Here is a 72,089-nt window from a genome sequence, read left to right on the forward strand (position 1 = left end):
TTGCAGATGAGCCCTAAGGGCTTCGGCCATCTTGGGCTCCCTGCAGCCGCTTCTAGTCTCTACCTGGAGTAGCACAGGCCAAAGCACTGTCAATCGCATACCATCTTCCCCCAAAGTCCACACAAACTGGCACATGAGAAAGAAGCTCCCAAAGGGAGGGCTTCCCGAGTGGGTACCTGTTTGGGAACAACTTTTCTAGGGATATATACCCTTCTCTGCATTCTTCTTTTTCTCATTATGGGGTCCAGAAACATCCAATCCATGTCGGTTTTTCTTTTGAATTTTCCAATGGTCAGTGCTTTGTTTTTGAGGGGTCATGCCCAGTTCAAGTAACTTATTTATCCTCTGTGGCTAAAATTGTTTCCTGGGATTAAGATAGCATCTTCTGATGGCCCAAACAATTGTAATCTTGCAAACATCTTTACTCTCAGGAGGTTTGCTCTTCCTACTATGGCCTGCTGACCTGTCTGTCTATTGTCTTTGTACTTCCTCATTGGATCATATATATTATGTCACATTAAATATATGATGCATGATGGTTTTATTCTAAGTATTATAACATAAATATATATAGATATATATGTTATTATGGAATTGTGTAAATATATAATGTAAATAATTATTATATATTATAATATCTAATTTTTATAATAATATATAGTATATTGCATGCAGCCCACCACCTACAATAACTAATTAATTTGTTATATTTTATCACCCAAGGAAAAACTTAGGACATCTGTGGCCTGGGCTCTACTGAATCATTGGGGGAAGTAGCTATCTTCTCTAGGACACTAAACTTCTAGATCATGTAAAGCTATCTTTCATTCACTTTGCAATCACATGGGACCTGTATCAAAAGTAAAATCAAGAGAAAGAAAAGAGAAGTAAGGGTCAGGGCTATAATTACGCTCATCCTTTGAGTTTTGGGAGCAACCTATCTCTTTGAAGCAGGGTTCATCCTTAAAATGCCCAAGGATGGAAGTCAAAATGCTAATTCAGTTTGATGTGGTTTCTGAAGTTTAACTTCCAAGATTCCAGCTAATACACCTAGTAAACTGGAAAAACACCAAACACAGAGTAGGATGCAAACATGTTGCATTGCCTAAGGAAAGAAAATTAAGAGCTGACTGTAAGAATTCTAGGTGCAGCCTGACTCCCAGGTGACTCTCAAGCTCAGACAAGAAGAAAAAGCACCTTACTGTAAGTGAGAGGGTGGGAAGGACAGTGGTGTAGATAAGGGACCAGGAGCTCTGAAGCTGAGGACCAGAGAGGGAGGAACCCAGGTACCGGCAAGAGTCAGGATGTGGCCATGGGGCAGTGGGCTGGAGAAGAGAGCAGGAAGGATCATTTTCTTCAATGGTCAAAATACTGAGAGTTTGGAAGGATGTGCAAATTAGACTGAAGGATTATTTCACCATCTCTGTTTCTTAATAGACCATGGGCTCTGAGTGGCAAAGGAAAAAAAGGGCAGAAGCTTATAAAAATGAATGAGAACTTTTATCATTTTCATTCTGGTTTGGGCTATTTATAGGCAGAGATCAGAAAGTCAAATACACAAGTGAAAAGCAAAAAAGAGGAAAGAAAAATGTCAGTGTGTTGAATAGATGAAGTCAGTGTGAATAGATGCCTGTCTTTCCCATGATCGTCACAGCACAGTAGCCAAGAGATGGCATCAGTCTAAGTGTAAGTCAGTGGATCAGTGGATAAGAAAATGTGGCATATAAACACAGTGGAAAACTATTCAACCATAAAAAGTACAAATATTTTCATTTGCAACCACTTGGATGAACCTGGAGGACATTGTGTCAAATGAAATAAGCCAGGCACAGAGAAAGCACATGCTCTCACTCAAATATGACATCTGAAATAATTGATCTCAAAAAAGTAGAGAGTAGAATGGTTTCTGGATCCTAGACAGGAGAGGCACGAGAGAGAGAGAGAGAGAGAGAGAGAGAGAGAGAGAGAGAGAGAGAAGAAAAGAAAAGAGGAGAGAAGAGGAGAGAAGAGAAGAGAAGAGAAGAGAAGAGAAGAGAAGAGAAGAGAGGAGAGAGGAGAGAGGAGAGAGGAGAGAGGAGAGAGGAGAGAGGAGAGAGGAGAGAGGAGAGAGGAGAGAGGAGAAAGAGATGGGTCAGTGGGTACAAATTTGCAGGGAGGAGAATGAGTTTTGGTGTTTTATTGCACAATAGCATAACCTTAATCAAAAATAGTGTATTGTATATCCCAAAATAGCTAGAAGAGGATTTTGAATGTTTCACCACAAAAAATGATGTGTTTCAGGTGATAGATAAATTGTAATGACTTGATCACTATGCAGTGTTCCCATGTATCTGACATTTTGCATTATATGGCAAAATTTGTATAACTATTACATGGGAAAGAAAGTATGTAAACAAACTATTTTAAAAGAAACATTGCACCAGGCACTTTTTTAAAAATGGGAAGGAAAAATGTATTCAGACTATTGCAATGAGGCCTAGACTGTGCAATAGAAAGAGGTGAAATCAACCGTCTTAAAGCAAAAATCCAGGAGAATTTCTAAGCACAGAGGTGAGCTGGTGAAAGAGTGCGGGAGCAGGCTGGTGGTGGGGCTGGTCAGCTTCACCAGGTGTTCTGTGTCTGCTCACTTACCCTACTGGATTTAGGCTTCCGTTCTCTATCAGAGACTGAGAGCCCATCTCACTCCATTCCATTTCAAAGAGATGGTTCCACAGCTGACTTACTCTTTATTTCCATGCCTGACACATGAGTGGCTTAAGGTATAAAATGTCAAGTGTCTTGTGGGTGTTCAGTAAATACATAGTGCATGTGCACTGCATTCATGAATTTGGGGACTTAGCAGAGACTGAGAAGATTGCCCAGACTATTGGACATCCTCATGTATCTGCATTTTTATCTCAGTCTCTGGAGTTGGCATCTGTCATGGCCAACCTAGTTGTCATAGCAACCACCAATTGTGATGCTCCGGGAGGCTCTTCTTCTACACAGAGTAGACAGGGGTGTTCTGTGGCTCACTTGCCACTTTTCCCCATAATCAATAGATGTTTCTGAGCACATCTGCCATGAACTTAGTCCATCATTTGGTCTTGCAATAGCACTTTCTCAAATCCAATTAATTAGGTTAGAGCCTTACCCTACATATTATTTTTCCTTATACCACTGTTGCAGTCTAAAATTCAGTCTAACCCTCCTATTAATCTGTTTCCCATATAGATTCTGTTTCAGCTTAAGAATCACTATGAAATACTTTCTTGCCACATTTGGAAGTCCTAATGCATCATTAAATCACATGTGTTTATTAATATTAAGATTAATATTACCATTTATGTATTCTCTTATATTTAAGTCTAAAAGTCTTTCATTAGTTTTATAAAGGTAACCTAACACAAGAACTGGACACATGGACTGATGTAGCTCTGTAGATTTCAGTTTTCTTTTAGCTAGCTTAGCAATAATAATGTAATTTTTATCACTAGGTAAAGTTGGATAAAATTAATGAACAATTTCAGAATTATTTTCTTCATCACTTACCATATGTTAAGAAGTTATTTAGATAATATTTAAATAATGAGCAAAACATGGAACCTATGCTCTAGCTAAGAGAAGCTACCAAAAGTACGTGAATGAAGTGTGTATAATATGAAACAGGTTTAATTCTATAGAGAAGAATAAAGAGTTTTGATAGAGACCAACAGGGACACATGGTGCAATTTAAAATATGATAATCAGGATATAACTCAGTGACAAAGTGAAACTTTAGCAGAAACTAGAGATGTAAAAGATCTCTATGTGTCAAAAATCATAGCTGTATTCTGTCTCCCTGTCTCCCTACGGGTATGCCTGTATCCTTGGGACTGTTACAACTATCTATGTGGAGCCGATACAGTCCAGGGCTTTAAAGGCAGATCTACAGCCAGGATCTGTTCAGAAAAATTCCAACACTTTGGAAAGAGGATGACTGCTTCTCCAAGATCCTGAGGTTTTATTGCCATACTTTAAGCTGACAGTTTGCTAACCACATGGGAAATGTTTTTGAGAATGAGTCCAAACTAAATCAAGGGAGAGTTCAGAGACAAGAGAGGCAGAAGGTAGCAAAATCATCAGTTATTTGAGCTTTCTTTTCATTTTGATCTGAAGCCTGTGTCCATTCTTGAAATTCCCAGTATTTGGAGTTAGGATTCTGTTGGAAAGGTTTTCATTTTGTATCGTGGTCCCTGAACCCCAAATAGTCTTGATTGAGACACATAGCGAGCATCAGAAACAAACACAAACACCGAGATCTTGCTGCAAGGAATTTATTTGGGGTGGCAAAAGGAAGCTGATGGCACTGCGCGGGGAAACGGCAGTTCCCTTCAAAGTGTCAAGGCAAATTCTGAATGTGCTTTTTGTTGTTTTCCAGGCTCAGCGGCAGCAGAATCTGTAGACGAAGCCACGGTAAAAACAGGATCCATAAGAGCGTTCCAGCAAACGGCATGATAATCGGCAGTAACAGACTGCACCTGACATCAAACCTGGGAACAGAGACAGCAAAGGCATTGAGTTCTCTGGCTGCAGAGATGTGTGCTGGGCAGAGTGGGCTACCCCTCGTGTTGATACATAACAGACAGCAGGGTGAGCAAACACAACCACCAGGAGCAGTGTGTAAACATTGTGTGAGTCACACACACACAGTTAGAGACCCGTATCCATTGTCTTCTCTTTAGATGCTATCACACATGGATGTGAACACACTCTCATCTATGACCCCAGTTTATAAAAGCTCCTCCTAAGAGACAGAATAAAATGTTTTCCTCATGATGAAGGCTACCGATTTAGATCCAGCAGGAACAAATAGGTAAGTCTCTTTAATTACCAGTCCTAGTGATCTTCCCAACAAATGTTGGAACTAGAAGTCTTTGCAGAAAGAAAATTTCTTAAATCTATTTTGGCTTTTACTGTTCAGTGAGAAAACCAAGAGCCGGGAAGGTTGAATAAAGTCACCTAAGGGTTTGTGCCAGATCTGATTCTGGAGCCTGTGTTGGTCCTCCCTCTCAACTTCATGTTTCAGTGGTATTAGCATCTCTCACCTGCATCTTGAGGAGCAGAGTTCTCATCCCCTGTAAAGGTAATGGTTGTGACTTGGTCCTCTTCTCCGGGCTGTTCCATGTCTGCGACTTTGTCAACTTGTACTGGGAGAGGCTCACTCTGGGCCTGGAGGGCCAGCAGGAAAAGGGCAGAAAGGAGGGCAAGGGTCCTCATGGCTGGGAGTCACCTGGAGGAGGGGAGTGAGAGTTGGCCTATATTTATATGTCTCTTGGGAGAAGGCTCAGAGATAAAGGGTGTGATTAGAGAATGGGGTGCACTTGATGGGAAGGAGGGGGGCTGCTTTGGCCTCCCAGGACTTGATTCAAGCTGATAATGATAATAAATACTGTTTTCTTTTCTCATGTCCCACTTCAATTTCCTATCTCACACTTGATTGAATATTTACTCTTTGGTATTCAAAACAGTAAAAACCACAACTCTCTGGAGATCCAGTCTCTGGGATCAGAACTGACGCTGAGGTCATGGGGTGAAAGGTCTCCTGTTGGAGCAAGAGTGGAAATCACAATGACCTATCAGACCATCAGTGAAAGGAACTCAGTGAGATACAAGTAAAGAGCTGGCCTGAGGCTATAGAATGTTTAATTTTTCTACCTTTATCAAGGTATGACAACTTTAAAATGTATATATCCAAAAGTGTACAGTCTGCTGAGTTGATATCCAATTGGACCTTCATTTCAAATCAAATGACTTAATGACTTAAACACAAGACCTGAAATCATAGTACTTCAAGGGAGGACACATCTGTAGATAAACTTCTTGGCATGGATCTTGGCATATGACACTAGTGGCACACACAACAAAAGCAAAGGTCAGCAAGCAGGACTACATCCCCTGTAAAACCTATGCGTAGCAAAGGAATCTGTCAACTGAGTAAAAAGGCTCAATAGGAAATGGTAGAAAACGCTTGCAAAGCATACACTTGATAAGGAAATGATAACCAAAATAACGCAACTAACACCACTGAATAGCAGGCACCTAGCTTAAAGAATGGGTGAAGAACCTGAATAGATACTTCTCAAAGTAATGTCTTAAGAAGTTTCATTCTCTCTATTGGACAGGTCCAGTAGGATGCCTGTGTTTGGAACAGAACCTTCTGAACTTCTTAACTAGTAGCTACTGACCTGAGTGGCCACCTAAGGCCCTGGAGAAGAGTTCCCTGCAGAGATCCACCCCACAGCTTCTCTGGAGAAAGCTCACCTTTGGGGTTGGACTGTGTTTCAGTTTCAGTGACAACCACGGTGTGAAAGTCTGAGAGTTCTTCCTTACTTACTGATTCTCCAGCTGTGCAGGTGACCAGAGGCAGGCAGGCAGCAGGTCTCTGTCCCAGTCTCAGGAAGCACGGGCAGCTGCACACTCCTGGAACACGCTTCCTCTATTTAAGGGCTGCTGGGATGGGATGTCCTAACTTCTTGGGGTTACCTTCTGTTGGGTACTACATATGGCTCTTGTGAAAGGCTGTTGAGCAATTTGTCATGATGCTGGGGTCACAGTGGGGCTCTCCAGAGGGATTCCTTATCTATCCCAATCAGTCTTGACCGGGCATAGGGAGCTGCCCTTTACTGTTTCTCCATTATTGTAAACAAGGTGGACCTTCAGTGGAGGCTGAATGACCTGGAGCAAGGAACTGTTAGAAGCCTGTTGACAGATCACAGTTTATAGCAAATCAAGGAATAGGGTCCACACAGCCTTGGTTTGGAGTCTCCATCATCAAGCCAAGTGTCTCACTTGGTGACCACACACACATCTGGACTACACAGGGCCCTAAGGGAGCCACGCTGGTGCACCTGCTACAGCATTGAATGCAATGGCAGAGCTAGGGATGGAGAGCTCTGGCCCAGACAGGAACATCTGGGTGCACACAGCAGATACTCCCTGTGTGGCACTTCTCCCCCTGACAGCATGTGGCCCTGTGCTGCTGGCTGCTGGCTGCTGGCTGCCGGCTATTGGCTGCTCTGTGGAGGGAGATGCCAGCTTCTCCGGTAGCATGCCTGGGGCCCCAAAGCTGACTCCCACTGGCTATGTCTAGACATCCCCTTCCCCAGTGAACTTTCTGCACCTCCCAGTGCATAGGGAGCAACTCTAGAACTCTCTGATCTCTCCCAGGGCATCATGCTGCACTCTTTCCCAAGGCCCTTGGACAAAACAGTTCATTCTCTCTCTCTCTCTCTCTCTCTCTCTCTCTCTCTCTCTCTCTCTCTCTCTCTCTCTGCCTCTCTCTCCCTCTTCCTCTCTCTCCCTCTTCTTCTTCTCCCTCTCCTCCTTTCTCTCCCTCTACCTCTGAGCTATACTCACAGCCCTATTTTTTTAAGTCTTAGCTAAGTCACTGAGGCTAGCCTCAAACCTGTGATCTCCCTGTCTATTTTTCAAGTACTGGGATTAAAGATGTATACTGTGACAGCCAGCCAGAGCAGTTATTTTTTCGGGTGCAAATGCCACCATTCTGGTCCTCCTTTCTACGTGTAGCCCTTCAGCCCTTCCAGTTACCACCTGTCTCTGCAACTAAACCACCAGCCCGAGACCCTTTGCTGATTTGAGTGATAGAGAGGGGCAGCCCCCAGTGTCACTGCTGATTCGAGTGACAGGCGGGGAGAGACTTCGGAGTCACAGCTTGCGTTTATTGGGGGAGACAAGGAGAGGGCAGAGGTGATATGAATGCAGTAGGCTATGGAGCTGAGGAGGATTTTGAGAAGTAAAAGAACCTCAAGGACGCTAGACGTACCCAGGGGATGGATATTTGTGCTTCAGGATGTTCCGTGGGGCTGCCTCCTCAGGAAGAGGGCCTCAGAGCAGATGTTGGGAGGAGCAGGAGCAAGTCTTGCAGAAAGCTAGGAAGAGCTGGCATGGTGGTGCACACTTGTAATCCCAGTACTTGGGAGGCTGAGGCAGGAGGATCGCACAGGTTCGAAGCCAGCCTCAGCTACTGAGTGAGGCTCTTAGCAACTTAGTGAGACCCTGTTTCCAAATAAAGTATAAAATAGGTCTGGGATTATAGCCTGGAGGTAAAAAGCCCCTGGGTTCCACCCCTAGTACCACAAAAAAGAAAAAGAAAAAAGAAAGAAAGAAAGGAAGGAAGGAAGGAAGGAAGGAAGGAAGGAAGGAAGGAAGAGAAAGAAAGAAAGCTGGTTAGAAGCCAGGAATGAAAGCAGACACAGAAGCCCTGCACAGCAGTGTCAGGCCAGTCGGGGCTCCACAGTAGTGCGAAGAGGGACCAGGAGTTCAGAGGGCAGAGTGCACGTGGCTGTGGCCATCCCTGTGGCCGTGGGGCTGCTGCTTCCTGCCCCCCACACACACACACACACACACAGTGAGGTGACTGTGGCTTCTTCCCATGTATGGCTGGTTGAATGGGAATCTCGGGCCCAGGGACGTGGATCTCTGTGTCTCCAGGGCAACACCCCAGCCCTGCCTCCTCCCCAGTGTACCTCAGGTCCTCAGGCCCTGCCCGTCTCACCTGTGCTTCCTCCTCCCTGCAGGTGACTCAAGGCTTTTAAGCCCAGGGCAGAGCCAGGTGCTGGTTCTCCTGGGTTCCTTTCACTTGCTTCCTGGGCTGTGACAATGACTTAATTGATGGTAGAGGCTGAAGCAAAGAAGAATGCCATGTCTGAAAGTCTTTGCAAGACTTAGTTTCCATGTCTAGCCCAGCCCCGCCCGACCCTGACTGATGACCAGCAGCCTAAAGCTGCCCCTCCATAGGCTTTTGGCTGAATGAACATTTACAGTGAATATCTACACAAGTCTGGCCACTCTGTAGGAATCTCAACTGGACCCATAATCCTAGTACTTGGGAGGCTGAGAAAGGAGGATCACAGGTTCAAGGCCAGCCTGAACAATTTAATGAGACCCTTAGCGGGTTAGCTGGAACCTGTTTCAAAAACTAAAAATTGGTGTGTAGCTCAGAGGTGAGACCCTTCACAACTTAGTGGTACTCTGTTTCAAAAAGGAAGGCTGCTGGTGTAACTCAGAGGTAGAATGAATGCCCCAGGTTCAATCCCCAGTCCTCTCCCCCCAAAAAATATTTTTCCATAATCTATGAGTTTCTGAAATGAGCCAAGGGGTTTAAAGGACAAAGGAAAAAAAATATCCAGAAGCCCCTAAAAGCCTGTACTTTTCTCATCACCTACATCTGGTTATAAGCAAAATTAAGAAAATCAAACACAAACAAAAATAAAATGGAAATCGAATCTCTATGTTGAACAGATTTTTGAACTCCTGTATTCATGGCAGTTCTATTCACAGTAGCTGAGCCATGATATCTAAGTATCTGTCAGTGGGACAGAGCATAGAAACATATACATGGAATACTCATGAAAAGATGAAATTCTGTAATTTTCAACAACTTGGACGAACTTGGGGGACATTAAGTGAAACAAACCAGATACAGAAAAACAAGTACCACATGTTTCTACTTATATGTAGAAGTTAAAAAGTTGATCTGATAGTAGTAGAGAGTAGAATAGTGGTTTCCAGATACTGGAAAGCATATGGGAAGTGGTGAGGAGGTTGGTCACTGAGTCTAAATTTACAGTTAGGTGGAATGAGTTCTGGTATATGATTGCCCAATAGCAAGATTATCGTCAATAACCACATGTTGCATATTTCAAAATAACTGGAAGAGAGGCCTTTGGATGTTTCACCACAACAAAGTGATAAACGTGTGAAGCGATGGATATGCTAATCACCCTGGTTTGATTATCACACGATGTGTACACGTATGGAAACTTCACATCATGGCACCCTATCATAGGTCAGTTTGAAAATAAATTGAGTCTTGCATCTTACAAGAAAAATTGCACCCGAAACTTTAAAAGTGGGAAGGAAGAATTTTTGTGTCTATTGCAATAGACATATAAATTTGCAATAGGGGCCAACACTTTGCAATAGGGAGAGAGGCTGGAATCAACTCTCTGGAAACCTAAGGCAGAGACTTGAAGCCTGAGATGAGCTGGTAGAAATGCTCTGAAAGAGGAGTGTGGGTATTGGTTAATAGGATTGTGCCATCTGCATTTGCTAATGGGCACTTATTGAAGCTAGATCCCTAAGTCCCTGCAGGGACAGAAAAGGTATCTTCTTAAACAGTTATATTTCAGAGGGATGGCTCCATGTCTTTTTCTTAGCAAATAAGTGACTTAATCTAAGTAAAAAAAAAATCTTGTGGGTCTTCAGTAAATACCTAGTATATTTACATTCCACTAATCAGTCCTGTGCTATACCTGAGACTGAGCAGGGTGCCCTGGTTGCACCTTTTCTACTGTCTCTGTCCCTGAACTTTACATCTGTCATAGCCCACACTACACTGCGATAGCAACCATCAAATGCGATGTTTCCAGAGTCCATTCATCAACACAGAAGAGACAGGGATATCCCATCCCTCGAATGCCCTTTTGCTCTTAATTGGTTGAAGCTGCTGAGCATGGTTGCTGTGAACTCTATTTAGTCCTTTCCTTTGGCAACATCACTTCCAAAGGAGTTAGACCCCTTTCCCTTATAAGCATTGTCTCTGCCTGAAATTCTATCTCTCCCTCCCATTAATCAACCAAAGTTGTCAACCTCTGTTGCTTCAGGTTAAGATTCACCATGACATATTTTCTCACCACACTCTGCTTCTATTCAAAATATCTAATGCTTGATGAAGATACATTTATCTATTAATATTAGCAGGTAATAACAATATTTATGCATTCTCCTATATTTTTTTTTTCGTGGCACTGGGGGTGGAACCCAGAAGCTTTCTACCTCCGGGCTATACTCCCAGACCTAGTTTATACTTTATTTGGAAACAGGATCTCACTAAGTTGCTAAGAGCCTCACTCAGTAGCTGAGGCTGGCTTCTAACCTGTGCGATCCTCCTGCCTCAGCCTCCCAAGCGTGGGGTTTACAAGCGTGCACCACCACGCCCGGCTATTCTCCTATATTTAAGTACAAGTTTTAACTAATTTTGTGAAAGTGAACTGACAAATGAGTTGGATACAAGGGCTGATTTCCCTCCGTGGGTTTTTATTTTCTTCTAGGCAGTTTAAAAATTATAATGTAATTTCATGTGAAGTTAGATAACATAATAAAACAAATTCCTTCATCACCTAATACATGTTAGGTAATTAACATGTACTTAAAAACTGGGTGCACGAATCAGAGAAGCAAGGAACCTACATTTCAGTTTAGGGAGAAAAATATTACAGAGAGGAAAAAAATGAAATGTGTATAGGGCGAGATGGTTTGGATTCTGTAAAAGAATAAACACAAGAAGTTGGAAAGAGGCTAGCAGGGGAATCATGGTGCAATTTAAGATACAGGACCTTAGAGCTGGGATCAGGTGGTCTATGATTAAGATCTGATGGAGATCAGAATAGCACATCCACAGATTGGAACAGTAGGCAGAGTTACATGCCGGACCACAAAACTTCAGGTCAGCGTCAACTGCAGGATATTGAGGAATGCTCCTGACCTTCCCAGCCAGAATCCTAATCTTAGACCTTCACTGTCCACACAAGGTGAAGAGTTGGTTGTCTCTGTCTAGGCCACAGGCTCACTTACCTTCCTGGGATCCCTGCTGTGGGTGTCCCGTCATGGGGGTCACAGTGAAACTGGACCCCTCTCCTCACCTCCTCAGACAGGCTGACCCTGAACTTGGAGCTGGAATCTACCCAGAGCCAGGGAAGGTGGAAATGAAGAAAGAAGGTGTGTGCTCTGATCTGGGGGTTTGGAAGTTTGTTGTTAGTGCTGGTGGCCACAGCAGTGTCTGGGACCCCAATATTATCCCAGTTGAAACACTCTACTTTTTTAACAGGCAGTCTCTCTGTCACTCCAGGAATTCTTGGGTCATTGCACCAGTGGCCAGACCAGTCTGACAACCATGGGCTGACCTGACAGTCTCTATTTCCCAGCATGCCCTGGAATCACACCAGAGTCTGTGAGTCTGCAGCAAATATGGGAATTCAACTGGGGCTTAGGACCCAGAAGGGTTGGTGGCCAAGTCCTGAGAGGCATTTGGAGGACTCAGTTGACAACTTTTTAAGAGTCAGCGGGTGCCAGGGAGAGGGAAAGAGGGGCCTCACAAAACGACGATTCACATCTGGCCCCACAAAGAAGCAGGACTGCCCCTAAGAGACACAGGCTTAGTCTTGAGTGTGAAGTGCTGGAAGGCACTGGCCAGAAGACCAGCTCCTTGGGTCATGTGTTGTGCGTGGGGCGGCAGGGGGAGCTCTGTCATTGTCAGTCCAGGCCCAGGGAAGAGGGTGCTGCAGGGGTCTTCTTTTCCTCAGTCCTGGTTTCCTGCCTTCATCCACTGAAGCCCATGATGTTCTGAGTGTTAGAACCTCAGCACCCGGCAGCATCACTGGAGAAAAGAGGTTGTGTGGAGACCTGTCTTCTGTTTCTTCATTTCTCTCAGGTGTGTGTGTGTGTGTGTGTGTGTGTGTGTGTGTGTGTGTGTGTGTGTGTATGGTGGGGATTGAACCCAGGGGTATTCTGCCTCTGAGCTAAGCCCCCAACCCTATTTAATTTTTATTTGGAAATAAAGTCTCACTAGGTTGCTGAGAGCCTCACTAAGTGTCTAAGGCTGGTCTTGAGCTTGTGATCCTCCTGTCTCAAGCTCCCAAGTACTGGGATTACAGATGTGAGTGACCAGCCCAGCTTTGGTTGTACTTTTTAAAAGCTGTATTTTTTGGCAGTCTTGGGTTCTCAGCAGCTTTAGGGCAACTCAGTGGAGGTCATGTTTTCAGGGTAGGTAAAGAAATGTGCTTTAGGTATGAGTGCAAGCAGCTTTCTGTCTACAAAACACAGTTCTTAAACCGGGCATGGTGGCGCACGCTTGTATTCCCAGCATTCGGGAGGTTGAGACTGGAGGATGGCAGTTCATGGACAGCCTCAGCTACTTAGTGAGGCCCTCTGCAACTCAGTGAGACCCGGTTTCAAAATAAAGAATAAAAAATAGGGCAGGGGGTGTAGCTCGGAGGTTGAATGCCCCTGGGTTCCATCCCAGACCCGCAAAAAAAAAAAAAAAAAACAGTTCTTCAAGTCCGTGGGTAGCAGAACATGGACCGCAAACATCACAGTATGAAATCCTTGCTTGATGTCCTGCTATGGCATCCTTGCTACAACCCTTAGGACCATTATGACTGTCTCCATGGAGCCTGGAGCCAATGGAGCCCAGGCTTCAAAGGCAGATGTATAATTAGAACGTGTTTAGGGGAAACTCCAACACTTTGGAAAGAGGGTGGCGGCTTCTCTAAGAACTTAACATATTATCACAATAACATTAAGGTAACAATCACTGTTGCTTTCTATGTGGGAAATGCCTTTGAGAATGAGTCTAATCTAAATTTAGCGAGGAGGAACGGAGCATTAGAAGACAAGAGAGAGATAAAGAGATCAGCAGCAGCCATGAGCTTTCTTATCGTTTTTTTTCTAAAGACTGTGTTTATTCTGGATTCCTAGAAATTGGAGCTAGGATTTTGATGAAAAGTGTTTCGTTTCAGGTTCTGGTTCATGGACGCAAAACATCTTGACTGAGACCCACAGCAAACATCAAAGAAATACAAACCCAGAAACTTTGATGCGGGATATTTATTTGAGACAGAGAGAGATTTGAGGACAAATCATGATAACTTCTTTCTAGGTCTCACAGAAAATGCCAAATTTGTTTTCCATTCTTCTCCATGCTCAGCGGCAGCAGAATAAGTAGAGCTTGTTACCAGCTTTGCAGGTCCCATATCTCCTTTCTAGAAAGCCACAGGAACTTCTTCTGCAGAAACAGACCAGGCGGCTCCTTAGGCCTGCAGACACAAGCAGAGGCATTGAGTACTGGGCCAGTAGTGGCTGGAAAAAGAAAATCCTAAAGAGGTACATGCTATTGGCTACACTGACAGTGAATATCCACAGTGAATGCTGGGCCTGTACAGAATTTCTGAGCTGGTCACATACAGGCTTTCATATCTATCCTCATCTGATTCGTTTTTTCTTGCTCTTGACCACCTTGCACATTCATTTGAAACCACTCTTACACTGGTCTCGAGTTTCTAAAATCTCTTCTCATAAACAAAGTGAAATTGTCTCTCTGTAACTAAGCCCATGTATTTTCATCTGAAAAAAATTAAACATTGCATTTCTCTTTGTCTCAAACCTGATGGATTTTAGAAACATATTTTGGAATCAAGTCTTTGGAGAAAGAAAATCTTTTAGGTTTATTTAACTCTTGCTGTTACTTTTTAAAATAAAAAAAATCAAGGCCCAAAATAAAGACACATAAGTGGCTCAGAGTGTCAAAGACAAGATTCCAAAGTGCTGCTCCAATTCTTTCTGTCTAGACGCCACACCCACGCCAGCATCTCTCACCTGCATTTTGAAGAGCAAAATCTCCTTCATGCCCTGCAAAGGAGATGGCCACCTCCTGGTCCTCTTCCTCTGGCTGCTGGTGGTCTTCGGCCTCCTCAGTTGTTTCTGAGAGAGGCTCGGCCTGGGCTTGGAAGGCCAGCAGGAGAAGGGCAGAGAAAAGAGCGAGGGTCTTCATGGCTGGGAGGCACCTGGAGGACAGGAGAGCAGGAGCCAGTGTGTAGGGAGTGAGAGTCAGCCTGTATTTATAGTTCTTTTAGAAGGCTTAGAGACAAAGAGCATGGCTAGAGAAGAGGTAGGCATGATGGAAGAGGGGCTGCTGCTGACCAAGGTCCCTTTGATGTTCCTGTTCTCCAGCTTCCATCATGGTGTCTGTATGTCCGGCTTCTGTCCTCATAAAAGCTGATAATGATGATAAGGTCTCTGCTGTCTTTTCTTGTTTCCCATCTGCTTGAATGTTTGCTCTTTATATTTCATTTAAAAAAAAAAAAACACAGTGCTTCATTCAATAAGCTCAGAGAACAAAGGCGTCTTCTTTTCGAAAGATGGACCCTGCTTTTCTCTGAGAGTTTATACCCGTGGCCAGACCTGGATCCCAGTGGAGTAGAGAGTAAATTCTTTGCAGGATTCAGGACCATCCACAGGCTCATGAAGGGGGACTGTGTGTGTCTCTCCTTTTGGGCCACAATGGAGAGGGCAAGGTAATCTCATCACGCTCCAGGTGACCTGGGCTCAGTAGATGCTGGTGAGAGTGGGTCAGACTGAAGCCACAGGACAGATTCCCCTGAACACATCCCATGAAATATGTTCCAGTTACCCCTGGAAATATGTTCCAGCAACCCTTTCCATGTTGTAAAATAATGAAATAATTGTTATGACAAATCCTCATTCTGAGTCCTTTATTTTTCTAAACTAAAATAATTAATTTCTACACAAGGAACAAAATTTAAAACATGGAAAGAATGATACACTTCTTCTTGCCTCCAGATTTGCCAGGAAATATTGCTGCACCAACACTTTTCACAAATACAAATTATTCTGTACTTTGGTGGGCTTTAAAAATAAATAATGCTTTATTTTAAACACTTTTAATACCAAGACATATAAAATTATTATTTGATAGGTTTGTACTAGTCCACTAGTTGTATATGTCATCACTTAACTATATGTTGATAAAATATTGTTCAATCTTTATAATTTGGTTATTCCCAAACTTTTGCAGTAACTAGCAAGGGATATTATCTTATTAGTATATGTATCATCTCTGCTATAAGTGACAATAACTTGAATATATTCCTAGAAGTGGAATTGCTGAACAAAAATAATGTTTTGATATTTTATAGTTATTTTTACATTTTCTTTCATAGAGCTTATTCCAAAGGCACTTACAAAATATCTATGCTCAGCTACTCCCAGGCCCAGGGGTCTGTTTCAGAAGGGTCTAGTATTCCTCAGATCACAGCCTTGAGTATTTGCTTCCTGCAGTCTTCTGCATCCTGGAGCTGTCGATGCACCATCCTTCCAAACACTGAGCTGGTCCATGGGCAGGTCAGCAGCACTTCTGGCCAGCCCTTCCTGAAAACAATGGCATCTCTTTGCCCCGTAAGATTATACATATTGATTGTTGTTGGTGATTCTTCATCTAAGTTCTCTTCAGCTACCCCTAGAGTGTGGGAAAGAGTCAGGTCCCAGTGCCTTCACTTCAAGTCACGAAGCGGGAATCTGCAAAGGCACGTTCTAAGGGGAGGCCAGGAGATGCAGGTGAGATTAGCATCAGCAAATGTGTCTTCACCATCAGCAGCTTTCGGGTTCTGGGCCCAGAATGCAAACTCCCCACATGACAATAGTTAACAGCCTAGAGTGCAGACCAATTAAGAGGGAATATGGGGTGGTGGTTAAGTATATGGGCTTTCGAAATAGCCCGGTTGCTTAATCTTTAGTGCCTTTGAGTAAGGCTAATAACCTCTCTAAAGTTCTTTTTCAAACCCACAAAAAAGTAGTTAATGAAATCCTGTACTTCACGGGGTTTTTATGAAAATTTATCATCATAATGGATGAAAAGTTCTTAGTAATTATTAAAATATTGGCTAATACAAGTATAGTGAAAGTTTTATATATCCTCAAAATACTCCCTGGCTTAGTGTTTTTAATGTTACTAAATTTTTATTTTTTTATTTTTTATTTTTTTATTTTTTATAAGTGGAACATATTGAAAGTGGTGTACATTTAGATTGTGCTTCATGCCCTTCCCCCTCCATTTCCCTTCCCCCCTCCCAATAGAGAGTGTCCAGGTTAACCATGTTATATTTATGCTATTACACATATTCGTATGTAGCTCTTCCATTGAACAACCTCAGCTTCCTTCCTCTCCTATCCTTCCATTCAAGCTTTGCTGAGATTTCCCCTCCATCATCTGGAGTCCCTCTGGTATTACCACTACTCCCTAGCTTGGGCATATTAGAGAAAACATATGTCCCTTCTCTTTCTGTGCTTGACTAATCTCACTTAACATAATGTTCTCCAGTTCCTTTCATCTTCTTGCAAACGCTCTTATTTTATTCTTCTTTATAGCTGAATAGAATTCCATTGTGTGTATTTCCCATAATTTTGCAATCCATTCATCTGTTGATGGACTTGGCTTAGTTTTAAACATTACCTAGTTTTCTACTTAGCATGACTTCTAGGAAGTCATACCAGGCCATCTTCATATTACAGTAAATGGATTCAGTACCTTAGTATTCTCATTTTACATAAGAAGAGGTTGAGGTCAGTATAATGCAAATGTTGTATTCAAGAGTAAATGGCTCACATGTATTAAAGCTACTGGAAACCTAGGTCTGTTTTCAAATATATCAAGCAGCTTCTGGCACTACATTCAGTACTGAAGAAAGATCACAGTATGAGCAGTTTTCTAAGAGTGTACACAACATAAATGCACACCAGTACAAAAGAGTATGAATTTCAAGTCTTCCCTGGAGAGAGAAGAGGGTTTAGACAAGATGAGAGAACATAGTCTAAGTATGAACCGTGGTGAGAGAAGAAATTGGGAAATAATATAATAGGGCCATGCATGAATTGTGAGGACTAGGAAGGTAGATTCTAGGGCAGGAGATGGCCAGTGAATTGGGCTGATATTGGGCAGAGTAGGTTCTTGGAAATCCTACAGAGAAGCCTCATTTTGAAGATGAACATTTAAGAATGGGAGAGAATAGGTGGAAATTTTTCAAGTGAATCCAGGACTTCTGAATTTATCCCAGGGTTGTATTGTTTTCTTCATGATCCTGGGCTCGATGAGGAATCGAACAGACGAGATGACTTAAAATGGTATCTGTCTGATGGTATGAGCTAGTGTTTCCTTTCTTTATGGGTTTTCAGTGATGAGTGAAATATTTGCAAGAACTTTTCTCTGCATCTATAGTGTGGGTTCTCATGACACTATAGGGTGCACAATGGACATTCTTTATGAGTTTGGTGTGACAGGTAATGCACATTAAGGACATATGGATGGAGAAGATGTGATTTCAATGGGAACAAGTCCTCTAACTCAAGCTATGGTATTTTTTAGTTTTTATATAAACTGGAAATTCTGTGATCATATTGAGAAAATCCTTGAACCTGCTAGAGATTAAGCCAAACCAACGGAATCTTTCCGTGGGACAAAAGCATGTTCCCTTTTAAAGAATCTGGGAGAGTCTATGCCTCATACAGGCCATAAAATTTTTAAACACATATGGGAAGAGGTCATTTCAATTATTAATTGGTTTTCTTTCTTCACATCTTTGTAAACATTTCCTCTTCCAGATTGTTTTTCCCCTTATCTCTCATTTGGTGCATGAGCAAGCGTTCATTTCCACTGCCATGGGAGACATTTCTACTGAGATGCAGGTGAGAAAGGCTGCCATGAGAGACGTGTGGAGTCTAGACAGGAAGGACTGGAGCAGCACCTTGGAATCTTGTCTATGACACTCCAGATCACTTAAGTGACTCTATTTTACCTTACTGGGCTTTGGCCTTCTTGTTTGTAAAAGTAATAGAGTTCAATAAACCTGAAATACTTTCTCCAAAGACTTGATTCCAAAATATGTTTGTAAAATTCACTAGATTTGAGATAAAGAGAAATGTAATGCTCTTTTTTTTTCCAGATGAAAATACATGGGCCTGGTCACAGGGAGACAATTTCACTCTGTCTATGAGAAGAGGTTTTAGGAACTGGGGATGGTGTAAGAGCGGGTTCAAATGCATGTGCAAGGTGGGCAAGAGGAGAAAAGAATGAAGACAGGTGAGAATGGATCTGAGGGCCTGCATGTGAGCAGTTCAGAAATTCTGTATAGGGCCAGCGTTGGCTAAGGATATGTATTGCCATTGACACACTGACCGTGCTGCCCAATATAACAGACTACATGACAAACCTGCGCGTGTACCTTCTCCAGGATGCTCTTTTACCATCTGCCATTGACCCCAGTACTCAATGCTTGATGCTCTTTTGGCCAGACCAGAGCATAAGGACGCTCTTGGAATGTAACTGCAGAAGTCTATCCTGTCCTCTCCTAGAATGTATCCATGGAACCTGCACCAAGCACTACATATTCTGCTGCCGCTGAGCAGGGAGAAAAGCAAAAAACAAAATCAGCAATTATCCTGGGCTCTGGAAGGGAACTGTCATGACTACTGTGCTCACCCACAATATGGGGTGGTACTTAAGCGTATGGAAACAGTGATTTAGAAACAACCGGGTTGCTTAATCTTTAGTACCATTAAGTAAGGCTGATAGCCTCTTAAAATATCCTATTCAAACATTCAAAATATTGGTTACTTAAGGCAGGTACTTGACAAGTCTCAACATACCTATAAATAGAGGCTGACTCCTCACTCCCCACATGCTGGGCTCCTGTTCTAGGTGACGTCTAGCCATGAGGCCCTTTGCCCTTCTTGCCACCATTCTCCTGCTGGCCCTCCAGGCCCAGGCTGAGCCTCTCCCACAGAAAGAGGATGAGTATCCAGACCAGGAGCCGCCAGATGGAGACCACCAGGTCATAGCCATCTCCTTTGCAGGGCAAGAAAGGTCTGCTCTTCACAAAGCAGGTGAGATGACTATTGATGACGGGGTATGGAGAGTAGGAGGAAAGGATGGAAGGATGAATGGTAATATGGGAAACAGGTTCAGTCTGCGTGGCTTGCATGGCTATATTTAACCTCTCTGGGGCTTTGGCGTTCTCAGCTCTAAATTAAATAGTGAAAGGCAGATAAAGCTAAGACTTTTTTTTCTTCCAAAGATTTTTTTTATTCCAAGATATCTCGAACTCACTAGTTTTAAGATATACATTGATATGCTAATTAGTTCTTTCTGATCAGCAGGGGCAGATACAGCTATTGCAAGTCTATTTTGCTTTGTCTACTAGGAGAGATTTTAGAAAATGTGGTCAGATGTAGGAACGTATTCAAATGTATGCGTGGTGGGTCAGGGGCCCTTAAAAGCAAAGCCAGGTGAGAAGAGTCTTAAATCCACTCTCTCACTTGCTATGCATACCGATTTCTACATACAGGGGTGGTTCACCATTTAGTATAATGCAGCCAGCAGCAAATCACCTTGACGAAGTATGGAACTTTGCCCATGCCTGACCCCTGTGCTGTTTCTGTGTCTCCAGGTCTACAAAGACACTCGATATGCCATTGCAGATGGAGAAACTGTGATTTTCCAGAAATTGACTCTGGGTTCTGCATCCTGGGTCCTTCCCGCTATGTGTTCTGCTGCCTCTGAGCATCAGGACCAGATAAAAGTAAATTCCCGATTTGTTTCATAACAAAGAATGGAATTGCTAAGCTTTCTGTACACTGTCTACAGTTTTCTTTTCCATCTCAAATAAATCCCTTGTAGCAAGCTCTCTGTGTTTGCACTCACAAAAGTTTGCTGTATGTCTCAGTTGGGACTCTTCAAGATGCAAGTACCAGAATCATGGATGAAACTTGTTTAAAGTCTTGGCTCCAAATGCTAGGAACGTCATGGATGAACACTGGTCTCAGACACAACTTAATATGAAAGCTTAAACCATGCTGCTTATGTACTTCATCGCCTAACCCTGTCTTCTTCAGGTTAGACTTACTCTCAAAGACACGTCCCATGCCAACTATTGTCATTGTGTGCTTACACAATTCGTAGTTACCAAGAAAGTCACCATCCTCTTTCCCAGAATGTTGAATATTTGTCTTTTTTTTTTTTTTGAAACAGGGTCTCACTAAGTTGCAGAGGGCCTCACTAAATAGCTGAGGCTGTCCGTGAACCACAATCCTCCTATCTCAGCCTCCCGAATGCTGGGATTACAAGCATGCGCCACCACGCCCGGCTGGATATTTGCCTTTTAAGATGTGAGATTTTACCAGCTTCATTGATACATCTTTACGATAGGAACAAGTTGTTAGCAAAGACATAATAAATAGAATAAAAGCAGAGGAGCACAACACTATGATATATAACTTTGCAACGTAAAGCCATATCTCACAAAATTCAAATCATATATAAGTAAAATTTTGCATATATGAAATAAAATTGCCTCTAATAAAGCTATTGCGTATATTTATTCATATATAATATAAATGTTGGTCTTCACACACATAATGCCCATGAATAATTTCTCAGCTGTACTTGGGGACGTGCACTTTCTTAGTTTTTCCTAAAACTGCTGAGAACCTGACACTGACTGTACAGTTCAGCTCTGAGAGGGCATCCAGGACAAGCACTACTTGTTTTGGTCCTTTATTAGAGGAGGGTGGCGTGGTTAGATTTCTACTCCGCCATCTCGCCTGGCTTTGATACCAAGTGTACCCTGGGCTCCTTGAATGTGCTGTCTTTGTCAACTGTTCCTTTTGCTTTCTCGCAGCTATCTCTTGGTCTTTGATTAGGAATAGTTTTATTGCATTTTATAGAGTTCCTCTTAGAGTTGAATCTGCCCTCAGTGCTTTTTTCCCTTGTGTTAGGGATGTTTGTGTCATTGTTTTATTTTATTTTTGTGATACTAGAAATAAACCCAAACCACTAAGCCACATCCCTAGAAATGGTCTCTCTAAGGGGCCAAGGTTGTCCTCAAACTTTCAATCTTCCTGTTCACCATACCTGAGTTGCTGGGATTACAGGAATGTGCCACCACACCCAGACCCCATTATTTTTTTTTAAATATGCTTTCTGGCCTCTTTTCTCTTTTGAGTTTCTATTAAGTATAGTTTAGAAGTCCTATGGAATCCCACAATTCTTTGAACTTTCTTCATGACATTGTTTTTCTCTTTGACCCTCTGAGAGGGTAATATCAACTGTTCCTTGAATTTACTCATTCTATGTTCAGTTTGATAAAGCCATCTGTTAAAATTCTTGATTGCATTTTTTTAGTTCAGTCATCATATTTTTTACCTCTGGGATTTTATTTTTTATTATTATTTTCAAACGTTTAGATCTGTTTCCTTTTATATATTGTTTTACAAATCTCACTTGAGTTATTTCCTGTGTGTTTTTTAAAGTTCTTTGAAACTCTTTGAGTAAATTATTCTAAATTCCTTTTCTGTTGTCAACAGATCCTTTTATCTTTAGGGTCTAACACTAGAGCTTTGTTAATTTCTTTTGGACTTGGTATACTTTCCTGAGTCTTTGTTGTTCTTGTGTTGTTTCATTGGTGTTTATACTTTTGTGAAAACAACCATCTTTTTTTGGTATTTTAGACATACTTTAGCAGGAGTAGAACCTTCCTTATTTGGCCTATCCTATGGCTGTGGATTAGCCAGCTGGTAATGTTCCTGGGTGGGCACAGCTTGCTTTCTGGTGCTCTAGATGGCTGGGCTACTGCAGTGAGCTTGGGTGGGGTCATTGGCAAGGCTCTGCTGACTGGCAAAGCCACTGACTGAGCTCTGCAATCAGGCTGAGTAGCTGCACTGATGCTCCAGTCAGCTCTGGTCTGGCATGGCCATGGGACATTTCACTAGCCACTAAGAACCCACCATTTGAGTGTTGCAGTTGGGTAGGTTTTCAGGAGAAACTCTGAGGTTAAGCAGTAGAAAGAATGGACCAGCTGCTATGCTCAGTATAGATGCTCACTTTAGATTCGTCTCCCCCCTGGAGTAATGTTTGAAGGTGGGCCTTGAGACTATGAGGAACACTGTTTCAACTCTCAAATGTAGCTGAGTTCGTTTCTGCTTTTTGTTAAAATTTGCTTTTATCGCCATCTTTGTCAGTGGGATTCGTAGGAAGAAAGATATGTGAGCAGAAGCTTTCCATGACGTCTAGATCTTTGCTTAGAACTGGAAGAATTCAATATAACTCACCCGATTTCAACACAGCTTTATTGAGATCCAAACTCTGGAGTACGCCAAGAGCAATGAAATACGATAAGAAAGTATTGCCCCCACTCTTGATCCATTTCCTATTTGTTTTGGTATCTCAACTGTCCAAAAAACTTAGGAAATAAATCTTTCAAGAAGTCAATCTGTTTTAGTAGATGAAGGGCTATCTATAAGAATTAAATTTCAAAAGCATATTGGAAAATTTTTTTATATGGAACACTGTGCTGGATATATTACAAATTTCACTTCAGTTTCTCCTTAAACAAATGTCATTACATGTTTATTCAACTTCTTCTTACACAGTGAAATAACGCATATTGTTGTACATTGTGTCCTCAGAGCACAAAGGGTTCTGCATGCCTACTATTCATAGCTTTGTAGTGCTTACCTTTTTGAGGTCTTATGTTGGTTCTGTGCCTTTTTCTATTTCCTTCTTTGTAACCAAGCCTATAAGACTTTACTTGCCATGGGCAGAGCCATTGAAAATCTCCTTTAATCCTTAACTTAAAATATAGTGTGAGAAGATAAAGATACATCTTAAAATAAAAGCCTCTGAGCCAGGCGTGGTGGCGCACGCTCATAATCCCAGCATTCAGGAGGCTGAGACAGGAGGATCATGGTTCACAGACACCCTCAGCTACTTAATGAGGCCCTTTACAACTTATGAGATGCTGTTTCAAAGTAAAGAATAAAACATAGGGCAGAGGGTGTGGCTCAGAGGTTGAATGCCCCTGGGTTCCATCCCCAGACCTGCAAAAAAATAAAATAAAATAAAATAAAATAAAATAAAATAAAGGCCTCTGAAGATGAAGCTGGCACAGAAAGTTTCCAGCAAGTCACTTATACCAAATTTCATATGAAACACTCTGGGATATTAAAAAGCTACATCACTTACTTCTTTTAATGACTCAAATATACCGTTAACAGATGTACCACCCTCATGCAGAGGACAAAATAAATTTAGGAAGCTGAAATGACTTGCTTGCAAATAAAAGACTGAGGTTTCTGACCAGATGTTTTCATAGAAAGGCTTGTATTGATCTTCTCTATTGGGTTTATGATAGATGAATGAAAAACATATTTAGGTAGATAATAAGTCTGGTGAAATTTAATTTTTAAAGTAGTATTGAGTGTCTGAGTCTATGAATGTGATATCTCTTCATATTTGTTAAAATTTTATTTTATGTTCACTATAAAACCTAAAAGGTTAATTCATATAGCTCTTATCATTCATGGCTAAGAATTCCTAGATACCTTCTTTAATTATTGATATTGAAAATACTGTTTCTTTTTTTTCTACTATAATTTTAAATATGTAGTTTAAATCTCTTTTTCTCTATTGGCTCTCTGTAGTGAAGTATGATAGAATTAGTGAATTTTACTTCTTCCTTCTTTTCCTTTATTACCCAGTTTTAGTTGTAGATATCAGCCTTTTTTTTAACCAAAGTGTATGTTGCTGAATACCTATCAATGACAACTTTAAAAGTAGAGAATCGACCAGGTATAATGCTGAATTCCTGTACTCTCAGTACTTAGAAGGCCGAGACAAGAAAATTACAGTTTCGAGGACAACTAAGCAAGTAATGAGAATCTCATCAATGTAGCATTTCAAAATAAAAATAAAATAGGGCTGAGAGTGTAGCTCAGAGGTAGACTCCCCCAGGTTCAATCTCCGGTACCACAAAAGTGAAGTAATTAAATCCTCCTATCAAAGGACATAGGGTGGCTAAGAAAAAAGAAAGATCCAGATCTATTACCTGCAAGAGACTCACGCCAACTTTAGGGACACACAGAGGAAAGCGAAGGTATGAAAAATACTATTTCTTACTAATGGAAACCAAAGAATTATGGGGGCTGCGCTTGTGCAAGACAAAAAAAACTTTAAGTCAAACACTGTAAAAAGAGACAAAGGTGGTCATTATATACTGATAATGGAGTCCACACATCAGGAGGATAAAGCCGCCGGGAGGTCTTTAAATGCCCAATACTGTACCACCCAAACACGGCAAATATTGAGACTGGAGGATGTTAGCTTAGTGTCCACTCCTAACATAAGGCAGATAACTCTACATTTGGAACAACGTACTTCCTTTTATTAAGCAGAAGGAACAAAGAAGAATATTGCTTTGGAAAGCAGATGAATGGTTTTTATTTCTTTTCAGAGACATATTTTTGGCAAAGACTCATTCAGCACAGGTATTGCCACTGAGAATAAGGTGTCATTTAGACCAGCCTTGTTATGTTTCAGATAAGGGAATTTGTTTCAGATAAAGGAATATGTTTCAGATAAGATAAATTTGGAAAGGGTAAGTGGCGGACACAAGGGTTCATAGGCATGTAATACTGCTGGAGTCGTAGTCCATTTTTACACTCTAAGATTAGTGTTCCTTTGATTTATCCAAACTTTAACTCAGTAACGATACCTTTAACTGAGTATGGACTTAAAGACCAACCTTTCTAGCTTTCACACATGAGAGGGGTCGTGCAGTACTGGTCTCTCAGTGTCTGGCTTATTTCACTTAACATAATGTCCGCTTCCATTCATTTTTGCTGCAAATGACAGGATCTCACTGTATGTGGCTGAATGGCATTCCACTGTTTATATATGCTGCATTTCCTTTATCTCCTTATCCGTGGATCGGCACACACAGTGCTTCCATGTTTCAACAGAACTCCTGGAAATGGTGCTGCAAGTAAACACAGGAGTACAACACTTACTAATATTTTCAGAGCCAGACATGGAGGCATGTGTCAGTACTTGTAATCCCAGGATTTGGGAGGCTGAGACAGGATGATTGCAGGTTTGAGGTGAGGATGGCCTCCGCAGTACAGTGAGACTCAGCAATCTAGTGATACCCTGTTTCAAAATAAAAATGTTAAAAGGGGGGACTGTGGGTATGGCTCATAGGTAGAATGCCTTTGGGCTCAATCCCCAGTAACATAATAAATAAATAAATAAATAAATAAATAAATAAATAAATAGTATTCCTATGTGATTTTTGTGTTTTCCAAAACCTCTGAATTTTATCCTTTTATTCCAAATGCGCTTTTATGAAGTTCTCTCTGTGTACTGTCCCAGGTACTGAATAGATTAACACCCTGCACCTCTTCTCCCATTACTTCTGACTACACTGCCCCCCACTATATAGCTCATTTAAACCACAGTAGTTGGGCCGGGCGTGGTGGCGCACGCTTGTAATCCCCGCGCTTGGGAGGCAGAGACAGGAGGATCGCGCAGGTTCGAAGCCAGCCCCACGCTGGCTTAGGAGACCCTGTTTCCAAATAAAAATATAAAAGTAGGTCTGGGAGTGTAGCCCGGAGGTAGAAGGGCTTCCAGGAACCCCAGTACCACAAAAAAAAATAAAAATAAAAAATAAACCACAGTAGTTGCAGCTATAATTTACGTTAGTAGCCCAAGTGCCTCTCTTTCACAGACACAGTTTAAGGATGAGCTGTTCCTTATTTTGCTGCTGCCATTGTTTGTAGACTATGACACATTTTCCCTAATCTTAGCCCTGATAAAGTTTCATGGCTTCCTAAACATTCCTTTTCCCATTTTTCTCATCTCCTCCATGTTCTGTAGCTCTCACAGCCTGCATTTCTGCGTGCAGAACACAAAGCTCTGGGCTAAGTATTATCTGAGCTTTTATCCAGGTAGATCACGTGGTTGATATATTTCACATCTCTGGGGAATCCGTGTGCCTGCTAAGCTCTTGGGGGACAAAAGTAGCTTCTTCGTGGTCTTCCAGGGAAGCAGAGACTGTGCCAAGTTTTATAGTACTGTAGTAGACTTTGTTCCCTGAAACTTCTGCTTTCCAGCCAAGCCTACTTTAGGAAAGACACATATTCACAGGACACATGCTAGTGGTCTAGAAATCACCCACTTAGTGGTTTTTTGGATTCACTACCATCAGTGTGGCCAGAGTATGGTCAGGTCACTAATGGCACTGCCAGAAAAAAAACACACACTCAGGAATGAAGAAAAGGCTGAGCAGCTGCCCTGTTGCCAACCCGGGGGAGAGGGGCACATGGATACTTGGCAGTGTGCAGGGACTGGGACTGGGCGCTATGTTCCAGATCAGCTCTTGTTAGCTGTTTGTTTTGGCGGAAAGTCCAACAGAGCCGAAGAGAGCATTTCCTTCTCATTCACGCTTTACTGCTTTTTCCCCTTGGAACACACATGACTCAGAAGCAGAGGCAGAGCCGGAGCCAGGACCTAGCCCAACAAATCTTTATGCTCTTACGTTTGTCTTTTCTGTATCTCATTCTGGAGGTTCCTGGACCCATTTCTACCAAAGAGTCTAAGCCCTGGGGAGTGATACTCTAGGATGGGAGGGTTGACTTGAACTTGAGGTGACTTGTACTTGACCACCCCTGGCCCCACTGTCTCATCTCTAGATCAGGGTCACCCTTTGAACCTGTCCCTGGAGCTGCTTTGAGCATCAAATGATGGGACAATGTGCATCACCTAGCACAAGGATGGAGCTGTTGGGCTCACATCTCTGTAGGACAGAGAATATGCATGAGTAAAGAGAAACCAATGTTTTGTTTTCTTATTATAGAGAGAAATAGTACTTTAAGTCCAGAGTTGTCTGCCCAGAGGCTTGTCCTTCCAGAGAGCGCCTGCCAGGGGCCCTTGGAGAATGTTGCAAGACACTTGCACAAAGCCTCTCACGTCTTCCTTCTCCTCCATCTTCTTCTGTTTCCATTGTTCTTTCCTTGAAATTCCCATCATTATTATTATGTTTAACTTATTTTTTTCTCCATTTCTCCACATCCTCCAGAGATTTCTCTCGGAAGTTACAAATAGGACTAGTCCTTGGTATTCCCAGACTCCAAGTAGATTCTCTCTGGCTCTAACTTATCAGATGGAAATCTTGACTTGAACAAAACCACCCCAGTTTTGCACCCTAAAAAGGACAGGCTGAGACCAAGGCAAACAGAGACCCTGGGATATCTGCTGTCATTAACCTTCTCACAATTCCCTCACCAGACACAGACTGGGTTCTGATCTCCAGGAACATCTGAGTTGAAGCTACAGCCTGTACTTAATGCATGAGGTGAGATGCTTAATCAGGTTCTGGAAGAAAAATCAAAGGCTTTTACAGAATCACATGCATCGAAAAACTACTGAAACAACTATTCAGAAACAAGAAAGAAGAAAATGGGGGCAAAGTAAGGCACTTTTAACTTGTGGTAACTAAGAAAGAGTTCTTCAAAGTTAAGAGACTTCCACCACAGACTTCCTTGGTAATGTTATCTTGAATTTTCTCACTTGACCATGGTTCCTTCATTTTTAAAGTTAGCAGGCTGGGTCAGAGGACTTCAGAAGATTCTGGTAATTATTAGTCAATGCAATTAGTTGAGGAGGAAAAATAATAATTATTACAGATTTATGATTTAATGATTGAAAAGCTGTTAAGAAGTAACCACACAAAAAAAAATCAAAGCCAATAAGAGTCCTGTGGGACAGTGATAAAATTAGCGTAGAAAATCAGTAGCTTTCTTTTGGCAAAAAAAGTGCCAATTATATAATAATAAAAGGATGTGACTCGCATAGAAATAGAAACTACAAAGCACAATAAAGAATAGCTAGCAGTGAAATTACAAAAGTGTTCTGGATAATCCATATGAAAAAACACACAAATGTACAAGAAGGATTTACTAAAATAACACAAATATATTTAAAGTAAAATCTTATTCTTAGGAAAGCTGAATAGTCTGCCTTTTTTTTTTTCTTGGACAAAATTTGTAATTTTAATCTAATGCCAGTTGAAAAATCAGTAGCCTCTTTTTTACTTGATCAAGGAATTTAGAAGTTATTTTGTAAGATTGAATCATTAAGAGAAACCACGAATTCTGAGAGGGCCCACTAGGAACTACCTTAGCTAAAATAATGTAATACTGGTATGGGAAGAGATAAACAGAAGAGTCGAGGCGAATGGAAGCCCATCTCATAGGAATACCTCGACATGTTATATCCGGAAGGGTTGGTTTATGTTTAGAAATGTAGGTGGTGAGCACGCAGAATGCCCTGTCTGTTCTCTGTAGACTGCCCTGCTGTCCCCCATGCACCAAGAGACCCTGACATTTAATTCCTCAGAATCCTGTCTAGTTTTATTTCTCAAATTATGCCAGCTCAATTTTCTATAAGAATGGAGACACAAACCCAGACTTATGCCTTTTACATGAGAAATCATATACAAAGTGTAGGCTCAGGAAATTTCTATTTCTGGATGGGGCAAAAGACCCTTTTTCTGTCATTACTAGAAACTCAAATCTGTGATGTCTTCTCAGAATAGCTTCTTCCATCTTAGGGCTGAAGGACTAAGGGCAAACTGACCAGGAATGCAGACATAGTTAGGCAGATACACAAACAAAACAAATATCTGTAAGAAAAATAAAAACAGTGATGTTAAAAGCAAACCCTGAGCCCAGTCTTGAGTCTTGGCTGCTAGATAAGCAAGCACACAGTAAAAAGCAAACTCAAAGCCATCTTGTGACACATAGGATAAAACATTTATGTTTAGAAAGGGTGAATGACAAGATGGATTGGAATGACTATAAATAACCAATGAACATTTAAAAATAACCCTGGGAATAATTTTAAAAGGTGCATTAAGCCTCCCCTTTGTGGGGGCTATTCTGTCTTTCCATTTTCTATCTTTCTTTGGCTTGACAATAAAATTTTCATATTTCTACCAAAAAAGTTATTTTAAGGCAAGCAGAAATATTGTTATTCACTCATATAACAGGCTAAGGTTAAAGCAATTGATAATTACCAGTATTGGTAAGAATACTAATAGTCAAAAGATATTTTCATACATGTCAGTAAAAGAATAAAACTGGTACAATGGTTTCTGAAATGAGCTACTGGCAACATACATTTAAAAGTAGAAATTTAACTACTGGCATTCCATTTCTAGAAATTTATACACAGTAATAGTCACATAATTTCTAAAGACATGAGCAATCGTGCCTATGTATGAGTCAAATAATTTGAACAAATATCAAATAGTTTTCAAGATAACAATTGGAAAAATTACAACAAAACTAGTTGTAATGTTTACATTATTTTATTAGCTAGATAAAATAAATACTCTGTAAATAGTGATTATAGTTGGAGAGACTATAAAGATCTTTTCATCTTCCACTTTTAATATTCTGTATCATTTGAAATGTTGTGATATGGATTGTTTAAAATCAGAAAAATAATAGATTTCAGAGCAAGCAAATTATAAAATTCAAGTTCTAGAAACTACTAGGCATACTTTCTCACTATGTCTTAACCAGCATGAATTTTCTCTCCATAACCTAGGTTACTTAGAAAGATCATAGCTAGCCTGAAGCCATTTTAGATCTTCCTTTTAAAAGGAGCCCTGAGGCATCCAACCAACTGGCTTCAAAATCTTTCCCCACCTGTGAGCCCCATCCTTAAGTTTCTTTCTGTAACGGCTTGGCCCCAGGTCCTCCCCAGTGCACTCCAGGTCCTCCGGCTTCTGCCTCGTCTGGATGACGTGAAGAAGAGTGCCTCCTGACCGCCCAAGTGTGGAGAGAAGGTCAGGGAAGCCCTGGGCGGTGGTTAGGAAGCAGAGGGGAGAACCATGTCCTCACAGGCAGGTCGTCTGAGGGAAGAGCTACGTAGCCTCTCTACACCATCCTGTGCTGCTCTGCCTTCCTCTGATAGTGAAGAAGCCTTCTAATGTCTTTGCTCTCACCATCAGGCCTTGAGAACTCGACTCTGTAACCATGAGGCTCCTCGTCTTCCTCACCGCTATCTGCGCCATCATCCAGGCACTGTCTGGTAAATACCAATCGCCATACTTTGTGTTTTCTTTTCCAAAGACCAGTCATTTGTTAGAAAGTAAAGTACAAGCTGGGACTGGTGGCGCACGCTTGTAATCCAGTACTTGGGAGGCTGAGACAGGAGGGTCGCAGGTTTATGGCCAGCTTCAGCTACTTAGTGAGGCCCTCTGCAATTTGGTGAGACCCTGTTTCAAAATAAACAATAAAAAAGTAAAGCTGGGAGTGTAGCTCAGAGGTAGAATGCCCCTGGGTTCAATCCCCAGTACCACAAAAAAAAAAAGAGAGAAAGAAAATAAAGTACTAGGAGGCTACTCAGAGGGTATTGCTACACCCCAAAATCCTTTAGTGCATTTATAGTTCAGCATGAGGACTTGGATTTGATCCACAGCACTGCAAAAGAGAGGGTACAAAAAATGAACACTTTCCCCTGATTACTGACTGTTGAGTCTTCATGACATGAAAAGTTTTGTTAGGTAGTCTCCTTCTTCTTCTTCTTCTTCTTCTTCTTCTTCTTCTTCTTCTTCTTCTTCTTCTTCTTCTTCTTCTTCTCCTCCTCCTCCTCCTCCTCCTCCTCCTCCTCCTGCTCCTCCTCCTCCTTCTTCTTCTTCTTCTCCTCCTCCTCCTGCTCCTCCTCCTCCTGCTCCTCCTCCTTCTTCTTCTTCTTCTTCTTCTTCTTCTTCTTCTTCTCCTTCTCCTCCTCCTCCTCCTGCTCCTCCTCCTCCTGCTCCTCCTCCTCCTGCTCCTCCTCCTGCTCCTCCTCCTCCTGATCCTCCTCCTCCTCCTCCTCCTCCTGTTCCTTTTCCTGCTCCTCCTCATTTTTATTCCCCAAATGTACTGGATGGTGTAGGAACCAAATCTTCTGAATCATGCAGTTAGCACAAACATTTGAAGACATGGGGTTTTTGCAGGCCCTAGCCAGAGACTTCTTGCCACTTTTACCACAAAGCTGACCTTGACTCCATCAAGGCTTTATGCAAACATCTTTTCATGTTTCAGGCATCACCAAAGCACTCAATTTTGAAAGACCCTGCTACCTTCGGGGTGGAATCTGCCTGAAGATGGGGACGCCCAGCTGTGAGCCCTTCAGAGGACCCTGTCGGGCGTTCACTGTTTGCTGCAAAATAAGGAAAAGCTGACGACCGAAGGGCCCAATCCAGGAAGCCCAGCCAGGAATCCCAAGTGTTGCTCCTTTTGTCCAAATGCAAGCAAAATACTCAAGTCTAGATGGTAGACTTCTGCATCATTAGGGCTTATTAAAGGAAGGTTTGCTTTCAGTGCAGAGGTAGACAGCAGGAGGCAGAAAATTATAAGAATTCAAATATCTATAGTAAGCTTTGATATTTACAAAGCATTTTTATTCACATAATATATTTAATCCTTAAAACCATCTTAGCCTATTTACTCCACTTAAGAGACGTGAAAATCAAAACTCAGCTAGGTTAATTAACTTGCCAAAGAGCATGCCCGCAATAAATGGAAGAGCAAAATCTAAGAGTCTCCTTTTAGTTGTTTCCTGAAGCTCCACCTACATGGAATGGAGTTGGATATGAAAGAATTTTGTCCTGTGGGGTGAGATGTGAGGACAGGGTTGGCGTGAGATAGCCGTGGCATTGGATCAAGGGCTGAGCAGGAAGGACCTACTGAGAGAGTGCGGAGGCAGGGGCATCACGGGGCAGAACACATAGGAGGAAGGCCCCTATGCACAGACTCCCAGAAAAGTCAGCCCCACACAGAGAGGCAGGCAGAAGCCCATCGAGGGGCAGGAACTCCAAGTGCGCATCAGAGGTTACCCCACAAGACGGAAGTCCTAGGTCCGATGCCTTCTGTCTCCCTTGGTCACTTTTCATCTGGGGCTTGGCATCCACTGTGGTGACTGAGCAAGCCGTCTCTCCGTCATGAGCTTCAGTGCCCTGTGTCTGATGAGGAAGGGAGCTTGGACATGCCTGGTGTTGTCTGTGATTTGGAGAGCAAGGTTGGGATGGGGAGGAGATAAAGACCAGAAATATGACAAGATGCCCAGGAAGCTGAAGACAAAAGAAAAAAAAAAGTAGGATAAACTAACATCTGCCAAAACTTGAACAATCTCATAAAAATAGCTTTGCTGGCATCATAATGAGCGTCAAACAGGACCAACTTTGCACTGGACGGAGTCAGGGAATAAATAACTAAAAAATTTTAGTGCAGATTTTCAGGTAGATATGGACTGCTTAGCTGCAAATCTGTGTTTGTAAAGATATTTGGAGAAAGACACAAATATTAGCTCCTCCAATTGGGTTTCATTGACAGTGACTCTCATAGTATGTCTACAGGGAGGGTCACAAGATCTTGAATATTTTAGGTACCTGTGATGTTGATGTACATTGTGTCCTGTCCAGAAGTCTGTTATGAAAATGGCATGCTATTACCAGAAGAGTTTCTCAGACCCTTATTTATATTTCTTTACCATAATGTTAAAACCCTTCCCCTCCCATATACTTCTCTCACCGATCACCAATTTACCATCATTTTTTTTCTCATAAATTTTCTGAAAGATCTCAGCCCTGCTTTTTTCTTTATTTCTTGATTTAAGCACAAAGAATTGGTCTACTAGTGATAGAATAAACTCCAGGGAGGAAGGAAGGGAAAGGAAAGAACGCTAGTGGGAATTCAGCTTCTCTTTGTCATGTATGAATAAAGGAAGCCTGGACACCAAACATAAATTCTGTATAGAGGTGTCTACTCACCTGCCAATTATCTTTTGCACCACACATCGGCACAGGGACAGGCCGAATGCCCTCCCCAAGCTCCTGCTCCACCCAGAGAAAGCGTACTAATTAGCTCGGCTTCCGTTTATTCGTTTTTCTCAAGAAACATTTACTGAGCAAGGTGTGATGGCACATGCTGGTAATCCCAGTTCTTGGGAGACTGAAATAGGAGGCTTGCCGGTTTAAAGCCAGTCTCAACAACTTGGGAAGGCCCTCAGCAACTTAATGAGAGCCTATTTCAAAATAAAAAATAGACTGAAGTATGTAGCTCAGAGGTAGAATGCTCCTGGGTTCAAGCCCCAGTACACACACACACACACACACACACACACACACACACACACACACACATTTACTGAGCTGAGAACAAAGCGATTACAAAAAAACTATCTTCATGGGGTTTATATTATAGTGTCAATATAGACAATAAACAATAGAAATAAGTAACATTTAGAACAGCATATATTTATAAGTACAAGATTTGAAAAAAATATATCAGAGGAGAGTGACGTGAAGCACTGAGGGGTCTGTGACAGGATGTCCCACCAGCCCTCACAGAGTTATACAAGAGTAGTACAGTCGTTTCTCAGTACCTAACGCAAGATGGTGTGGATTTGGCGGAGATTCTGAATCGGAAGCCATATTCAATCTTGGGCACCCTAGAAACTGTTAGATCTCCTGGGATAAAGAGACAAATTTTGGATTTTGTTTTTCTGAGATGCTGCACAATTCCTTTAGGCCTTCATTGGATAGCACTGTTATTCCTGCCTCTTAATCACTATTGTATTGATTTCACCTTATTTATTTAAATTGACAATAAAAGTTATATATGTTTATAGTGCAAAGCATGAGGTTTCGACACGTATATTCACTGAGCGGCTAAATCAAGCTGCTTAGCACGCACCATTTACTCACATTTTTTTTGTTGTTGTTGTTCTACTTCTCAGATCTACTCATCTATTAACTAGAAGTTGCGAACTCTCTCTGCTGCACAGTCTTTTCCTGTAATACTCATCTAGGTCTGTAATCTCAGCATCAGATGCTTCAAATAATTGACTAGAGTCCTGCCCCAGGGGTCCAGTTTCACAAGAACTCTGCTGCTCTCTTCCCTAAATCCCAGAACCTGCTGGGACACTGTGGCATTTGAAGCCACACAGAAAGCTCCAGGAGACATTCTCCCGCACATCAAAGGTGATATGAGGGCTCCCTCCACTGGCAGCATGCCTTTGGAACAGATACCCACGTGGAAATCCCAGCTCACTCTTCTGCTAGGACGCAGGCCCTACCGCCTATGCTATAGAAGAGAGAAACTGGAAGACCTGCCCTCTGGTTCATGGCCATCTAACACTTTTAGCCATATTAAGCAACCTAGTGTATTTAATAGATGCGACTTAACCAGAGCACAGGGAAAGTACTTTCCTCACATGGAGCCCAAATCCCTTGGATCTGGTGAGTAGGAAAGGAATGACCTAGAGCATTAGGATGGGGACCTGACCCTAGTGCCAGATTGGGCCATGCCAGGTGCCCCATTTGTGCCATGGAGGGGTCCGTGGCCCCAAGCCAGGCTGATAGTATTAACTTCTCTGTCCGCGCAGAGATCAAGAACGTTGCGCCGAGGCCCATGTTCACTGTACAATTAGCCTCGGAGATTCCTCTGCCCTCTGTGTTTATACCTGCACTCGGTTCCAGTGTTTTCGATTCATCAAGGAAGGATTTTAGGTACAGGATGACAAGAATGTAGGCATTCCTGGTTCACTGTTAGCACTCCATTGGTTCTGCCTTTCTTGACACAGGAGATACACTGATTGTGTCATTATAAACTCACGCAAGTGTGGGGTCCTCATAGGTACAGCTCTCTTTCCTTCTTAAGTCTTTTGAGGAAGTGCAGAGAGTACTACTGTCTCCACCATCCTCCATCCTCTGGTCCCTACAGCACTGAAATGAAGGTGGTTAGAGAAGGGATGTCGCCACCTTCTGGCGATGCTGTGCTTTTCATTGGAACTTGGGTTTATGCAACAGTTTTTTTTTTTTTTTTTTTTTTTTTTGCCTATTTATTTATTCATGCTGCAGACTGAACCCAGGCATGTTGTAGTGATGAGCTACACTTTCAGCTCTTTGTATTTATTTTGAAACACGGTCTTCTGTAGGTTGCTGTAGGTCTCACCAAGTTGCTTAGACTGTCTTCAAACCTTCAGTATTCTTGTCTCGGCCTCCCAAGTACTAGGATTATAAGTGAGCATCACCATGACTGGCTTGCAGCATTAGAATTTTAGGAAAAGAGGGAATCTCAAAGATCACATACTCTAGGTCTATGTTTGCGACACTTGATACATATAATAATAAAAATCATTAATATACCTTCAGATATAGCATTTGGAAATATTTATCCCATTCTATCAGTAACTTTTAACTCTGTTTACATTGTCTTTGCATATACAATAATTTTTTTTATTTTTTAGGGAGTTTGTTTACCCTTCTGTTGCCTGTGCCATTGAAATCATATCCAAGAAATCACTGCCAATTTCAATGTTGTGAGGTTTTATGACCCAGATTTTCTTCTAAAAGTTTATAGTCTTAAGAATTACATTTAGGTCTTTTATCTATTTTGAGTTAATATTTGTATATGGTGTTAGGTAAGGGTCCACTTTTATTCTTTTTCATGTAATTGTTATTTTCAACAATATTTAGTTAAAAGATTATTATTTCCTCCACCAAATGTTCATGGAAACCTTGTAAAAAATAACTTGACAATATATGGAAGAATTTATCTCTAGGCTTTTATTTAAATCCAGTGGTTTATACATCTGCCTTTATAACAGTACTACACTGTTTCAATTATTGTAGCTTTATAAGGTTTGAAATCAGAAAATATACATCTTTTAGCTTTGTTCTTTTTCGAGATCATTTTGGGTATCTAGAGTCCATATTCTATATTAGGATAGATTTTTTCTGAAAAATAAATAAAGCAAATTTAACTGGAAAATATTGTATTTTGTTGGGCAATCCTATCTAAGTCCACATCTCATAGATGGAAACAAGGTCGATAAACTTGAAGTTATTGCCAAAGACTGGGGAAATTTTTTAGAGGAAAGAAAAAGTAGAAGATTTGCTTTCTATTGAGATATTGCAATGGAAGGAGAAACTACCCTTTGAAGAAACAGCTATTTTCAAAGATATGGGCATAAATCTTGTGCTAATAAATAAATGAGGAGAATAGAACTGAGTGGCCCTGAAGAATCAGAAGCTGCAGAACTGTGTATGCAGGAGGCGGGGGCCCTGGGTCCCAGCCAACTTTGAGCCAGGCTGGCTGGATGTGGAAAGGGAATCTGGTCACAGTCCCTTCCCTGAGCAACAAGGTCCCAAAGGCAATAAGACCTCCCCAAGTTCCAACCACACCACGCAACTCTAACTGTTCTCATTACATTTCAGGACACCCATCTGGCCGGAAGGTGTGTTTGCAGCAGTCTTGATACACGGAGAGGCAAGCAAAGCTAGGAAGTCAGAGATCTTGCTTGCTCCAGCCAGTGGTCCCAGAGTGGTGTGTTCATAAAAGCAGGACAAAAATATACTGGAACAAATTATTGTTCTTGATTTTCACCGACTCTTTTGCTTTTTACTGCTATAAAATACATATGACAAATTTACCATTTTAACCATGTCCAGTGTATAGTTTAGTAGCAATGAGTACTTGTACATAGTCAAGCAACATCACCACCATTCAGCTTGCAAAATCAAAACCCTATACCCATTAAAAATAACTCCAGTTCACATCCCCTGAGTCCCCGGCGACCTCTTTTCTGCCTTCTCTCTTTATGAATTTGCCTATTCTTGCTTCATAGAAGTGCATCAAGTAATATCTTTACCTTTTCATGTCTGACTTATTTTACTTAGCATAATGTTCTCATGTTTTATCCAAGTTGTCACAAATGGCAGGATTTCCCTTTTATAGGAGAATATTCCATTGTGTATATGCTAATTGTATATGCTAATTATGTGTCTTGGCTATTGTGGGTAGTGTCGTATGAGCATGTCTGTTTAAGTATCCACTCTAGCCTTTACGTTTCACTTCTTTGGGGGATATACCCAGGCAGTACAAATGCTGGATCATGCGATAGTGCCATGTTTATTTTTTTTTTTTTAGAAATCCTCATACCATTTTCTATCGCAGCTGTGCACTCTCACAGAGATACAAAGTGTTCCAACTTCCCCACATCCACATCAATCCTATTCTCACCTTTTCTTAATGATCGCTATCTTGCATGGGTTTGATGTGGTATCTCTCATAGTATCTGAGACATGTATATGTATTTTCCACTAGATACGTATCTATCAGTCATGAACTTTTTAAGTAAATGAATCAGCATGGATGTGGTATGCTCTGACCTCTAATAAGGGCTCTCAGAGAGTACCGATGCCTAAGGAGTGAGGCTGTTTGTTGCCCCTGCTCGCCCTGTGCTCCTGTGTCCACTTCCCCTCTTCCAGCCCTGACTGCTGCTTGCATAAGTTGCGGGTGGAATAACCGTTTTCTGCTGGTTCTCGTAAGATTTGAAAGAGCTTGAGAAATTGTCAGAAAGCTGCATCTGAAAGCTCTTGATAAATTCCAAAAAAAATCATGAAGAAGTCTTTTTGGATAAATATATATACCCATTTGACCTGATCCAATGCTAAATTGCTTTCTTCCTTTTATAATATTCTGAGGATCACCAATAAATATGTTTAAAACCTGGCAACTCTTTTGATGTGTAGAACATACTTCTTCATAGTCTATTTGGATTTTCGCCTAGCTATGCACCTGGATACAATGAGAGGTTGAGAAGGTTTGTTAGAAGAACTATTGGCATGTACCTGAAGGGCACCTGCATCAGGTAAAGACATTACAGTGTCTTCCAGCAAGAGGAAGCTAACTTGTTAAAAAGGCACCTTCTAACCTAAGTCACATTCACACAGTCAAAGCCCTTATCCCAAGGCATGCTAAGATCTGGGAGCTCAAATAATTGGATTTGTTATAATCAATGAGGCTCTCAAGTCAGAGCCTTGTTAACATGTTAACATAGCTGGGAACGGTGGCGCATGTCTGTAACTGCAGTACTCGAGAGGCTGAGAAAGGAGAATTAGAGGTTGGAGTCCAGCCCTCAGCCACTTAGTGAAACCCTCAGCCACTTAGTGAGACTCTGTTTCAAAATAAAAAAAAATAATGCCGGGTGTAGTGGCGCACACTTGTAATCCCCGCGCTTGGGAGGCAGAGACAGGAGGATCGTGCAGGTTCAAAGCCAGCCGCACTGGCTTAAGAGACCCTGTTTCCAAATAAAAATATTAAAAAATAGGTCTGGAAGTGTAGCCCGGGGGTATAAGGGCTTCCAGAAACCCCAGTACCACCAAAAATAAAATTAAATAAGATTAAATTAAATTAAAAAATTAAAAGGCTGAAGATATAACTCAAGAGGTAGAATGCTCCTGGGTTCAATCATCAATATAAAAAAATTTTAATTCTAAGTCTTCTCTTGTTTTGGATGACAACAATTTCAAAGGATGCAGTTTGTGAATTTTGTAGATTATCCCTCAATTTTTATTTTTCTGATTTTTTTTTTCATGACTAGTGAGACTGTGGATTTGGGTAGGAAAACCACAGAGATGAAGAGCCATTTTCAATGTGACAACATTACTACTATATATACTGTTCTTATATTGCTATCAATATTACTATTGTAATGTTGGTAACCTTGACCCTCTAGCCAGGATAGTGTTTCTTCTTTAAAAAGTTATCTGTTCCTGTGATATTACTCTTTGCAAAAATCAAATCTTAGGTCTTCTCAAAAGGACTCTCTAGGTTCTAAGAAAATAGTTCTAAAGAAATCTAACTCTTTGGAAAGGTGCCTTTGGGAAGAAAATAATCGCTGTCTCCTTAAGTCTTGGCCCTCTAGAAATCAACAGATTGGTCTCAGTAGTCTCAGAGTTCTGTGTCTGTTGGTTGACACTTACGTGCCGTTGCTTTACACCTGAATCACACTCACACTTCATAGCTAAGTCACATTCACACAGTCAAAGCCCTTATCCCGAAATCTGTAGGCTCATACACACATTATATGGCTTACCAGTATCTAGGGGGATTTCATTTCTGTGGTTCCAAGCAGAGAAAAAGACTTAAACAAGGAGAGTTCTTGTCCAAACCCATTAGCTAACTAGTGGTGTGACCAAAGCTAAATTCTCCCCTCCCTAGTTCAAGGGCCTGTCACTTAAGCCTGCCCTCAGAGAGACCAGCTGCATGGCGCCCTTGGGTGACAGTGCCTTTATTAAGCAGGAGTCGGTCACGGCACCCTGAGCCAGGGTGTCGCAGCTACAGTCTGCAGCAGTGCTTGTACCGGCTTTTGCATTCTGCAGGTAGGATGGAGCAGCCGTGGGTTTTTTGGTGCTTGCAGGTTCCACCCATCTTTGCACATTCTTTATTTCTCTCCATTCCTTTAAACCCTAAAAAGGAAAGGGGAGGATGAAGAAACAAAGAAGTAAAATCTTATTTAGCTCAAAATGCTAAAATCCATCCTGTTTAGCAGGGATGGGCAAGCTATAGGTGAAGGGTCAAAAATTGACCTTGATATTGTGGGTATTACCTGGAGCTTAGAATTGGTTTTACATTGGTATATGGTAAAAAAAAAAATCAGAACAAGAGTAGTAAATTATATAAAATTTAAATTTTAGTGTCCTTAAGTTTAGTAGGAAGACAGCCATGATCACTCACTTTACATTTTCATGGTTGCTTTCACACTATAGGCAAATGTTAGCTGTTATGGTGGACCCTGTATGGTCCACAGAGCCAGACATGTCTGTTTATCATCTGGTTTTTCAGAGAAATCTTCCATGCTACTATAGCATAGTCTCTTTCATTTCCAGTTAAAGGAACTTTGAATCAGAGAAAGCACCTAATTTTGCTGTGCCACAAGATGATAACTATATTTTATTTTAATGCTCTTCTGAAAAGTGTCTTTCTCCTTCTCAATAGGACAAAACTTTCCAAGTGTGTAGCACACATGGGCAATGAGCTTCGAGTGAATGAATAGCCAGTGTGATGTACTGAGTGTTGAATATCCTGCCTCCTGCATTCTGTGAAGGGTATCACTTCATAAGCTGTGATGCTTTAAATGCCAGTGCCCTCACACATAAGAAGCACCAGTCTTTCTATGCTTTATCTACTAAGTTAGCTGGGAAGAAAGTGGTATAAGATCAAAAAGGTTGACCTAGGAATTTAAAGAGCAGCATGTGAGAACTTGCCTAATGTCCAGACAGCCAGAGAGAGAATGAGAGATGACCAGAAAGAAGCAATGAATGATAGGGTCTCCCTCAGAGCTTATGGCTTTTTAAGACATTGCAATGAACGAGATACTCAACTAGGAATTAGGGAACTTGACTTCTAATTCCTGAGCAAGCACTTTTTTTAAGAAGGCAAGGATGTAAGAGTATATAGATAAGACTAGGCACGGTGGTGCATGCCTACAATCTCAGTACTTGAGAGGCTTGAGGGTTGGAAGCCAGCCTCAGCAAATTAGTAAGACCCTGTTTTAAAATAAAAAATAAAATATGGATGGGGGTATAGACCAGAGATAGGTTCCTCCTGGCTTCAATCCCCAGCATAACATACACGTGTGTGCGTACACACACACACACACACACACACACACACACACAAATACATAAATATTCATTGCTATACCTATATTCATATTTATATCTGTAGATATCAATGTCTCTATCATCGAGATATCTATCATCTATCACTGTTAGGGTGTTCAACAAATATGTCTAGCTCTCTATTTTCTTTTTTTTCTAGCTCTCTATTTTCTTGACACAAAGTAGGACTGACTTCTTTTAACTGTGTACATCCATGAGACTTGCTTGACTGGTGAATTTTGAACTGAAGTGATAGGTTCCTTCAGAGCTGGAGTCCTTATTCACCAGTGTGAGAGTCATCAGAGCTTTCTCCTAAGTAGGGCTGAGCAATATTCGTGGTCCCAGCTCCTCTACCAGCCAGGTCTGGTCAGTTACAGTGAGCAGAGCACCAATGTGTCCTGGGCAGATTTGTACATGAGCAACATTAAGCCTTGCTCTTTTAAGATACTAAGATGTGGATGTTTCCACTATACCATTATAGTGCGAATGTGCACCAAAGATTACCAGGTAAAATATGGGATCCCTAGTTAAATTTGAATTTCAGATAAATGATGAATAACCTTTTAGATCATGTCCAAATATTACATGGGTCATGGTTATGCTAAGAAGCATTTATTTCTTATATATAACATAGTGAGTACATGTATTTTCTGGGATTGTTGGGTATTTAAATAGGCATATGTTGTCTCTGGAACTAAACTAGCTCATGCCTAACTTTTGAGCTCCACTAAATGTCACCTGTATGGCTTTGGACAAGTCGTGTTATTTCTAAACAAATGCCTACCCTATGAGGAGCACCCGTGGGATAGTATGTTAGAAGTATGCATTGTGAGGTTTGGTGAAGAGGAAGTGGTTAGTATTATCTGCTATTATTATTAGTGTGGTTGCTGTTGGTTTTAATCACATGAAAATTATTTGTAATCTGTAAAGCCTACTGTAGAAATTATCTGTCACAATTATTGGTTATGTGTCTCTATTGCAACTAGTTTAAAATGATCCTGGGAAGACCTTTTAAACTTATTTAAGCTTCTCTTTCCTTATTTGTAAAATGGAACACATTTTTCATGCTATGTTTCTACCAGCCATGACAGTACCCTGTGTGTTTCCATGCATGATTAGATTGGCTCATTGGCCTACTCTTGGCTCCAAGGTCATCCACCACATCTCCCTACCAGGTAGTTTTGCAGCTTACCTGATGTCTGGATAAGACACACAAGAAGGAGAAGAAGGAGGAACAGCAGCCTCATGGCGATACGGGTGTTCTCAGGGTTGCAGGAGGGTTTAGTAGTGCCTGAGGAGGGCTCGTTGGTAAGTACTATGGAATGAGACATAGAGATTGTCCTAGGAGGCCTGGGATAGGCTGCTGCCTTGTCCCTAAGAAATTTCTTCACTGGTTATCACAGTGTCTATGGTCTTGGAGTTGACCTCTCTCTACTCCTGGAGGCTCTCCTCATTGCCACCCTGGAATGAGGGCCAACTCATTGGAATTATGTGCCAACAGCACATCAGCTGACCACACGGGTCTTCTAGGCCACAGTGATTGTTGATGCCACAGCTTCCCAACTCATCCTTTCCCCATTTCCCAAAGATTGTGGGAGGATAAGATTAGAAAATGTTAGTGATCATTTGTTTTAATTGGAAGTCACATCAGCAATTTAGTACACATCTCTGCTCTGCCTTGACACTTTTTACTATCTGCCCTTCACAATCCCATCCCAGTATGGATGATATTGTCATAGATAATTATTAGCTGAGAGGGTCTTCCTGCTTACTTTTCTTAGGTGTAAAAGTTTATTTGTCATCCCTTAGAAAACTCTTCTCATTCTAGGATAATATCAAATATTTTTTGAGGTTGGGGTACCAAGGAAAACTTCTTTATTATTTTGTCCCAGGTACCATCTGCTAGACCCACTAACCTGCCCAGCCTCAGTGTCTTCCTGAGAACACATACCTTCTCACCAGTTCCTGCCCCATCTGCCATGGATCCGACCTACACCCCCTTCACCTTTTCCTTAGACCAAATCCATGGTCCTGTCAATACATGAACTAAGTGTATTTCTGAAATGTTCTCTTGGTCCAGAAGCAACTTAGAAATAAAATGTCTCTATTCTTGATACTTGCTATCAGCACCTGAATCTTTTACTAAGTAGAGATCTACTTCAGTTTAGTGATCTTGACCTAGAGAAGTGTCTGTAGTAAATGTACCAGTATTGGGAAAAAGCTTCAAAATGTATTAATGTAAGCCAGGCGTGGTGGCGCATGCTTGTAATCCCCGTGTTTGGGAGGCTGAGACAGGAGGATCGCACAGGTTCGAAGCCAGCCTCAGCTACTTAGTGAGGCTCTCAGCAACTTAGTGAGACCCTGTTTCCAAATAAAATATAAAATGGGTCTGGGAGTATAGCCCAGAGGTAGAAAGCCTCTGGGTTCCACCACCAGTACCACCAAAAAAAAAATGTATTAATGTACCAGTATTGGGAAAGATTTTCAATTTTCAAAATATATCTTTGGTATTAAAAAAACAAAGCCAGGAGCTTCAAGGAAAGAGCTGCAGATTTCCAGGCCCCAAGGGTAATTGGGGAGAGAATAGAAGCCTAGGGCCTTTTTACATTTCTAGGAGAAAGGATGTGGGGGAATCCCAAACTCAGATAAGCAAGTTAACACATTTTGAAGTGTAACAAAAGGTTTGGGGGTCTGTGCCAGAGACAGAGCTGCTCCCCCTGCCCCAGAGGGAGCAGATCTAGTTGGGTCAGAAGACTGGTTATAAGAATACTCTTGGTCCAGGAATCTTTGCTGACTTCATTCCAGGTCATCCCACTGTCACTTTGTGGCGTAGTGCTTTACTCTACGCTGTATCTTTCCCTCTTTCTAATGTTGCCATAACAGTTACAAGCTGTATTTCTATCCTTGTAATAATAAACTCATTTAAATCTTCAGCAAGAGTTCAGACTAGTGCGTATTGATCCTAAGTCCAGGACAAGGACCCGCGGTTTACAGGAACAGTTTCCAGGAGCCTAACACAGGTCCCCAGGAACAATTCCCACAAACCATAACAGCTCAAAACTGTAACAGTAAAAATGTTTAAGTTAGTCACAATCAGTTCAACTGTGAATGTTTTATTTTCCTTGCATCGGCAACAGTCTTTTTATAGTAATTCTTATGGTAAATATAACACCTTGGTCTATTCACACTGCTACAACAAAATTCTTTAGCCTAGGTAACTTACAAACACAGTAAGTCTATTGCTACAGTTCTAAGAAGTCAAACATTAAGGTGACAGAATATTTGGTGTCTGGTGCTAGCCTGTTTTCATATATGGTGACTTTTTGTTGTATGCTCATATGGTAGAAGAAGCCAAGGAGCCTCTTTTGAAAGGGAAATAATTCCATTCTTGAGGGCCACCCTCTTCGCACAATCACTTCTCCAAAGCCCCACCTCCTAATACAGCTGCATGGGGAATATATCTCAGCATATCAATTTTGAAGAGGCACAAACATGCAGATGGTAGTAAATGATGATAACTATAATGATAATAGAAAAGAAAGAATGCACAGAAAGCTTCTGTCCACATTCTCATCTCCTGTACTTGCTCATGGAATATAACAGTCTGAATTGCCCACCATCTCCTTTACCATAAGATGTTGCTCCTACGAGCTTACCTTGTATTGGTCTGCTCACCCACAATAGGCTGTGTGTTGATGGTCTTCTGAGTCAGGGGCACCAGGGTGCAGGGGCCCATTACTACATAATTAGGAGGCAGACTCACAGTGAGCAGAGTAAGGTGATGTAGGATGCATTATGATCCATGGCCCCAGGGACAGGAGAACAGGGGCAGTGGGTCTGTGTACACAGCCCTTTCAAACGGTTTCACCAAAAACTGGAGCAAAGACCAGCAACAAGAGCTAAAGGCTGGTTTCATGTCAAACAGATCCTTGTTTGTTGTTTTGATTGATTCAGTAGAGAGCATATAAGAGGAGAACCAGTGGGAGAAAGGACTGATAAAATTCTGTTCATGAGTAAACAAGAGAAACCAGCTTCTGGACCCAAGCAGGAAGGATGGCCTTAGACAGGAGCACAGGCTTGTCCTAGTGACACTCATCAGGTTCATGAATCACATAGAAAAGCAGCTGTCACCAGGTTTGGTATGCACAGCTATAATCCCAGTGCTGGTATAGGAAGATCACAGGTTTGAGCCAAGCCTCAGCAACCTAGCAAGGCCCTCAGCAACTTTGTGAGAGCCTACTTTAATTAAAATTAAAAAACAAATAAATAATTAATTAATTAAATAGAGCTGGGGGTGCAGCTCAAGGTAGAATGCTCCTGGGTTTAATCCCCAGAAGCACAGGTACACACACACACACACACACACACACACACACACACGCGCGCGCGCGCGCGCAAATGCAACTCTCTATGCTACTAAAATCACAAAATTTTCCTCTCGTAAAATGTTTTAATGTACCAGCATTGGGAAAGATTTTCAGTTTTCAAAATATATCTTTGGTAGTTAAAAAAAAAAAAAGGCAGGCGCTTCAAGGAAAGGGCTGCAGATTTCCAGGCACCAAGGGTAATTAGCAAGAGAATAGGAACCCAAAAGCCCAGGGTCTTTTTACATTTCTAAGAGAAGTGGACTTCCTCAAGGATGCTCGAAAATCCTAGACTCCAGATAAGCAACTTAACACATTTTGGAATGTAACAAAAGGTATGGGGGTCTGTGCTGTAGACAGAGCAGGTCACTACACATCAAAAGAACTGCCCCTGAGATCTAGTAGGGTCAGAAGACCGGTTATAAAAATACTCTGCATCCAGGAATCTTCGTAACTTGTTTAGGGTCATTACACTATGTCATTCTGTGGCCTAGTGCTTTACTATAAGCTCTAGCTTTCCCTCTTTCTAATGATACCATGACAGTTACATCCTGTATTTCTACCTTTATAATAATAAACTCATTTAAGTCTTCAGCAAGAGTCCGGACTAGTGTATATCTATCCTAAGTCTGAACAAGAACCCACATTTATGGGAACAGTTTCCAGGAGCCTAACAGAGGTCCCCAGGAACAGTTCCCCCACCCCCAAAAACCATAACAGTTCAAACTGTAAGAGAGTCATTATAAACCATGTGGGAATAGTATGGCAATCAAACACCAGTAACTTATAGCACGTGAGCAAAAGGCATGCTCAGGATTCTGTCCCTGGCAGGAGACTCCAGTCAAGTGGCTGCCATGGATGGAAAGGCCAACTGCAGGACAAGGCGAACTCAGAGGAATGTGCCGTGCTGAAACTTGCTGCCAGCAGACTCCTATCCGCCCTGGCACCGTTCTCATCCTCTCCTCTTGTTCTTCTTTTCTCCTCCCTGCCAAAATCTTATCTCTTTCAACTCAGCATGATGCAATGTACCATGCGTCAAGGCCCTTGGCTTTAAATCACTTTTGGCATTACGAGCTTGTGAGAACAAGCTATGTATCATTCCAGGTCGGCTGTCTGCAGGAGTCTTCATGAGACCCATGATATCAGAGAACACAGTGTGCCCTGCACACACACCAGCCTTCAAGGACTTCTGCAGAATAAACACCAATGAACAAACTTGAAATAGGTGACTTTCACATGGCATTGAGCACACAAGTTCTGAGAGGGGAGGAGCTGGCAGTGGCACCAGGAGCGTTTGTGTAAATAGACACGAAAGTGTATACAATCTTCAACAATATCATCCTCAGCTTCCTGTTATTTTTCTCTGTGGCTAATCAAACAAATCTAGGTTTTAGATCTTTGTTACTGTACCTTTTGTTCTCACGTAAATAATATTTTAGTAGTAAAATAAGACTTGGTGGTTTAAGAAATATTTTGACAAAGACAACAAAAGTTCATAAGCAAATATTAAAGTGATTTGACACCAAAAATCAAAAACATGTACTCTAGGGTATTCTTCTGTAAGGAGAGTAACAAGATGAAAACTCATAAATTGTTAAATATAAACATTTAAAGTAACAGTGCAGGCCTTCCTTTAAGGCAACACTAAGCATTCATTTTCTTTCTTTTCTTAACTCTGTCTCATGATTTTGTCTCACGGAGCCAACAGGACCAGCTTAGTTTCTCAGGACTTTCTGCAATGATAGCAATGTTTAACACCTCTGCAGTCCAATATGGTATGGAACAGGTGTGACTGTGAACAGGTATGACAGATATGACTGAGGAATTTTCATTTACTTCTCATTGATTAAATTTAAAATAGCCTGTGGCCAGAGTCTGTTGTAGTAGACAGTGCAATATAATCTTTTAATAATAGATTTATAATTTCAAAATTAGCACTGTTCTTGGTCAACAGTCATCTCTTCCATTCCTGATGCCTAGCAGTGTAGCTGACTCTGCCAGTGTGTAGCATTTGTGAAATTAATGAGTTCATGGAAGTTGTTTTCTATTTGTTACTGTCGCACTGTCGAGTTCTATTTTCCTCCCATTTGGGATTCGCCTCTTCTTGAGGAGCACTAAAATCACAGAATGCAGAGCTGGAAAACACTAAAGACTTTCTAGTCCAGGAAACCAGGGAGCCTGGCTCTTTGGCCACACTGACTGGATTTCTCAGGAGTACCATTTGAGAACAATTCTGAAGCTACATGGGAACACCTCCTGGTGGATAGGAGAAGCTGTCAGTGTCTACATAACATGGTTAGGGGGGGCAATAAGAGGGGAAGGGACATTGCTTGTGTTATCCAAACAAAACAAATCACTCCCCAACACCCAGCTCTTTTAAAAAGTAATTCCTTTCTTATTTATCATGATTATGGTGGTAAATTTGGTTCAGTTTGTTCTGTAGGTAGGAGAGGTGCTCTTGAGTGGACAATCAAGTGGTGGCCAGTCTGGAGTCTTTTAGGGGCTCACATACTTGTCTGGCCACTGAGCTAAGAAGACTGGAACAGTGGGGGGTTGGAATAGCGGAGCTCAGTGGACATCTTCCTCCTTCTCCACCTGATCTTTCCCGGTGGCCTCTCAAACACAGTGTCTTCGGGGTGGCTGGGCTTCCTACATGGTGCATAAGGGCTCCCATGGCTTGTATCCTGATGGGCAGAGAGCCTCATGGAAACTTTGACCTTTATGACATCAGCGGTCCTTCAGCAACACCTGGGACCCAGGGGAGCACACAGACTCCACCTATTGATGGGAGAATGGCAATGGCATGGTTCTAGAAGAGCATGTTTAAAAACAGAATATTCTGCATGCAGAAGAGGAGTGAAGACATGTGTGCTGAAGAAACAATCAAACCCAAAGTGGCTAATCACAATACCAGCTCTACTGCTGCCTTGGAGAGGCTGAAACTGGGTCTGACCTCACTGGATCCAAGATGCCAGCACCACTCATAAACAAGTGCTGCCCCGCTGGGGGAACTGACACACACACCCACACCTTTCTCACCCAGTACCTTCCAGGCCCCAGACCCTGGCCTCAGACAGAAAGCAGGGATTTCCTTCTAAGTTGTGTTTTTTTTCTTACATGATAATCGACAGTTATAGAACAGATACACACTTACGTGACTCTATGTCAGTCCTAAATATTTTCTTTATTTAGAGCCAATTCTGCAAGAGATAACTTAGAAGACTCAATAAAAGAATTGGCTGCCATCTTTAAAATTAACATTTTTTCTCTCGTTAAAATTAACTTTTTTTTCTTAGACTTGTAAAAACACCATGGGTATTTACTTTAACCCAGCTACGTAAGACAACAGAATTTTAGAGATTTGAAATAATTCACGTATTTCGAACTACTTTCCTGGACAAAGTAGGTATAATAATGATTGTAATGAAAATATGATGGCTGAAATTCCTGGGTCACTTTCTTTGTGCCTGAAACTCTGATTAAATACCATCTCAATATACTCATGTAACTGCTATGAACCCACATTGTCCAGCCTCCTAGGATCAGTCTTTTCTTTTCCCACCAAGTCACATGGCTTAAGTTCCCATCCCACTCAAATGCAGGCAGGTAAGCCTCTTGCTAATGCTTCTGAGGCATGCCCGGGCCTGGTCACTTGCCTGGTCCTGCCTCCAACCTCCTAGGGCATGTCTCCTGAGCATTCTAACCAGCCCACCTCTCCCTCCTGAGCAAACGCTTCCTCCTGCTTCCCATGCCCAGGCTGGCAGCCTCTTGTGCCTCTGCAGGGTCCCACGATAGACCATTGTATGCATCAGGATTTTGTGAGCCTTTGTGAAAAGTGGGGGATTACTAAGGATCGTGGGCTGTTCTGCATGAAAATCAGTTATAAGAGGTCATGCTCTCTGGTTTTGAACATGATTTAATTGAGGAAACAGTGCTCTCTGCACCTTGATCTCAGCCTTGGAGTTTCTTCATTTCCATGTCTTTTTTCTGCAACATTTTTGTGTGGGAAAGAAACAGTTGCCAATCTCTTCCCACCTCAAAGGACATTTGAATGGGAAGCAAAGTCCTCCATTCTTAAGGCAGGAAAAGATGAAGAAGGTTTGCCGGGAGAAACCTGAAAAAAGAAAGGGGAAACAAAAACTCAAACCATCTGGGGAAGATTTGAACCTGAGTCATAATCCCTCTTGTAAATCCTCAGGAGCAGGACGTCAGGAGGGATGGGCTCCTTGACCACAATGATTGCGCGTGAAATCGACTTCTGGGGGCCAATTTTCTGACAGAGGGAAGGCACTGCTATGTTTCTAACAATACTTATTCTTGAAAGGACTAAGCATTTTGACTGGTGGCCATGTCTTGGATTCTCCATGGATTCGGGTAGAAGTGTGTCCACAATTTCATACAAATCGGTCCTCACCGCAAGAAAATAAACTAGAGGCTACAGAGAGCCCGTGGCTGACGAACCCAAGACAGCACGTCCCAACTCAGGAAGAGAAGCAGCTCTCCATCTGTGCGTTTTGCCTCCCCCAAATCATCTAGAAAGTCGTTCATATGCGTTCAAGTGGGAAGAAAAGATGTGGCAAAACTGCAGCAGTTATTTTGTGAACATTTAAGCATCTAGGTGCTATCAAGTGAACAGAATAAAGTTATCAAAAGAAAATTTTGCAATAATATTTCCTATTTTTTTCAAAAAAAGTTTCTAAGTTTCTTCTTTCTCTCTTCCTTCTTCCCTTCCTTCACTCCTGCTCCCCTCTCTTCCCTCTCCTGTTCCTTCCTCCCTCCTTCCTTCCCTTTCCTCTCCTCTTTCTCAGGTTCTTGCCTCCCCCTCCCATTTTATTACCATGAATGCCAGGACAAGCTGAAGAAGGGCTAGCGATCAAGTAAGCTAAGCTTCATCTGCAAAGCAAAGGTGTGTGAGGGTTAACAGTATAAGCTGGTTGATTTTCATTGTGAAGAGACCACATGGGCACTTATGGCAACAGTTTACAAATTATAGAAAGAGGTATCCTAGTCATGCTTATTATTTTTTTTAATTTTTTTATTGGTGCACTGTATTCATACATCATAGTGGGATACAAAAAACTTTTGTAGACATACATGCACACATCGCCCAGTCAGCCCCCACCCGATCCCCACTCCATTCCCTCCTAGTCATGCTTATTAAAAATTTCTCTAAGTGGCTAAATCACCACTGAAGTAAAATTAATTTCACCTCCCTCCCAAAAGGCACATAGATTATTCTTTGAGCATAGGCACCAAGTTTTGCCATAAAAAGGGCAAAGTAATCACAAGCTCTTTCGTTCATTAGGTTGTGTCAAGGGAAAACAAAATTTCCTTTAAGATCTTCTGCACCTTCAGTGTTAAGAGGAAAGTGATCAACTTTCATGAACACTTCAAATAACCTGGTCTAGAAAAAGAACAATTCATGAATTATAGCATATCCTCAGAGTAATTTAATTCTTTTATTTCTCACACCCATCTTACCTGGAGCAGGCAACAGGAATAAAAACAGCAGTGTGAAGAGCAGATAGAGGATCCTCATCGTCACTGGCTGAGAAACTCAGCGGCCAGCTGGGTGAAGAGCAAGGTGGATTTTATTTTTTCAGTTTATAAAGACTAAAGGGGGCAGGTTATTGGCAGAAGTGAGTTTTGGAATTCTACTGGTGTTATACGATGATGATAACACAGCATCTTTCTTTCCGGAGCCTATGACATACCACCGAACCAACTTAAGGGCAGAAAATACTTTCTTGTTTTCATTTGGGGTGCCAAAAGGTTGTCCACAGTGGATTATTCTGGAACCCACTTGCATGGGGTGGATCTGGGCAACCTTAGGACATGCAGCCTGGAATATGTTTCCTCTGTGATAGTTTTATCCTTCCTACTTCCTGTCATCTTCCCAAAAGACAGGAAATAGAATGAGATCAAAATGGCAGTATAGTTCAGTATAACCTGGACATGAACCAGGGCTTGTTCAGACCAAGAATCTCCATATATATTCTTGGGGTTTGGATTGGACAACCAATAAGTTAATTTGGGGCCCTAAGAGAAAGGAGGAAAGGTGGGTTACCTTCAACAGGCGAATGACTCCATGGCACTGGGATTTTTATACAGTATTAAAATTCATGGGATAGGTTTCTTAACTTCAGCATCTTACAAAAATAGATTTGTAAAAAAGATTGTAACTTAGATTATGAATTAACATGGTATCTCATTTCTCATCTTCAGATAAATAAATGGTTGAAATAAAGTAACTGAAGAGCTTATCACCTCTTTAAAGTTCCTGCCTCTTTCTATGCACACAAGGATTCTAAGAATGTACATGATGATCTCAGGTTCTTCATGGCTTGTGAGCATTATGTCTGGAATCCAGGTGGTATTAGAAGGCATTAAAGAGCACTTACTGTTCTGCGAGGCTATTATTCATACGATAGCCCTTCGGAGGTACGTGATAGATTGGTAAAGAATTAAACCTTGAACCAGAAGAATAACCCCAATAGTAAACATTTACTCCGTCTAAATTTTACTGAGGAAGTGCTTTGGGGGAGTGATCTTGTAGAGCTTTGAAATCACATACCTTCTCGCTCTACCCAATACAAGAGCTGTTCATAATAAATTCCAACACATAAATTAAATAATTGGGTACTTTTTGTAATACTGAGCTCAGGGTACCCCCTAAAGAGAAAAATTGGCACAGGTACCTGGGCCATTTCTACGAAAAACAAAGATAAAGTTCAGTACAAGGCTAATGGTTTTTCATCATTTTTCTTCATAAAAACAAACACAGATTTAGATCTGTGGTTTTTGCTAATTTTATGTTCGGGGCATGATTGGAAACTATTATATTAATTTATTATTCAATTACAGTAATTAATTTCAGCTTAGTGGCTTAAGGCCGCACAAATTTGTTGTGCTCCAGCTTAAGGGATAAAAACTTCAAATCAAGGTGTGAGCAAGAGGACTGTGTTCTTTTCTGGAGGCTCAAAGGAGATGGCTTTGCCCATTTGCTATGTTTGTCCTTTGTTTTGTTGACTTTCAAGCTTGAGACACACCCATGTTCTTGGTCATTGGCTTCTTCCATCTTCTTAGTGGACGATGATTGGAGGAGTCTTCATCAGCCACCACTGATACCAACTCTCCTGACTCCCTTTTCCTGTTGTTGTTGTTGTTGTTGTTGTTGTGGTGGTGGTGGTGGTGGTGGTGGTTGTTTGGTACACATAACTAAAACTAGGAATAGTCTACCTCTAAGATATTCTACCCCACTACCCCCTGTTTTTAAATTTGGGAACAGAGTCTCACTAAGTGGCTGAGGCTAGCCTGGAACCTATGATCCTCTATCTCATCCTTCCAAGTAGCCAGATTATAGGCATGTGCCTCTATGTCTAGTTTCTGCCTCCCTTTTCCTTGCTTGAGGATCCTTGTGATGACATTGAACCCACCAACATAATCCAAGGCAATCCCTCCTTTTAATTCCATCTCAGCTCCATCTGCTACCCTAATTCTTACTTGTCACTAAGGTGGCATTCATAAATCCCAGGGATGAGAACAGGCCATCCTTGGAAGCCATTTTTTCTGTATACCACAGCTAGTAAAATAAATGTGTCATATAATAAGTACTTTGGCCAAAAAGATTATCTTTATCTTTAAAAAGAAAAATTCCACTGATCTATATATTGTTTCCAGATAAAATAAAAGAGTCCTAACTAAATGTTAGCTTCAGATAAACCATGCATAACTTTTTAGTATATGTATGTCCCAAATATTGTATGAGATATATAAAAAATTTAGTGGTTATTTACCTGAAATTCACACTTAATTGAGTGTCTTGTATTTTTCTTTGCTGAATGTGTCAATTCTAGTGATTTAATGTTAATAAAAATATGTTGTTTGTGAAATAAAGCTAAAATTTTAAAGTTATATGGCATTGAACTCTTTTTAAAAGTTTTTTGATGTGACATCATACCCCAATTGACCTATACTTGTCTATTTTCAGTACTTCTTTAGAGGTTTGTCATTTTCTTTCTCTGATCATGGGCTTCAATTATCCTCTTTAAAGCAACTACTCCTCCACCTAATTCAGGGACAGGCATCAAAGGGAAAAGCATATAATCCCAGGAGAGCTAGGGAATTGCAGAATAGCTGGCTATGTCCATTTCTGTATGGATTTTCCTGTTAATTTTAAAATGGAGCAATAATTCTGAGCTTTTAACATCTGAAGTTGACTGATAGGAGATCCAAGAATTAGAACTAGGTCAGTGGGAAACTTCCACATTGAAGTACGGAAATATCAAATATTGGAAAATACAGAAAGAGCATAAAATATATGTGTGGACAGATGAGGACATATATGTATATACAACCAGTTCTAGTCTAGAAATAGAGGAGGCAGAGGATGGATGATAGTACTTCCTGAAGATTTAATGGCTGGAGATTTTTTAAAACTGATTAAAGATATAAATTCACATATTCAAAGTGATCCCCACAAATCACAATCAGGATAAATACAAAGTAAATCATACCTAGCCTATCAGAGCCCAAAACTTCTTTTCTTTGCAGTCTGCTCATTTGGTTGACAGACCTAGAGCCATGATTGGATACTAATCGGATGAGTTAGCCCCACAAATCTGAGTGTGGTGGCCTGCTCCTAAAATACCAGTCCTTGAGAGGTTAAGACAGAAGGATCAAGGCTACTGAATGGTAATGTACTGATATTCCCGTTTCAAAATAAAAAATAAACTGGGCGTGGTGCCGCACGCTTGTAATCCCCGCTCTTGGGAGGCAGAGACAGAATCTTTTAGTAATTTAATATTGTACTTACAGCCAGTGCCCCCCTTATCCATCCATTATCAGATGTATTTATCTGGATAAACATATTTTTTGAAGATTTAAAGAAGTTCATTAGGAAGATAGAAATACAGAAAATAGAAATACAGCCCCATGCCAAAATGGCATGGGGGGGGGTGACTCTAAATGAATACACCCTGGATAAACATATTTTTAGCATAACAAAGTCTTATTTCTGTTTTCAATCTTGAGACTTTGGAAATCCCAGTTGAGTCTTCCCCGAGGCTGGGGTTATTCTCTCAGGACAGTGAGGCATGACCAGATGGCCATGTGGATCCCCTTCTTGACAAAGACTGGTACTGCTGCTACTGGGGGGAGGGCAGGGGTAAGGTATTATTTTCCTAGAACCAGACTGTTGAAGGCTTGGCTTTTTGGCTGAGTGACCTGGCCTCCAGGTGGGAACGGCCAGGAGCACCACAAAGATCCTGCAAACTCAGCCCCCTGCAGGCTGCAGCCCCGAGCACTCGCCTTCATCTGGACACACAGCCAATCGTATCAGCGTCAAAAATCGCCAGCCAGTACCTATCCTAAGCTTTTTGTATTCCAAGCCAGTTAGCACATTAAGTATTTGAACTGTCGATGGAGGAAAGATGCAGTTTGAAGTGTGGAAACTATTTAATGAGGACTTGATGCCTAGGTAATTACAAGTGAACACAAAAAAATGACAGTAAAAATAAATTTTGTCATGTTGCTTATAGGGTCTAAAAACTGGTCCTAATCTCATCCTTCCTTCCCTCCCTTCCTCCCTTTCTTCTTGTGACCCAGAACCTATAAACAAAATTGATAAAATGAGGCTTTTTCAATACAATTTGTATCTGACCCATTATTTCAGGTCTTCGTCTCAGATGCTCTTTCTCCCTCTCTCCATCCCTCCCTTTGACCCTTCTGCCTTTATTTGTTCCTTCCTTTTATTCTATTTACATATCAAGGATAAAAGAAAGGTGGAGCATACAGTTTGGAAAGCTGCATTCAGGGGAAGCCCCCACCTGTGAGCCAGGGCAGCCGTGCCAAGGGCAGCCGTGCATTCTCAAAGGCCTTCCATCCGAAAAGGCCAAGGGGCAGGAAGTTCCTGAACTACAGTCAGTCCAGATGACACTCTCTACTGCTTTCATTGTGTAAAAGCAAAATTTCTTAGTGTTTTTTTAAGTAACCTAAAAGGTTTGACCCATAGTATTAGGAATCTTAGCAAGAGGAGAAATGAAGGACTTCCGGGAAGATGGCGACCGAGAAAAGCGGGGCTTAAGAGTCCCGCTAACAACCAATCTCCATTACCACAAAAAGAGCGCCTTTCATTGCCAGAAAACACCATCACCAGAAAAACAAAAAAAAACACCAGGCTCCAGAGAGAAAGCGGACTGAGAACAGAGCTCAGGGCCACAGAGGAGACACACGAGCCCAAGGACGCGGCAGCAGTGCCATACTGCCGGCGGCAGCGGCGAACTCAACGGACGGCTACAGCAAGCCAGGTGAGCCGCTGCAGAACAGCCAGGTGGGATCTTTCGGCGCAGACAGCATTTAAAGCTCCCAGTGGCTGAGCTCAGCACACGCTGCAGGGATTCAGAGTGGAAATCAAAACCAGAGAAGAAAAAATACGCCAGCCTCATGGCCAAGGGCGTGGCAGAGGCGCCATATTGCCACTGGCGGCGGCAGCAGCAGTGAATTCACCGAGTCCAGTACAGCTACATCTGCGTACTCAAGAACAGTGAGTCAAATTGCGGGCCACAGAGGAGAAATCGCAGTATTGGGCCTCCTGGGACTTGACCCAGTGAGGGAGTGGTGGTGGCAGAGATATCACACCATAGGAGAACGTGCAACCTGGCACCCCCCATAGTTTAAAGCAGCCTCTATCGACTCCCTGGGTCGGAGACTCTGTGATACAACCCAGTAAAGGAGTAGTGGGGTCTGAGATAATACAGACTCGAGATCCAGAGCACCTTAAGTGAAGCCATAGTGACCTAAGGGAAGAACCCAGAGAAGGCACAAACCTCCGAAATCATGGGAAAGAGGAATAACACTGGAGTAATGAATGTGCACAACCCCACAACATCAGAACCTGATAAAACAGAAAATCAGAGATTTCTAGAAGATCAAATCAGGAAAATAAATGTAGAAATAATAGAGGTGCTTCGAAAAGAACTCAGAGAGAGCCAAAAAGAGATAAAGGATGCAATTAATGAAGTAAAGGCCTCAATTCAAAGCACAAACAACCGATTAGACCACATGGAGAACAGAATCTCGCTCTTAGAAGATGAGCAATCCAAAAATGAATGCATAGTTTCTAATCTAGAAAAAAATATCCAACAGCAGGAATCTGACATTGAAGAAATATGGGCCCATCTTAAGAGAGCTAACCTAAGAATAATTGGAATAGAGGAGGGAAAAGAAAGTGATACCAAAGGGATCAACAATCTCTTCAAGGAAGTAATAGCAGAAAATTTTCCAAATATAGAGCAAGAGGTTGATACACAGATCCAGGAAACTTATAGAACTCCCTTTAGACAGGATCGGAGAAGAGGATCCCCACGCCATATAATTGTCAAAATGACCAATGTGGAAGCCAAGCAGAGAATCTTAAAGGCAACAAAAACAAAGGGCCAACTGACATTCAGAGGCAAACCAATTAGAATCACTCCAGACTTCCCAAACCAAGTCATGAGAGCCAGAAGGGCTTGGAGTAACATATTCCAAACTCTGAAAGAAAACAACTTTCAGCCAAAAATTTCCTATCCAGCAAAACTTTCTATCAAATTAGATGGAGAAATAAGAAGCTTCCATGACAAACAGAAACTGAAGGAATTTATGTCTTCAAAACCAGCGCTAGAGAAAATACTCAAAGAGATTAACTACAAAGAAGAAATAGGTAACACTCACCAGAACCAGAGAAACAAGAGTTTCCATCCAACAGACAACTAAGATTGGTTATCTGTGGAGATTCATTATTTATGTTAGTCTTTTACCTATCTCTAAGTTGTATTGTTTGCCTTTATTGTTGTTAATTTTTAGGATTTCTAGTTGGAATATTAATATACCTTCAGATATAGCATTTGGAAATATTTTATCCAATTCTATTAGTAACTTTTAACTCTGTTTACATTGTCTTTGGATATACAATATTTTCTTTTATTTTTTAGGGAGTTTGTATATTCTTCTGTTGCCTGTGCCATTGAAATCATATCCAAGAAATCACTGCCAATTTCAATGTTGTGAGGTTTTATGACCCAGATTTTCTCCTAAAAGTTTATAGTCTTAAGATTTATATTTAGGTCTTTTATCTATTTTGAGTTAATACTTGTATATGGGATTAGGTAAAGGTCCAATTTTATTCTTTTCCATGTAATTATTATTTTTCAACAATATTTAGTTAAAAGATTATTATTTCCACCACCAAATGTTTGTGGAAACCTTGTCAAAAATAACTTGACAATATAGGGAAGAATTTAGCTCTAGGCTTGTATTTAACTCCAATGGTCTATATATCTGCCTTTAGAACAGTACTACACTGTTTCAATTATTGTAGCTTTATATGGTTTGAAATCAGAAAATATATATCTGCTAGCTTTGTTCTTTTTCAAGATCGTTTTGGGTATCTAGAATTCATATTCCATATTAGGATAGATTTTTTTCTGAAAAATAAATATATAAATATATGATAGTTTCACCTAAAAAAACAGAAAAAAATATGCTCTAGTAAGAAAGAAAGCAAAAAGAAATATTGAAATGCTATCTTTAAATCATCAAACACTTGGTATCAGACAAATGAAACTGTTATGTGAGATTATCATTTTTAATTTTGGATAAATTGCTATAATACTAGATGTCAACCACTAAGCCAAGCATGGGAAGGAGGGATGGGGAGAGAATGGGGTGGGGATCGGGTGGGGCTGACTGGGCGATGTGTGCATGTATGTCTACAAGAGTTTGTATCCCAATATGATGTATGAATACAGTGCACCAATAAAATAAAATTTAAAAAAAAAAAGAGGAGAAATGAAAAAATGAGCTCCACAAACTACAGAGCAGCTTAGAGATGCTGGTGCGTTGAACACTGGGGCTCTGACATTTCTTCAAAATGGTCCTTGGTTCAGTTAAGCAACTCATAATCTACTGGGTCTAAATGTACCTAAGGGAGAGAAATGAGAGGAAAGGAAGGTAGAGGAAAGGAGAGGGAAAGAAAGGATAGGAAAGAAAAAGAAGAAAAGGTGAGAGGGAGAATATGAGAAAGTACTACTTAGGGAAGAGAGGAAAACGAGAGAAGTGGGCGTAGAAGGAGAAATGGAGACTCCATCACACCTCCATCTGTGAACTGTCCTGGTTCCAGCCCATCTTACCTCCAAGAGGCAACAGAAGCACCAAGAAGAAGGGGAAGAGGAGGTGCTGGATCCTCAGAGCTGATGGCTAGACCTCACAAGCAGTCCCTGGAGACCGAGTCGAGACTGCTGCTTATAAAGGTCCAGGCACCTGGCTCCTGCGGTAGAATTTGGCCTGCAAGTCCAGTAATTAGAGTGATTAACCCGGAGCATCTTCCTTGTTTGTCAGAGGAAAGGGACTGAGAAGGAAGCATACCCTGTGGCCTTCATGCAAATTAGAACCTGGGAAACCTTGGAGAACCCTCCCCTGCCCCCAGGTGCGAGCTCCTCCAGCTGTGCTCCTTTAGGTGGGGGAGGGCGGAGAGAGACACAGGACAGCACACCTCACAGGGGCACAGATGAGGCCTGCAGCCTGGGGCTCACTTGACTGCTACAGAGCTTTACATCTGCCAACTTTGCTTTTGACAGTCTCGGGCCAGAGCAAGAAAGAGTTCCACCTCTTTCCAGCCATTCCTGGGTATATTGGGATTAAGCAGAACTTATTCAAACCCAAGTCCCCAAACTCAAGACTATGCCAACACAGGAGGGCTTTGGGAAAAAGAACAGGGGCCCAGTCCTCCCTGAGCTATCACAGGATGGTAAAATTCACATGAACATTCTCCAAAAAGCCATCACCCACCCAGTGCGACAGGCACTGACTCAGGTGGGTGTGCGGATTCCTTCTTGGGAAGGGACTGGGAGAACACATGTCTTCCAGGGTCCAGGTAGGACTAAGCCACCAGCCCGCCCGGCCACTCAAGTGGCGTCCAGTTCTCACAGAGTCAGTGCTGGGGGCCTGTGGAGGGACTCTGAGTCCACAATCAGCCTGTTGCTGCACCATGGCACTCACGGCTCGGGCGGAGGTCTCTGGTGACTCTCAGGACCCCATTCATTGCTCCTCTGTCACCAAGAAAAGCCAGTGCCGGCCACAGGACTGGACAGCCCTGGAGTCAGGAGTTCAGGACGAGGACTTTGAGGAAGAAGCTGATTAACCATGGCTTCTTTCTCTTTTCAGTGAAATGAAATTTAGAGCGACAAGCAGAAATCTGTAGGCTGGAGTCAGGGTGAAGGGTATGATGGAGTGATGGAGGTCCTGGCAAAGTGATGTGAAGATGGAGAAGGAACTGAGTCATTTTATACTTACTGCTCCTTCTCATTCTTGGGTTGTTCTTTTTTTTTTGCTATTGGGAATTGAACGCAGGGGTATTCTATCTCAGAGCCACACCTTAACCCCATTTTATGTTTTATTTTGTAACAGGATCTTGCAAAATTGCAGATGGTCTCACTAAGTTGCTGAAGCTGTTCTCAAAACTGGATTCTTCTCTTAGCCTCCCAAGTGCAGGTGTCACAAGCATGTACCACTGCGCCTGGATGCAGTGCCATGTTGTAAAGATTGGTGGTTTCGGCTGTTCAGAGATTTCAATACATATGTGGAATGTGCAATGACCAAATCAGGCTAAATGACACATACATCTTCTCATACATTTATTATGTGTTTTTAATAGGTATTTTAAGGTATAGAAGAATTATTGTTAACTATACCAACTCTACTGAGTAATAGAACACAGGACTTATTCTTTCTGTGTTTTTGCACCTGTTAACCAACCTTCCTTATTGCCTTTCCTGGTCTCTAGTAACCACTATTATTTTCTCCATCAGAGAAGCTTTCAAAGGAATTTGCTGTTGACACTGGATAGGCAAGGTATGCAGGGACTTCCTGATGCCCAGAGGAAGGTCCTGGTGGAGTGTGAGATAGTTGCTGGTTGGGTGCTGTGCAGAGCTGTGCATGAGTTCCCTCGAGGCTCCAGCTAGTACCACCAGGGCGCCGCACCCATTGTCACAACTGTGTTTCCCTGTGTGGTAAACAGGCTTGTATTAAGAGACATGTTCACTCATTCCTGGTGCTAAAGGAATCTCTTCCAAGCCAAGGGAGCATATGGGAAAACAGAATGTGAGGGAGGGACCCTCTATATGCTCAGCCTGAGTTGATAGTTTACTTTTTAAAATATTTACTGTATTTCTCTCTGTTTGTGATGATGAGGTAAACATCATGTGCTAGCTCTCCGGCACTGTAACAAAATACCTGAGGAAATCAACTTGAAATGAGGGGAGGTTTACTCTGACTCACAAGTTCACAGGCCATCAGTCCACTGTTCACTGGATCCATTGTTTGGGGGGCCATTGTGAGGCAGAATATCATGGGGTGGATGAGGGGGAGAGAATGATAGAATAAGGCTGTTCATGTCAGGACAGTGAAAGGCAGAGAGAGAGAGAGAGAGAGAGAGAGAGAGAGAGGAGTGGTTCGGGGTCCCAGTATCCCCTCCGAGTGCACGTTCCCCAGTAGACTAACGTCCATGAGAACCCACCTCCTAAAGGTCCAACTCTCATCCTCCCTGGCCTCCTGAGATGATGGAGGTTTCAGAGCAGGACACCTTCTCAGAGATGAAGACTAAGTCTGCACATTCCTGCCACCTTGTGGTGGCTTTGTCTATGTGTGCACACTTGAGGCAACTTTGTAATTATTTTTTTTTCCTTTAATGAACTAAAAAGACTTCTAGTATGTTGTTTGAAAATATTAAAGCATCATATTTTATTTTGATTTTTTTTAATTTTCTCTCTTGTGTGTTCATGTTAGTTGAGCACTGATTTACTATATGTTCTTGGTGACTTAGCCATGTTATTAGGAAGAAATACCCTTCATTTTCTCCCTGGTATCATGCCGTGTTGTCACGTGATTTAGAGTCAGTTAGCCGGTATAATCAACTCTGGGTATTTATTTATTTATGTATTTTATACTGGGGATTGAAGCAGGAACATTCTATCTCTGAACTATACCCCTCAATCCTATGTATTTTTGATTTTGAAACAGGATCTCATTAAGTTGCCCTGATAAATGTTTCCACACATCCTATTCTATCACTATGATGTAGGATAAAAGGAATAAATACATAGAAAAGTAACAAGGAAAACATTGAAAATCAAACTTTAATATCAAAGCCTATTACAAGGCTTGTTAGACTCAAAAGTGTCGGACAAATTTGCCAGAGGCCAGAGCACTGCAGACCGTTTTTAAGGAGGTGTCTGCTTATCAAACAACAGATTCCACAAAAAGAAGAATCTCCTTGGGCTCTACCCAAGATACCAAGCTCTTCAGCATTGAATATCCTTCAAAGTTTAGAAGGATTGTTGCTTCTAAGATAATGCAGCTTAGGACCAGAAACACCCTAAACTGCCTTGTGCTGAAACAGACCATCTCCACACACCTCCTGCCCACCCCTCACACAAGTCACCTGTATAAAAGAAGAGCTCTGCACTTCCAAAGGGCTTCTCTCCCTTTGGGGGTGGCCCATATTCTCCCTTAAATGTGTACTTTCTACTCTCCTAACTAAATTTCGGTCTCTGTCACAGATTGGCATGTGCTGAAACTCTTCACCTCACAGACCAAGAACCTTCCTCGTGACTGAACCATAGCCAACAGATTACTTTCTGGACACCCTAAGGTCTCTCCTCTGTGCTAGTGGAATGCACAACTCTCCAGCGCCGTGGACCCTGGAATCTTCATCCAACCCATTTTGGGTCTTTTTGTTTTCCTCTGGCTTTGTGAAATTGTGTGAGATTGAAATCCCCCAACCCACGCCACCCAGCACACCCAGGACAATGCTGCCCTGGCAATGTAGAGAGAGGGTAGTGTGCTTTCTGAACTTTGACCTCAGTCCCTCAAGGCTGCAGGACTGCTGGGAGATGTGAGTCCTGTGGCAGGCTGGGGCAGTCAGGAGCCTCAGGGTGGCACTAGCTTCCTCTTTCTGCCATCTCCTCTGCAATTGCAGCTCTGTGAGACCGGCAGTCTGAAAACAGCAGCGGTGTGGTTCTCTCTAGGGGGCAATTCAGGGAGCCTGTTGGGATGTAAGGAGAGGACTTTCCTCTGTAGTGCTGGGGTCTGAGAAGACAGACCACTCCCTCCACTTGCTACCATCACTCCATAACAACGTGGAGAGAACACTGGATATGCAGCAGTTATACAAAGTATAGCTATGGACTTGGCTTCAATAAATATTTGCTGAGCAGCTTCCAAGCTCAAGGCACTTTACTAAGCCACCCAGAAATCATTAAGACAAGGTGTTTTTTTTTTTTTCATTTACTGATTTATTTTTATTTTTTTTTTTTTGGTGGTGGTACTGGGGTTCCTAGAAATGCTTCTACCTCTGGGCTACACTCCCAGACCTTTTTTTTTTTAAAGCCAGCGCGGCTGGCTTCGAACCTGCGCGATCCTCCTGTCTCCACCTCCCAAGCGCGGGGATTACAAGCGTGCGCCACCACGCCCGCCGATTTTTTTAATATTTTATTGGTGCATGTAGTCATACATCTTAGTGAGTACAAGATGGTAGAGGCATATATGCACACATCACCCAGTTTGCCCTTACCCAGTTCTCACCCCAATCCCTCCCCGCTCTCTCCTTCTGTGTTTGGCCCAGTGTCTAACTTTGATTTGTTTGTGAATGTACATCATGTACATTAGGGAATTTCCCTCTTCCCCCATCACCCCCAGTTAGGCCTCCTTATTTGCCCAATTATGATTTCTCCTTCCTCATCTAGAGTTCCTCCTATGACCATTTTTCTCCCTAGCTATCACATATTAGAAAGAGCATCTGATGTTTTACTTTTTTGTGACTGACTAATCTCACTTAGCATAATGTTCTTCAGTTCTATCCATTTCCCTGGAAATGACATAATTTGTTCTTCTTTATAGCTGAGTAAAATTTCATTGTGTACATATCACATAGTTTTGTAATCCTTTCATCTGTTGATGGACACCTTGACTGTTTCCATAGTTTGGCAATTATGCATTGTGCAGCTATGGACATAGATATGCATGCCTTAGTTTGGTAGCTTGGTTTACATTCTTTTGGGTAGATACCCAGAAGTGGTATTGCTGGATCATGTGGTAGGTTCATTTCCATTCTTCTGAGATTCCTCCATACAGCCGATTCTACTGTGGCGTAAAACTTACAAAGAGAAATGGAACATGATACAGATTCTGTTTTTTAACAAAATGTGAGTCATTGCACTGTCTTAGTTATCTACTTGGTAATAACCACCACAAAAATCAGAATGCAAAACAAATAAATAAAAATCAAGCTTCTAATGTTTTGGAAAAAGCTAATTTAATTTTAGTTGAGTAGACAAGGGGGACTTGGGACGCTTCACAACACTCTCAGCTTGTCTCCAGATCTCTATTTCTTCTTCCGGCAGCACTTCCGGCCACGTGTGGAACACTGGCCAATTTGTTCCTCCTTGGCAAGGCAGGTCACTGCCGCACACCGGCCCCCTCTTATCTTGCAGTAATACCTCTGGACTGTGCTTATGATTCCTCCATTACCTGCAGGAGAGAAAAACAGAACATAACAGGAGTGTTCCAGCTCTGATACAAATACAAGACCTCTGGAGTTCCTCAAGTAACTCATGTATTGCCTTTCTTTTTATCTATTTCTCTTTTGTTTTTCAATAAAATTAAGGGTAAAAACCAGGTGTGGTAATGCACACCTGGAATCCCAATAATGGGATGGGTGAGACAGGTTCAAGATCAGTCTGAAACTCTTAGCAACCTAGCAAGACCCTGTTTCAGCACATACATGATTCTTATGATTCTTTTTTATAAAGGTCTGGGGGTATAACTCAGAAGTAGAATGCCCCTGAGTTCAATCCCCAGTAACACACACACACACACACACACACACACACACACACACACGTAACATGAATATAATGGATGTAAGGCCACATAACCCTGAGTTCAATCCCCAGTAACATACACACACACACACACACACACACACACACACACACACACACACACATGTAAAATTAATATAATGGATGTAAGGCCACATAACCAATACACAAAGTCTGTGTGAGCTAGCACTTGGCTGGGAGCCCACAGTTGTGCTGAAAGCCCGACCTCTGAGACCTTTCCCAGGAACCTGTGGGGGGCTGAGGCTGCAGTGTTCAAGCCCAAAGACTCCATCCCTACCCACTGAGGTTAGGGAATGAAAGCCTGGGCTTCTGTTCTCCCACAAAATCAGCCATTCCTGTCGGAATTAAAATCATATATTTTTCATGTATCCTTAATAGTCTCCCTATGAAGAAGGAGGTGAAGAGATGGCTATTTACTCTCTTAAAAAAAGAACATGAAATATTGGGAAGCCTGCTCTAAAGCTCTTGATTATTCTTGTCAGGAAAAAAAAAAAAAAATATATATATATATATATATATATATATATATATATATAGAGAGAGAGAGAGAGAGAGAGAGAGAGAGATCTAATTCCCACTCAAGAAACATACTTAGACTAAAGCTCCTGAAGAATGGAAAGTAACTGGCTGACCATGGTGGCATAGTCCTGTAATCCCAGTACTTGGGAAACTGAGACAGAAGAATCGCAGGTTTGAGGGCAGTCTTAGCAACTTAGCAAGACCCTGTTTCAAAATAAAAACTTTAAAAAGGGGTGGGGGCTGGTGGTTTAGCTCAGAGGTAGAATGCCTATAGGTTCAATCCCCAGTATTAAATAAATAATTTTTTTAATTTTTTTTTTTTGTGGTACTGGGGGTGGAACCCAGGGGCTTTTCTACCTCCGGGCTGTACTCCCAGATCTATTTTATATTTTATTTGAAAACAGGATCTCACTAAGTTGCTGAGAGCCTCAGTAAGTAGCTGAGGCTGGCTTCAAAACTGTGCGATCCTCCTGTCTCAGCCTCCCAAGTGCTGAGAGTACAAGGGTGCGCCACCACGCCCGGCTTAAATAAATAAATAAAGAGCTGAGAAATGGACCGAGCTGTGTATTCTCAGTTCTCTCTGCTCCTGTTTCCCGGCCCATCTTACCTGGAACTGGCATCAGAAACAAGCAGAGCACGGCCAACAGGAGATAATGGATCCGCATGGCTCACAGGCTCCCCGCGGGCCAGCACTGGCTGAAGGCATGCGGGCTCGCCTTTATAAAGAGGCCATCTGTGGCTGCGATGCTCGTAATGTCCCGGTGATGACAAGATGACATATTTCCTAATGTGTCATACCAAATCTCTCACTGCAGAGGACACACCCACTGTCCTGGGAGCTAGTTACACACCTGATGGTCACGGTAGGCTCGATGTGGCCCTGTGGCCATCCTGGTGTCCCCGAGGTCCGTGGCAAATCTGGCTGAGGGTAAAGATGGGGCTGGTGCGGGCAAGACCTGTCTGTTTTTGTGAAAGTGGGCCTGGAGCACATAGCTTGGAGCTGACTTGTCTGCACTGTGCTATGTTGAAGCTTTTTCTGCATCTTCCTAAAGGCTGAGAGAGTCAGAGACTCTCCTGGGGGCCAGATCAGTCCAGCGCCGGACACTCAGCACTGAGGGACAGAGCTGGCGTTAGGTAGTGAGGAGAGAAGGGAAATGAGCCATATCCAGCAGACTCTGTACGGCCCCTTGGCCTATAATGGGTGCTATGGTTTGAGTAAAGTAAGCTGACGCTTCATCATTGAAAACTAACCACATTTTTAAGTGGGAAAGTTGTTTATTTATTTTACTTTGTCATAAAAAAGAAGACGTGGTGGGGCCACAAGAAGACTGGCATCTTCTCTTTGTGGACATACTCCCTACACCAAAGTGAGGCTCCCCAGGTACTCCTGGCTCAGGAGCTTTCGCAGAAGTCCAGGGCTCAGGAGATGCTCACTGGGTAAAAATTCAGTACTTAAAGGGAAAACGATTTTTCTTTTTCAAGCTATTAGACTTGACTATTAAGGAATCCAATCTGTGGATTATATTTCTCGACAGATGATTTAATTGGGAGCTGAAGTCACCCTAATGGTGCCCGGCTATTGCATGGTGCAAATGCAGCTAATTATAACGGATCAGCCAAGGTCCGGGGTGTGTTAGTTCCAGGAGTATGTGTTCAGAATATCGGTGCACCTGACAGATGCAGAAAGCAACCCTCAGCACCTCCTATAGGTACAGACAAGCATGTGTGCTCTGTGTGGGTGACCAATGGGCTGATCCGAGGGAGGAGTCCTGATTTCTTCTACTGAGGAGCTCCAGGCCAATTCAGGCAGATGGGCAGACAGTCAAATAACAAACAAAACTTGGGGTGGATGCTGGTGTGTCATGCTCAGGGTTCAAGCACGAGGATGTGGAATTGTGGGGAAAAGGTGACTGGTGGTAAAGAGTGGGGTTAGATCAGCTTTGAGAAGGCTTTGCAGCTGTAGACATTTCATTCTTGCAAAATCTAACTTTCTTCTTCAGTTCAGCATCAGAGGCAAATGATTAGAGATATTCTTTTTTTTTTTTTTTTTTTTTTTTGGTGGTACTGGGGTTCCTGGAAGCCCTTCTACCTCCGGGATACACTCCCACAGGCTACACTCCCAGACCTATTTTTTTTTAACTTTTTTATGTGGAAACAGGGTCTCTTAAGCCAGCAAGGCTGGCTCCGAACCAGCGCGACGATCCTCCTGTCTCCGCCTCCCGACGATCCTCCTGTCTCCGCCTCCCGACGATCCTCCTGTCTCCGCCTCCCAAGCCGGGGATTACAAGCGTGCGCCACCACGCCCGGCCAAGCTATTCTATTTTTTTACAAATAATATTTTAATGAGTAAATAAGTTAATAAAGGGCATTTGAATTGGCATGGTACTAAAGATTCATCCTAGGGTTGCTCTACCTCTGAGCTACACCCTTGAACTCCAGTTTATTTTTTATTTTGAAATAGGGTCTTGCCAAGTTTCTGAGGCTAGCTTTAAACCTGGATACAAAGGCAATGTTTGCGTGTGTGTGGGGCTTGAGCCCAGGGGCATTCTACCCCGAGCTATATTTCTAGACCTATTTTATTTTTTATTTTGAAAGTGGGGTCTCACTTAGTTGCTGAGACTGGTCTCACATCTGAAATCCTTCTGTCTCAGCCTCCCAAGTACGGAGATTACAGAGCTGTGGCACCATTCTGAAAAGAAGGAAGGAGGTGACTGCTGGGTGGGATGGGCGTTGACTCTGGAATCTTACTAAGTCTTACCTAGTGTAAGAGATGAGGGTGGGGCTGGGCGTTGCACAGGAGCACAGCCAGCTCCCCGCTCAGGGTGCAGGGCCAGAGTCATCTGACCTTCACATCACTAGACTTGGCTTACTCTTCTACAAGGAGAACAAATCCCCACAGGTGAGTTCTCTGTTGAACATTACTTCTTCCAAAACTGGGAGGCATTAAGGAAATACCACTGTTTCATCAGTGTTTTAGAGGGATTAAAAGTCACTTTTCTCTGTTAGCTACTTGGAAGCTGTTGATGAAATTTAGAGTTTATTCCTACGTTACTTATCTTCCTGTGATATTGAGCTACTTACAGCTTTAGAAGATACTGACTTGCCTTAAAACCCAAGTCAAAAAAAAAAAAAAAAAAACAGGAAGAAGCCGGGTGTCATGGTGGACACCTGTAATCCCAGTATTGGGAAGGCTGAGACAGGAGGATCATAGGTTCATGGCCAGCCTCAGCTATTCTGTGAGGCCCTCTGCAACTTTGTGAGACCCTGCTTCAAAATAAGAAATAAAAAATAGGGCTGAGGGTATAGCTCAGAGGTAGAATGCCTGTGGGTTCAATCCCCAGTGCCTCAAAAAATAAATAAATAAAAACTTTAAAAAAGCAGGGGGATGTGGGCCAGGGTAAGTACAGGCTTTATTTCACACTGGCCAACTGAGTTGTCTGTAGCCACTGAACCATCTGTATGCGGACTGCTATTTTATGTCATCCTCACGCAGCAAACTTTCTTGGCATTTCTGCATCTTGCAGGTAGAAACATACACCCGGAACCTTTTAGCTTTTTGCAAATACCATTGGATTTTGGACACGCTATTGGATATTGTAGTCCAGCCACTGTTTGAGAGAGAGGAGAAAATAATCAATAAAAAGGCAAGGGAAGGGCACGACGAGAAGGGGCAAGAGTTGAACAGGAAAGACCGTGGCTCATGGTGAGTGCGCTTTCCAGGAGAAAGAGCCCAGAGATGGGGAAAGACAAGACCAGTCTGGGGAACAGTGAGTAAACTAGTCTGGCCCAGGTCTCATGAGTGAGGCTACAGACAAGCTTGCATTTCGAGTGGTAGATGACAGGTTTTAATAATCTAAAAATCTGGCCTCATCAAAAAAGCCTTAAAGACTGAGCAGAAAATCAGAGAAAGCCAATGAGCCCGATGACTTTTTTTTTTCAAAATTCTTTGTGTTTTAAAGCCTACCTGCAAATAACTACTCTGAGAGTTTGACCACTGTGGGATAGTCTGTTGGTGCCCAGGGATGTTCTCAGGGCCCTAGCCATTCTGTTTTTCTGTGGTTCTTAGAGCAATTTGACATAATCCAGAGGAAAGAGGTTCTCAGCCATCTATTGTCATCTGGACTCAGGACAGTCGGGGAAACAAGGGGGTATATCTTTGAGGAGCTGTTGGTACTTCTGAGGTATACCTCCAGCCCTTTCTTAAAAATTTTTAAAACAAGATCTCACCAAAGTTGCTGAGGCTCTCACTAAATTACTGAGGCTGGCCTCGAGCATGTAATCCTCCTTTCTCAGCCTCCCAATCATTGGGACTGCAGGTATGCACCACTACACCTGGCTACAAAGGGGCATCTGATCAGTGTTCTCATCCCGAGACCCTGAGCTCAGTATTGGTGAGATCGTCATCCTGCTCCACCATTTCTAGTGTTTCCTTAGGAGAGATCCTTAACTTGAAGAGAAGTTAATTAGAGGTCGACAAGGCTTCTCCTCTTCAAGGTATCCAACTCTGGTAGTCTTCCCCATTGCCCTGCACTGGACCACTCCAACCCAGCAGACTCCTGCCTACAGCCAGGGCCCGGAGCTGGGCCGCCCCTCGGGATTCTACCACAGGCTCAGCAGACACCAGGGCACTCCGCAGCTTTGAAAGAGAAACACATGAGCAACGAGGCTCATATCCAGATCCATATTCTCCGCCAATCTCCACAGGGAGAGCTTCTCGGTCCCTTCAAATCACCCAGCCAGGTCCCTTTCCCCAACCTTCAGGAGAGGAGCGTGCCTACCTGATGTTGCCTGGGAGAACATGACGAGAAGAAGGAAGAGGACTGAGAGAACCCGCATGGTGGGCTGGACCTCTGCGGATTCCTGGAGAGCAGAGGCAGGAGACTGTTGGCTGGGTGTTGCACCCTCAGGCAGCGCCCACAGGTGGAGCGAGAACAGAAGGACGTCACTGCTGCTAAGGCCCATTCACTGAGCCAGTGTTCACACTACATGCAGGCTGGGCTTCGGGGACACTCGTTCTCCCGTGGACACACACAGGCCCTGCCAGGGCCAAGGACAAAGGGCTGTCGTGAGTTAAAGCAGCTTTCTCTCCCCCCTTTTCTTCTCTTTCCTTTCTTTCTCTTCTCTCTCTCTCTCCCTCTCTCTCTTCTCTCTCTCTCTCTCTCTCTCTCTCTCTCTCTCTCTCTCTCTCTCTCTCTCTTTCCCTCCCTCCCTCCCTCTCTCTTCTCTACTCTCCATCCCTCCTCTGTCTCTCCCTCTCTCTCTCATCCTGCTCTCTCTCTTCTCTGACTTAGGTCATTTAATACCCTTTTCAAGTAAAAAAAAAAAAAGTTAATTTAGACTGGTTAACTTCAAGAAGAGATGAAGATGACATATATATCCACTTTCGGATCCATCTGAAAAATCCATTTTTTCTGTTTGTTCCCCTGGCAGCCAGACTGTGAGATCAAGGTTAAAAGCCAACTAAGTAGCACCTCAAGGAGAGACAGCGTGCGGTTCGGGTGGCCGAGAACAAATGCCAGGCCCCAGGGATGCCGCGTTAGCTGACAGCAAGAGATACGTGAAGGCACCAGGAGCCGCGGCTCGCTCTAAACGAGTCCCCTGTGCCCAGCGACCCACTGCGCAGCCTTCGGGCAGGTCCTGCACTTGGTGCTGCAGCAGAGGGAAACAGACCCTTCCCATGGTTGGGGTGCAGACTGAGGCTGTGGGCGAATGGGCCAAGGAGCAGCCCTAACCAGCCACCCCATCCCTCTCTCTTGGGAGGTCACAGCCCAGTCCTGTGATGTGGTGCGATAGTGTGGCTTCCTTAGAAACAGTTTTTCATAATCAATGTTTTAATTTAAGGGAGATAGGAAGGAAGGAAACAGGGATCCACTCTTGGCCAACCAAGCCTCCATATCCCAGACTCTTCCTCGGGTCCTTTCCTCCTTGTGGTAGAGGATGTCCTCTTCTCTGGAAGCCACCTCCTCTAAAGTGCACCACTACTTCTCTCTGTCTCAGCTCCCCTCTCATCCTCCACTGGCTCCTTCATCTGTCCCACGACCAATTCATTTCCTTACTTACAACACTATCTGTGAGCCCGGTTTTCGTCTCATCCCACGGCCCCCTCTTTTCTACACTGTCTCCATCCTCATTAGCAGTTTTCTCAGAAGAATGGTCTGCTCTCCTGTGCCGTGGTCTGTACTCATGTCAGCTCTTTTCCTTCAACCCATTGTCTCTAAAGTGAGTGCTTCCAGGCGTCTGTCTCAGTAAATTCATCTGGAATTCCATGGTGACCTATACATCTCTAGTCCAATGGACTCTTTTTTTTTTTCTTTTTCTTTTTTTGGTCCCTAATCATCTAACTTGACCTTTTACCATCACTTTTATTCCCCAAAACTATCCCTTCTTCAATTCAACATCCAGAGAATGTGGACATCTGCCCTGTGTTAGGGACTGAGGACCTGGTGCTGTATAGAATACACGGATGAAAACATTTAGGCTTTAGGTTCTGTGTCCATCACTGTTTCCAAGTTAAATGGTGGAAAAGCCACAGAAACTGACAAGGAAACATTAAAACATAGACTTTCAATGTTCTCTATCCACCCATTGCTGTCTTTGGTTCTTCATGGGCTTTTTTTTTTCCTTCTCCTATCCCCAAAGTCCCTCAAAGACATCTTCAAGAACTTGATGTTATCCTAATGATGGTGATGAGGAGGATTTCCTCCTCCACCTCCTCCTCCTCACCCTCCTCCTCTTCAGCTTCCTCCTCCTCCTTTTCCTTCTCATAGCTGGTATATGCTGAGCACATCCTATATTCCAGGCAGGATACTATACAATTCATTACATTTTTTATTTCATTGGAAACATGATAGCTCATTATCTTAATTTCACAGAAACTGAGGCTTCAAGGAGAAGGTAATGTACCCCGTGCTCTTAAAGAGCATACGTTTTCTCAAAACACTTTAGAGAGTAAATTCTTACTCCTGGCCCTCTTCCTACTCTCCTTTGGAATGTGAGTTATTTATGCCTCTATGCAGATGGCTTCCATCTTTATCTCTAGCCTGAACCACTTTCTCAATTTTCCTGACTTATTTTTATATCTATGTAATGGTCATTACCACCTGGATAACATCTAACACCTCATCTTCATCTCAGCTTGTAATCAAGTCTTTCTTCTTTCTGTTAATATCACCTTCACTTCCCAAAGGGCTCGGTGATAGAGGCTGGAAATTAGATCCATTCTGACTTCTCTCTTTTCCTAATTACTCAAAAGCATTTGCTCACTCCATCTAGCCAATTGCTTATCCACAGTGGTTTGCACAACCTACAGAGCCCAGCCCAAACAC

General features: G+C 42.3%; 3 protein-coding genes across 3 annotated transcripts; 1 reads left to right on the plus strand and 2 right to left on the minus strand.

Moving 5' to 3' along the window:
* Positions 1-30,483: 30,483 nt before the first annotated feature.
* LOC308273067 (uncharacterized protein) lies at positions 30,484-31,676 on the plus strand (the record flags this gene model as incomplete). The annotated part of the gene is made up of 2 exons (XM_080710184.1): positions 30,484-30,538; positions 31,537-31,676. 2 exons carry the CDS (start codon positions 30,484-30,486, stop codon positions 31,674-31,676), a joined length of 195 nt encoding a protein of 64 aa, XP_080566310.1.
* Positions 31,677-39,618: 7,942 nt separating this feature from the next.
* Positions 39,619-42,190, minus strand: LOC308273068 (beta-defensin 33-like; the record flags this gene model as incomplete). Its single annotated transcript, XM_080710185.1, has 2 exons — positions 39,619-39,749; positions 42,136-42,190. 2 exons carry the CDS (start codon positions 42,188-42,190, stop codon positions 39,619-39,621), a joined length of 186 nt encoding a protein of 61 aa, XP_080566311.1.
* Positions 42,191-63,725: 21,535 nt separating this feature from the next.
* Positions 63,726-65,429, minus strand: LOC308273019 (beta-defensin 103A-like; the record flags this gene model as incomplete). Its single annotated transcript, XM_080710111.1, has 2 exons — positions 63,726-63,871; positions 65,372-65,429. The coding sequence occupies 2 exons, from the start codon at positions 65,427-65,429 to the stop codon at positions 63,726-63,728; spliced, it is 204 nt and encodes a 67-aa protein (XP_080566237.1).
* Positions 65,430-72,089: the final 6,660 nt, after the last annotated feature.

Source organism: Muscardinus avellanarius (genome assembly GCF_963383645.1).
Source record: "Muscardinus avellanarius genome assembly, chromosome: 14".
Classification (NCBI taxonomy): domain Eukaryota; kingdom Metazoa; phylum Chordata; class Mammalia; order Rodentia; family Gliridae; genus Muscardinus; species Muscardinus avellanarius.